This window comes from Oncorhynchus nerka, linkage group LG14 (assembly GCF_034236695.1).
Source record: "Oncorhynchus nerka isolate Pitt River linkage group LG14, Oner_Uvic_2.0, whole genome shotgun sequence".
Lineage (NCBI taxonomy): Eukaryota > Metazoa > Chordata > Actinopteri > Salmoniformes > Salmonidae > Oncorhynchus > Oncorhynchus nerka.
The window spans coordinates 9,828,228-9,894,092 of record NC_088409.1 but is presented as its reverse complement, the minus strand read 5'-3'; the positions used below and the strand labels follow the sequence as shown (position 1 = coordinate 9,894,092).

The 65,865-nt window shown below is 45.9% G+C and overlaps 1 protein-coding gene and 1 pseudogene across 1 annotated transcript; one reads left to right on the top strand and one right to left on the bottom strand.

Moving 5' to 3' along the window:
* The first annotated feature begins 12,538 nt into the window (after positions 1-12,538).
* Positions 12,539-17,948, top strand: LOC115121718 (CCN family member 3-like; annotated as a pseudogene).
* Positions 17,949-26,056: 8,108 nt separating this feature from the next.
* On the bottom strand, positions 26,057-63,148 carry LOC135574991 (ectonucleotide pyrophosphatase/phosphodiesterase family member 2-like). The gene is made up of 14 exons (XM_065027128.1): positions 63,142-63,148; positions 62,541-62,669; positions 61,782-61,813; positions 61,468-61,595; positions 59,680-59,771; positions 59,538-59,570; positions 55,708-55,877; positions 51,383-51,428; positions 49,491-49,855; positions 48,067-48,202; positions 45,999-46,076; positions 36,038-36,170; positions 27,720-27,873; positions 26,057-26,243 (listed from the first exon to the last, which is right to left on the bottom strand). Exons 1-14 carry the CDS (start codon positions 63,146-63,148, stop codon positions 26,073-26,075), a joined length of 1,674 nt encoding a protein of 557 aa, XP_064883200.1. The 3' UTR covers positions 26,057-26,072.
* Positions 63,149-65,865: the final 2,717 nt, after the last annotated feature.

Here is a 65,865-nt window from a genome sequence, read left to right as displayed (position 1 = left end):
CCCCATCTCCAACTGTCCAAATCCCCATCTCTAACTGACCAAATCCCCATCTCTAACTGGACAAATCCCCATCTCTAACTGACCAAATCCCCATCTCCAACTGTCCAAATCCCCATCTCTAACTGACCAAATCCCCATCTCCAACTGTCCAAATCCCCATCTCTAACTGACCAAATCCCCATCTCCAACTGGACACATCCCCATCTCCAACTGGACAAAACCCCATCTCCAACTGGACAAAACCCCATCTCCAACTGACCAAATCCCCATCTCCAACTGGACACATCCCCATCTCCAACTGGCCAAAATCCCCATCTCCAACTGGCCAAATCCCCATCTCCAACTGGCCAAATCCCCCATCTCCAACTGGCCAAATCCCCAATCTCCAACTGGCCAAATCCCCATCTCTAACTGACCAAATCCCCATCTCTAACTGACCAAATCCCCATCTCCAACTGGACAAATCCCCATCTCCAACTGGACACATCCCCATCTCCAACTGGCCAATCCCCATCTCCAACTGGCCAAATCCCCATCTCCAACTGTCCAAATCCCCATCTCCAACTGTCCAAATCCCCATCTCTAACTGACCAAATCCCCATCTCTAACTGGACAAATCCCCATCTCCAACTGTCCAAATCCCCATCTCTAACTGACCAAATCCCCATCTCCAACTGTCCAAATCCCCATCTCTAACTGACCAAATCCCCATCTCCAACTGTCCAAATCCCCATCTCTAACTGACCAAATCCCCATCTCCAACTGGACACATCCCCATCTCCAACTGGACACATCCCCATCTCCAACTGGACAAAACCCCATCTCCAACTGACCAAATCCCCATCTCCAACTGGACACATCCCCATCTCCAACTGGCCAAATCCCCATCTCCAACTGGCCAAATCCCCATCTCCAACTGGCCAAATCCCCCATCTCTAACTGGCCAAATCCCCATTTCCAACCGGCCAAGTCCCCATCTTCAACTGGCCAAATCCCCATCTCCAACTGGACACATCCCCATCTCCAACTGGCCAAATCCCCATCTCCAACTGGCCAAATCCCCATCTCCAACTGTCCAAATCCCCATCTCCAACTGTCCAAATCCCCATCTCTAACTGACCAAATCCCCATCTCTAACTGTCCAAATCCCCATCTCTAACTGTCCAAATCCCCATCTCTAAATGACCAAATCCCCATCTCCAACTGTCCAAATCCCATCTCTAAATGACCAAATCCCCATCTCCAACTGGACAAATCCCCATCTCCAAATGGACAAATCCCCATCTCCAACTGGACAAATCCCCATCTCTAACTGACCAAATCCCCATCTCCAACTGTCCAAATCCCCATTCTAACTGACCAAATCCCCATCTCTAACTGACCAAATCCCCATCTCTAACTGACCAAATCCCCATCTCTAACTGACAAATCCCCATCTCCAACTGGACAAATCCCCATCTCCAACTGGCCAATCCCCATCTCCAACTGGCCAAATCCCCATCTCCAACTGTCCAAATCCCCATCTCCAACTGTCCAAATCCCCATCTCTAACTGACCAAATCCCCATCTCTAACTGGACAAATCCCATCTCTAACTGACCAAATCCCCATCTCCAACTGTCCAAATCCCCATCTCTAACTGACCAAATCCCCATCTCCAACTGTCCAAATCCCCATCTCTAACTGACCAAATCCCCATCTCCAACTGGACACATCCCCATCTCCAACTGGACAAAACCCCATCTCCAACTGGACAAAACCCCATCTCCAACTGACCAAATCCCCATCTCCAACTGGACACATCCCCATCTCCAACTGGCCAAAATCCCCATCTCCAACTGGCCAAATCCCCATCTCCAACTGGCCAAATCCCCCATCTCCAACTGGCCAAATCCCCAATCTCCAACTGGCCAAATCCCCATCTCTAACTGACCAAATCCCCATCTCTAACTGACCAAATCCCCATCTCCAACTGGACAAATCCCCCATCTCCAACTGTCAAATCCCCATCTCCAACTGGCCAAATCCCCATCTCCAACTGGCCAAATCCCATCTCCAACTGTCCAAATCCCCATCTCTAACTGACCAAATCCCCATCTCTAACTGTCCAAATCCCCATCTCTAACTGACAAATCCCCATCTCCAACTGTCCAAATCCCCATCTCTAACTGACCAAATCCCCATCTCCAACTGTCCAAATCCCCATCTCTAACTGACAAATCCCCATCTCCAACTGGGACAAATCCCCATCTCTAACTGACCAAATCCCCATCTCCAACTGGACACATCCCCATCTCCAACTGGACATCCCCATCTCAACTGGACAAAACCCCATCTCCAACTGGCCAAATCCCCATCTCCAACTGGACCACATCCCCATCTCCAACTGGCCAAATCCCCATCTCCAACTGGCCAAATCCCCATCTCCAACTGGCCAATCCCCATCTCTAACTGGCCAAATCCCCATTTCCAACCGGCCAAGTCCCTTCTTCAACTGTATCCCCAACTGTCCAAATCCCCATCTCCAACTGGCCAAATCCCCATCTCCATCTCCAACTGTCCAAATCCCCATTCTAACTGACTAAATCCCCATCTCTAACTGACTAAATTTTAAATCCCCCATCTCCAACTGGACAAATCCCCATCTTTCAACTGGACAAAACCCCATCTCCAACTGACTAAATCCCCATCTCCAACTGGACAAATCCCCATCTCCAACTTGACAAAACCCCATCTCCAACTGGCCAAATCCCCATCTCCAACTGGCAAATCCCATCTCCAACTGGCTAAATCCCCCATCTCCAACTGGCTAAATCCCATCTCCAACTTGGCCAAATCCCCATCTCTAACTGACCAAATCCCCATCTCCAACTGACCAAATCCCCATCTCCAACTGGACAAATCCCCATCTCCAACTGGACACATCCCCATCTCCAACTGGCCAATCCCCATCTCCAACTGGCCAAATCCCCATCTCCAACTGTCCAAATCCCCATCTCCAACTGTCCAAATCCCATCTCTAATTGACCAATCCCCATCTCTAACTGGACAAATCCCCATCTCCAACTGTCCAAATCCCCATCTCTAACTGACCAAATCCCCATCTCCAACTGTCCAAATCCCCATCTCTAACTGACCAAATCCCCATCTCCAACTGTCCAAATCCCCATCTCTAACTGACCAAATCCCCATCTCCAACTGGACACATCCCCATCTCCAACTGGACACATCCCCATCTCCAACTGGACAAAACCCCATCTCCAACTGACCAAATCCCCATCTCCAACTGGACACATCCCCATCTCCAACTGGCCAAATCCCCATCTCCAACTGGCCAAATCCCCATCTCCAACTGGCCAAATCCCCCATCTCTAACTGGCCAAATCCCCAATCTCCAGCTGGCCAAATCCCCATCTCCAACTGTCCAAGTCCCCATCTCCAACTGTCCAAGTCCCCCATCTCCAACTGGACAAATCCCAATCTCCAACTGGACACATCCCCATCTCCAACTGACCAAATCCCCATCTCCAACTGGCCAAATCCCCATCTCCAACTGGCCAAATCCCCATCTCCAACTGGACAAATAGAAATCCCCATCTCCAACTGGACAAATCCCCATCTCCAACTGTCCAAATCCCCATCTCCAACTGTCCAAATCCCCATCTCCAACTGGACAAATCCCCCATCTCCAACTGGCCAAGTCCCCCATCTCCAACTGGCCAAATCCCCATTTCCAACCGGCCAAGTCCCCATCTTCAACTGGCCAAATCCCCATCTCCAACTGGACACATCCCCATCTCCAAATGGCCAAATCCCCATCTCCAACTGTCCAAATCCCCATCTCTAACTGACCAAATCCCCATCTCCAACTGTCCAAATCCCCATCTCTAACTGATCAAATCCCCATCTCCAACTGTCCAAATCCCCATCTCCAACTGGACAAATCCCCATCTCTAACTGGCCAAATCCCCATCTCCAATGACCAAATCCCCATCTCCAACTGTCCAAATCCCCATCTCTAACTGACCAAATCCCATCTCTAACTGGACAAATCCCCATCTCCAACTGTCCAAATCCCCATCTCTAACTGACCAAATCCCCATCTCCAACTGTCCAAATCCCCATCTCTAACTGACCAAATCCCCATCTCTAACTGGACAAATCCCCATCTCCAACTGTCCAAATCCCCATCTCTAACTGACCAAATCCCCATCTCCAACTGACCAAATCCCCATCTCTAACTGACCAAATCCCCATCTCCAACTGGACAAATCCCCATCTCCAACTGGACACATCCCCATCTCCAACTGGCCAATCCCCATCTCCAACTGGCCAAATCCCCATCTCCAACTGTCCAAATCCCCATCTCCAACTGTCCAAATCCCCATCTCTAACTGACCAAATCCCCATCTCTAACTGGACAAATCCCCATCTCCAACTGTCCAAATCCCCATCTCTAACTGACCAAATCCCCATCTCCAACTGTCCAAATCCCCATCTCTAACTGACCAAATCCCCATCTCCAACTGTCCAAATCCCCATCTCTAACTGACCAAATCCCCATCTCCAACTGGACACATCCCCATCTCCAACTGGACAAAACCCCATCTCCAACTGGACAAAACCCATCTCCAACTGACCAAATCCCCATCTCCAACTGTCCAAATCCCCATCTCTAACTGACCAAATCCCCATCTCTAACTGGACAAATCCCCATCTCCAACTGTCCAAATCCCCATCTCTAACTGACCAAATCCCCATCTCCAACTGTCCAAATCCCCATCTCTAACTGACCAAATCCCCATCTCCAACTGTCCAAATCCCCATCTCTAACTGACCAAATCCCCATCTCCAACTGGACACATCCCCATCTCCAACTGGACAAAACCCCATCTCCAACTGGACAAACCCCATCTCCAACTGACCAAATCCCCATCTCCAACTGGACATCCCCATCTCCAACTGGCCAAATCCCCATCTCCAACTGGCCAAATCCCCATCTCCAACTGGCCAAATCCCCAATCTCCAACTGGCCAAATCCCCATCTCCAACTGTCCAAGTCCCCATCTCCAACTGTCCAAGTCCCCCATCTCCAACTGGACAAATCCCAATCTCCAACTGGACACATCCCCATCTCCAACTGACCAAATCCCCATCTCCAACTGGCCAAATCCCCATCTCCAACTGGCCAAATCCCCATCTCCAACTGGACAAATAGAAATCCCCATCTCCAACTGGACAAATCCCCATCTCCAACTGTCCAAATCCCCATCTCCAACTGTCCAAATCCCCATCTCCAACTGGACAAATCCCCCATCTCCAACTGGCCAAGTCCCCCATCTCCAACTGGCCAAATCCCCATCTCCAACTGGCCAAGGCCCCATCTTCAACTGGCCAAATCCCCATCTCCAACTGGACAAATCCCCATCTCCAACTGTCCAAATCCCCATCTCCAACTGTCCAAATCCCCATCTCCAACTGGACAAATCCCCATCTCCAACTGGCCAAGTCCCCATCTCCAACTGGCCAAATCCCCATTTCCAACCGGCCAAGTCCCCATCTTCAACTGGCCAAATCCCCATCTCCAACTGGACACATCCCCATCTCCAAATGGCCAAATCCCCATCTCCAACTGTCCAAATCCCCATCTCTAACTGACCAAATCCCCATCTCCAACTGTCCAAATCCCCATCTCTAACTGACCAAATCCCCATCTCCAACTGTCCAAATCCCCATCTCCAACTGGACAAATCCCCATCTCTAACTGGCCAAATCCCCATCTCCAACTGACCAAATCCCCATCTCCAACTGTCCAAATCCCCATCTCTAACTGACCAAATCCCCATCTCTAACTGGACAAATCCCCATCTCCAACTGTCCAAATCCCCATCTCTAACTGACCAAATCCCCATCTCCAACTGTCCAAATCCCCATCTCTAACTGACCAAATCCCCATCTCTAACTGGACAAATCCCCATCTCCAACTGTCCAAATCCCCATCTCTAACTGACCAAATCCCCATCTCCAACTGACCAAATCCCCATCTCTAACTGACCAAATCCCCATCTCCAACTGGACAAATCCCCATCTCCAACTGGACACATCCCCATCTCCAACTGGCCAATCCCCATCTCCAACTGGCCAAATCCCCATCTCCAACTGTCCAAATCCCCATCTCCAACTGTCCAAATCCCCATCTCTAACTGACCAAATCCCCATCTCTAACTGGACAAATCCCCATCTCCAACTGTCCAAATCCCCATCTCTAACTGACCAAATCCCCATCTCCAACTGTCCAAATCCCCATCTCTAACTGACCAAATCCCCATCTCCAACTGTCCAAATCCCCATCTCTAACTGACCAAATCCCCATCTCCAACTGGACACATCCCCATCTCCAACTGGACAAAACCCCATCTCCAACTGGACAAACCCCATCTCCAACTGACCAAATCCCCATCTCCAACTGTCCAAATCCCCATCTCTAACTGACCAAATCCCCATCTCTAACTGGACAAATCCCCATCTCCAACTGTCCAAATCCCCATCTCTAACTGACCAAATCCCCATCTCCAACTGTCCAAATCCCCATCTCTAACTGACCAAATCCCCATCTCCAACTGTCAAATCCCCATCTCTAACTGACCAAATCCCCATCTCCAACTGGACACATCCCCATCTCCAACTGGACAAAACCCCATCTCCAACTGGACAAAACCCCATCTCCAACTGACCAAATCCCCATCTCCAACTGGACACATCCCCATCTCCAACTGGCCAAATCCCCATCTCCAACTGGCCAAATCCCCCATCTCCAACTGGCCAAATCCCCAATCTCCAACTGGCCAAATCCCCATCTCCAACTGTCCAAGTCCCCATCTCCAACTGTCCAAGTCCCCCATCTCCAACTGGACAAATCCCAATCTCCAACTGGACACATCCCCATCTCCAACTGACCAAATCCCCATCTCCAACTGGCCAAATCCCCATCTCCAACTGGCCAAATCCCCATCTCCAACTGGACAAATAGAAATCCCCATCTCCAACTGGACAAATCCCCATCTCCAACTGTCCAAATCCCCATCTCCAACTGTCCAAATCCCCATCTCCAACTGGACAAATCCCCCATCTCCAACTGGCCAAGTCCCCCATCTCCAACTGGCCAAATCCCCATCTCCAACTGGCCAAGGCCCCATCTTCAACTGGCCAAATCCCCATCTCCAACTGGACACATCCCCATCTCCAACTGGCCAAATCCCCATCTCCAACTGGCCAAGTCCCCATCTCCAACTGGCCAAATCCCCATCTCCAACTGGACACATCCCCATCTCCAACTGTCCAAATCCCCATCTCCAACTGTCCAAATCCCCATCTCCAACTGTCCAAATCCCCATCTCTAACTGTCCAAATCCCCATCTCTAACTGACCAAATCCCCATCTCCAACTGTCCAAATCCCCATCTCTAAATGACCAAATCCCCATCTCCAACTGTCCAAATCTCCATCTCTAACTGACCAAATCCCCATCTCCAACTGGACAAATCCCCATCTCCAAATGGACAAATCCCCATCTCCAACTGGACAAATCCCCATCTCTAACTGACCAAATCCCCATCTCCAACTGTCCAAATCCCCATCTCTAACTGACCAAATCCCCATCTCTAACTGACCAAATCCCCATCTCTAACTGACCAAATCCCCATCTCCAACTGGACAAATCCCCATCTCCAACTGGACACATCCCCATCTCCAACTGGCCAATCCCCATCTCCAACTGGCCAAATCCCCATCTCCAACTGTCCAAATCCCCATCTCCAACTGTCCAAATCCCCATCTCTAACTGACCAAATCCCCATCTCTAACTGGACAAATCCCCATCTCCAACTGACCAAATCCCCATCTCCAACTGTCCAAATCCCCATCTCCTGACCAAATCCCCATCTCCAACTGTCCAAATCCCCATCTCTAACTGACCAAATCCCCATCTCCAACTGGACAATCCCCATCTCCAACTGGACAAACCCCATCTCCAACTGGACAAAACCCCATCTCCAACTGACCAAATCCCCATCTCCAACTGGACACATCCCCATCTCCAACTGGCCAAAATCCCCATCTCCAACTGGCCAAATCCCCATCTCCAACTGGCCACAATCCCCATCTCCAACTGGCCAAATCCCCATCTCCAACTGGCCAAATCCCCATCTCCAACTGGACCAAATCCCCATCTCCAACTGACCAAATCCCCATCTCCAACTGGACAAATCCCCATCTCCAACTGGACACATCCCCATCTCCAACTGGCCAATCCCCATCTCCAACTGGCCAAATCCCCATCTCCAACTGTCCAAATCCCCATCTCCAACTGGACAAATCCCCATCTCTAACTGACCAAATCCCCATCTCTAACTGGACAAATCCCCATCTCCAACTGTCCAAATCCCCATCTCTAACTGACCAAATCCCCATCTCCAACTGTCCAAATCCCCATCTCTAACTGACCAAATCCCCATCTCCAACTGTCCAAATCCCCATCTCTAACTGACCAAATCCCCATCTCCAACTGGACACATCCCCATCTCCAACTGGACACATCCCCATCTCCAACTGGACAAATCCCCATCTCCAACTGGACAAATCCCCATCTCCAACTGGACACATCCCCATCTCCAACTGGCCAAATCCCCATCTCCAACTGGCCAAATCCCCATCTCCAACTGGCCAAATCCCCATCTCTAACTGGCCAAATCCCCATTTCCAACCCCAAGTCCCCATCTTCAACTGGCCAAATCCCCATCTCCAACTGGACACATCCCCATCTCCAACTGGCCAAGTCCCCATCTCCAACTGTCCAAATCCCCATCTCTAACTGGCCAAATCCCCATCTCCAACTGTCCAAATCCCCATCTCTAACTGACCAAATCCCCATCTCTAACTGGACAAATCCCCATCTCCAACTGTCCAAATCCCCATCTCTAACTGACCAAATCCCCATCTCCAACTGACCAAATCCCCATCTCTAACTGACCAAATCCCCATCTCCAACTGGACAAATCCCCATCTCCAACTGGACACATCCCCATCTCCAACTGGCAATCCCCATCTCCAACTGGCCAAATCCCCATCTCCAACTGTCCAAATCCCCATCTCCAACTGTCCAAATCCCCATCTCTAACTGACCAAATCCCCATCTCTAACTGGACAAATCCCCATCTCCAACTGTCCAAATCCCCATCTCTAACTGGCCAAATCCCCATCTCCAACTGTCCAAATCCCCATCTCTAACTGACCAAATCCCCATCTCCAACTGTCCAAATCCCCATCTCTAACTGACCAAATCCCCATCTCCAACTGGACACATCCCCATCTCCAACTGGACAAAACCCATCTCCAACTGGACAAAACCCCATCTCCAACTGACCAAATCCCCATCTCCAACTGTCCAAATCCCCATCTCTAACTGACCAAATCCCCATCTCTAACTGGACAAATCCCCATCTCCAACTGTCCAAATCCCCATCTCTAACTGACCAAATCCCCATCTCCAACTGTCCAAATCCCCATCTCTAACTGACCAAATCCCCATCTCCAACTGTCCAAATCCCCATCTCTAACTGACCAAATCCCCATCTCCAACTGGACACATCCCCATCTCCAACTGGACAAAACCCCATCTCCAACTGGACAAAACCCCATCTCCAACTGACCAAATCCCCATCTCCAACTGACACATCCCCATCTCCAACTGGCCAAATCCCCATCTCCAACTGGCCAAATCCCCATCTCCAACTGGCCAAATCCCCATCTCCAACTGGCCAAATCCCCATCTCCAACTGTCCAAGTCCCCATCTCCAACTGTCCAAGTCCCCATCTCCAACTGGACAAATCCCCCTCCAACTGGACTCCCCATCTCCAACTGACCAAATCCCCATCTCCAACTGGCCAAATCCCCATCTCCAACTGGCCAAATCCCCATCTCCAACTGGACAAATAGAAATCCCCATCTCCAACTGGACAAATCCCCATCTCCAACTGTCCAAATCCCCATCTCCAACTGTCCAAATCCCCATCTCCAACTGGACAAATCCCCCATCTCCAACTGGCCAAGTCCCCCATCTCCAACTGGCCAAATCCCCATCTCCAACTGGCCAAGTCCCCATCTTCAACTGGCCAAATCCCCATCTCCAACTGGACACATCCCCATCTCCAACTGGCCAAATCCCCATCTCCAACTGGCCAAGTCCCCATCTCCAACTGGCCAAATCCCCATCTCCAACTGGACAAATCCCCAACTGACCAAATCCCCATCTCCAACTGTCCAAATCCCCATCTCTAACTGACCAAATCCCCATCTCTAACTGTCCAAATCCCCATCTCTAACTGGACCAAATCCCCATCTCCAACTGTCCAAATCCCCATCTCTAACTGACCAAATCCCCATCTCCAACTGTCCAAATCCCCATCTCTAACTGACCAAATCCCCATCTCCAACTGGACAAATCCCCATCTCCAAATGGACAAATCCCCATCTCCAACTGGACAAATCCCCATCTCCAACTGGACAAATCCCCATCTCCAACTGGCCAAATCCCCATCTCCAACTGGCCAAATCCCCATCTCCAACTGTCCAAATCCCCATCTCTAACTGTCCAAATCCCCATCTCTAACTGACCAAATCCCCATCTCCAACTGTCCAAATCCCCATCTCCAACTGTCCAAATCCCCATCTCTAACTGACCAAATCCCCATCTCCAACTGTCCAAATCCCCATCTCCAACTGACAAAATCCCCATCTCCAACTGGACACATCCCCATCTCCAACTGGCCAAATCCCCATCTCCAACTGGACAAATCCCCATCTCCAACTGGCCAAATCCCCATCTCCAACTGGCCAAATCCCCATCTCTAACTGACCAAATCCCCATCTCTAACTGGACCAAATCCCCATCTCTAACTGACCAAATCCCCATCTCCAACTGTCCAAATCCCCATCTCTAACTGACCAAATCCCCATCTCCAACTGTCCAAATCCCCATCTCTAACTGGACCAAATCCCCATCTCCAACTGGACACATCCCCATCTCCAACTGGCCAAATCCTCATCTCTAACTGACCAAATCCCCATCTCCAACTGGACACATCCCCATCTCCAACTGGACAAATCCCCATCTCCAAATGGACAAATCCCCATCTCCAACTGGACAAATCCCCATCTCCAACTGGACAAATCCCCATCTCCAACTGGCCAAATCCCCAATCTCCAACTGGCCAAATCCCCATCTCCAACTGTCCAAGTCCCCATCTCCAACTGGAAGACCAAGTCCCCATCTCCAACTGGACAACCCCATCTCCAACTGGATAAGTCCCCATCTCCAACTGGACAAATCCCCATCTCCAACTGGACAAATCCCCATCTCCAACTGGATTCACAAATCTCAGTATGTGTCAGACAGAGACTAAAGAACATGCCCAGGCTGAACAACACTGGAAGACACTGGGGTGCCAGACTCAGACATGGTATTTTAAAACACTGGCCAACACAGTGGTGATGTCACTCATGTGGGCTGATTCAGCCAGTTGCCTCATTTGTCCTACTTCAGGCAGAGGCACCCACCACACCATAACCACACCATAACTCGTTAGATAAAACCTCAGATGGAGACATAGCCATCTTTACTGGTTTCCCCCTAAACCAGATTTGTATCTATTCTGCAGCCAAACAAACCAGTGTCCAAAGAGAAATCCTGTGATATCTTCTGCAGTCAAACCAGATGGAAGCCAGTGACTACTGACTGACATGTGATATCTATTCTGAGCCAAACCAGATCGACCAGTGTGAAGAGGGGTGTGATATCTATTCTGCAGTCAAACCAGATTGACCAGTGTTATCTATTCTGCAGTCAAACCAGATATCGACAAACCAGATGTGATTGACCAGTGTGATATCTATTCTGCAGGACCATATCTATTCTGCAGTCAAACCAGATCGACCAGTGTGATATCTATTCTGCAGCCAAACCAGATCGACCAGTGTGATATCTATTCTGCAGCCAAACTAGATCGACCAGTGTGATATCTATTCTGCAGTCAAACTAGATCGACCAGTGTGATATCTATTCTGCAGCCAAACTAGAACTATTTTAATTCCAGAGATGTAATGAGCACAATAATGAAAATCAGGGAACGGAGGAACTAGTTTGAAGTAGGTTCATTTGAATGATCATGAAAAAGTTTGATTATTGATATGAATAGCAGCAGTAAAACTGTCAAATGAGCTTCTGTGTTCTGAATACTAGTAACGTAGCCTTCCTCTGTGTGCGAAGAACTCAGGATCTAACAGGAAAATGTGAGTCTCATCCTGATCCAATCAGATGTCAGAATTCCCAGACTCTACCAGGGCCAGGGGGGTAATCCCTCCCTCCCTCCCTCCCTCCCTCCTCCTTCCCCTTCCTCCATCGCTCCTCCTCCTCCTTCCCCTCCTCCCCCCTCCTTCCCCTCCTCCATTCCTCCTTCACGCGTCACTGTGTCGTTAGACAGGACCGTTATAAATGGCTCTGCACACACTTCTGAAGCACGCCAAAGGGATTTACAGAGCTTGAGCAAGATACAAAGGAGGGAAAAGTCTACAAAGAGAAAACTACCTTTCACTGAATCAGGATGTCTAAGCTTGCAGAGAGAACCCTTTTCGTTTTCTACATTTCAACACAGGTAAATAAATTAATTTAACGTTACAGTAGGCTCGTCCAAACTATATTATCTGAAGAATATGAAAACAAGGAGCAACAACTTTGAAAAGTCACACTTGAACAGTTTTCCCTTTTTTCTCTCCAGATTTGCTCCCAGATCTTGGCGCAGGTGTGTCAGACCAGGTGCCTCTGTCCGCAAGAGCCTCCGCTGTGCGCCCCCGGGGTCCAGTTGATTCTGGATGACTGCGCATGCTGTCTGGTCTGTGCCCGGCAGAAAGGAGAGGCGTGCTCAGAAATAAGTCCCTGTGATACACACAGGGGTCTGAACTGCGACTACACGGCCGATGTACACCAGAGGACAGGTGTCTGTGTCGGTGAGTCATTTGTTAATTATATTGAACCAGTGATGTTCTAGTGTAGGTGTCAGAACGGGGTAGATTCCCTGGCCTTGTCTCAATTGGATTTGCTCAACTCCTGCGTACCTCTCGTCTTCTCTCGCCTCCTTTTGAAAAAGGTCAAAGGTAATCGAAGAGTGGCAGCGGGGGCCCCGCCCCTATCTAACAGCTATTGATGATGATGATGATGATGATGACAATTCACATTCATTTGAAGACACAAACACTTAAACATATGACGTTTAGGATTTTATCCAGATATGAGTATTGGAAATTAAAAATGTTAAATAATGATTTGTGCTTTTCTTGTGTCCTCGTCTCTTCCACAGCACATGAGGGAGACGTCTGCCTGTTGGACGGTTCAGTGTATCAGAACGGAGAGACCTTCTTCCCCAGCTGCAAGTATCAGTGCACCTGCAGGGACGGTCAGATCGCCTGCGTGCCGCGCTGCAACCTGGACGTGATGCTGCCGGGCCCAGACTGCCCTCTACCCAGGAAGGTGGTGGTCCCAGGGGAGTGCTGTGAGAAGTGGGTATGTGAGCCCCAACCAGAGGCCAGTGCCTTGGGAAGCTTCGCCATGGCTGGTAAGCACTCAGTCTATCTGCACTCAAATCAGATCCAAGTGTTATTTGTCACATGTGCTGAATACAACAGGTGTAGGTAGACCTCACAGTGAAATGCTGAATACAACAGGTGTAGGTAGACCTTACAGTGAAATGCTGAATACAACAGGTGTAGGTAGACCTTACAGTGAAATGCTGAATACAACAGGTGTAGGTAGACCTTACAGTGAAATGCTGAATACAACAGGTGTAGGTAGACCTTACAGTGAAATGTTGAATAGAACAGGTGTAGTAGACCTTACAGTGAAATGCTGAATACAACAGGTGTAGGTAGACCTTACAGTGAAATGCTGAATACAACAGGTGTAGTAGACCTTACAGTGAAATGCTGAATACAACAGGTGTAGGTAGACCTTACAGTGAAATGCTGAATACAACAGGTGTAGTAGACCTTACAGTGAAATGCTGAATACAACAGGTGTAGTAGACCTTACAGTGAAATGCTGAATACAACAGATGTAGGTAGACCTTACAGTGAAATGCTGAATACAACAGGTGTAGTAGACCTTACAGTGAAATGCTGAATACAACAGATGTAGGTAGACCTTGAATACAACAGGTGAGTAGACCTTACAGTGAAATACAATACAACAGGTGTAGTAGACCTTACAGTGAAATGCTGAATACAACAGGTGTAGGTAGACCTTACAGTGAAATGCTGAATACAACAGGTGTAGTAGACCTTACAGTGAAATGCTGAATACAACAGGTGTAGTAGACCTTACAGTGAAATGCTGAATACAACAGGTGTAGGTAGACCTTACAGTGAAATGCTGAATACAACAGGTGTAGGTAGACCTTACAGTGAAATGTTGAATACAACAGGTGTAGGTAGACCTTACAGTGAAATGTTGAATAGAACAGGTGTAGGTAGACCTTACAGTGAAATGCTGAATACAACAGGTGTAGGTAGACCTTACAGTGAAATGCTGAATACAACAGGTGTAGGTAGACCTTACAGTGAAATGCTGAATACAACAGGTGTAGGTAGACCTTACAGTGAAATGCTGAATACAACAGGTGTAGGTAGACCTTACAGTGAAATGCTGAATACAACAGGTGTAGGTAGACCTTACAGTGAAATGCTGAATACAACAGGTGTAGTAGACCTTACAGTGAAATGTTGAATAGAACAGGTGTAGTAGACCTTACAGTGAAATGTTGAATAGAACAGGTGTAGGTAGACCTTACAGTGAAATGCTGAATACAACAGGTGTAGTAGACCTTACAGTGAAATGTTGAATAGAACAGGTGTAGGTAGACCTTACAGTGAAATGTTGAATAGAACAGGTGTAGGTAGACCTTACAGTGAAATGTTTTCTGACAAGCCCTTAACCAACAATGAAATGTTTTAAGAAAAATAAGACCTTAAGTGAAAAATAGATAAGTAAAAAACCTAATGAAATGCAAATAACAAATCATTAGACCTACAGTAAAATGCTAAGTAAAATAACAAATAAATAAAGCAAATAACAATGAATTAAAGAAAATAAATATCAGTAAAATAATAAGTAAAAAATAAATAACAAATAACAAATTAATTAAAGAGTATCAGTAAAATAACAGTCTCTAGTGTACTACATAGCAGATAGGGTTCCACGTGGGACGCAGTTCCCTCTCTACTTCTCTCTGCTTCTGACGTGACTGGTACTCTGGTGCAAGCCACAAAGTCAAGAGACAGATTCTGGCATGCCTCTAGGTTGACCTGGCTGGCTCTGTGTGAAGGGAAATGCTGAATTGCCTCGGAGTACAGAGCGAGAGACTCACAGAGCAAGTTGATTTATCCCCGGAAGCCTCTGTGTAGACCTCTGAGCCAAAACATTCCATTTCATGTTCTCTGGAATGTGATGTACCTTGGATCGTTCTTCATCTGTGATCAATGGACTTTAGGCACCTAAAGAAATTCCGATAGAACTGTGAATTGGATTACCTGTATATTGATTATACACCAATGTAGGGGAATTAATTATGCAAAACACGCAGATCCCAATACCAGCCAAACATACGTTTCCTCTTATGCACTTCTGCCCAGTAATTCTTACATCCATCAATCAATCTAGCGTGCATCTGTATTTCCCATGGCAACAACATCTGTCTCATCCGGTGTGTCTCTCCCTGTCCTCCCGTACAGCCTACAGACAGGAGGAGACAGTGGGGTTTGACTCGTGGGACCCCAGTACTAACTGCATAGAGCAGACTACGGAGTGGGGGCGCCTGCTCTCGCACCTGTGGCATGAGCATCTCCACCCGGGTCACCAACAAGAACCCCGCTGTGAGATGGTCAAGCAGACGCGTCTATGCATCGTCAGGCCCTGCGACAAACAGCAACAGGATGTTCCTAAGGTAGGATACTCAACCCACTGTTACTGTACTAATACCAGCGGTAGGATACTCAACCCACTGTTACTATACTAATACCAGCAGTAGGATACTCAACCCACTGTTACTGTACTAATACCAGCAGTAGGATACTCAACCCACTGTTACTGTACTAATACCAGCGGTAGGATACTCAACCCACTGTTACTGTACTAATACCAGCAGTAGGATGTTCCTAAGGTAGGATACTCAACCCACTGTTACTGTACTAATACCAGCAGTAGGATATTCCTAAGGTAGGATACTCAACCCACTGTCACTGTACTAATACCAGCAGTCGGATGTTCCTAAGGTAGGATACTCAACCCACTGTTACTATACTAATACCAGCAGTAGGATATTCCTAAGGTAGGATACTCAACCCACTGTCACTGTACTAATACCAGCAGTAGGATGTTCCTAAGGTAGGATACTCAACCCACTGTTACTATACTAATACCAGCAGTAGGATGTTCCTAAGGTAGGATACTCAACCCACTGTTACTATACTAATACCAGCAGTAGGATATTCCTAAGGTAGGATACTCAACCCACTGTTACTGTACTAATACCAGCAGTAGAATACTCAACCCACTGTTACTATACTAATACCAGCAGTAGGATGTTCCTAAGGTAGGATACTCAACCCACTGTTACTATACTAATACCAGCAGTAGGATACTCAACCCACTGTTACTATACTAATACCAGCAGTAGGATACTCAACCCACTGTTACTATACTAATACCAGCAGTAGGATATTCCTAAGGTAGGATACTCAACCCACTGTTACTATACTAATACCAGCAGTAGGATACTCAACCCACTGTTACTATACTAATACCAGCAGTAGGATGTTCCTAAGGTAGGATACTCAACCCACTGTTACTGTACTAATACCAGCAGTAGGATACTCAACCCACTGTTACTGTACTAATACCAGCAGTAGGATGTTCCTAAGGTAGGATACTCAACCCACTGTTACTATTACTAACCCACTACTAACTAATACCAGCAGTAGGATACTCAACCCACTGTTACTATACTAATACCAGCAGTAGGATGTTCCTAAGGTAGGATACTCAACCCACTGTTACTATACTAATACCAGCAGTAGGATACTCAACCCACTGTTACTATACTAATACCAGCAGTAGGATACTCAACCCACTGTTACTATACTAATACCAGCAGTAGGATACTCAACCCACTGTTACTGTACTAATAATACAAACCAAATCACAGTTGTAGAGGGAAAATACATCACAAATTTAAATAGCAGAATAGAAGTTCAAGTTCAACTTGCCATTCAGACTAAATGCAAATCTTCCGACTAACAAAACTCACAAGAGCTCTGACAAAATACACGACAGAAGTGTTCCAGTGTTTCACCGACTGACAACCATTTCCCTCCTCTAAATCCTCAGAGAGGAAGCAAGTGCCTGAGGATGAAGAAGGCGGTGAAACCCATCCGGTTCAGCTATAAGAACTGCACCAGCGTGCTGACCTACAAGCCCCGGTACTGTGGTGTGTGTACGGACGGGCGTTGCTGCACCCCCCACAGCACCGAGACAGTGCAGGTAGAGTTCCAATGTGCTCAGGGTGAAGCCATCAAGAAACCCGTGATGTTCATCAACACCTGCGCCTGCCACTACCACTGTCCCAGAGACAACGTCGTATCGACCATCAGACCTGGTCTACAGCGGTTACAGGTTATAACGCTGTTACCACAGACACAACGACAGTTTCTCCTATTCCTCCGTGAAGGTAGTATTGTACTGTACTGTAGTCGGGTGACTCTATATGTTCGTGACTCTAAATGTTCTTGACAACATCTTCCTGAAGGTGTATTGTTGGTCTCAGGAGGGAGAATCTCAATTGCATACTTATCGCGTCGCTCTCTCCTCGCCTCCTTCTCAAAACCCATTGGATGAGAAAGCCAGATGTCCCTCCCTTTGACATTCTCCTCCAATGGGTTTTTAACCTAGGAGGAGAGGGCGAGGAGAGAGGGCGCGAGGAGAGAGGGCGTGAGGAGAGAGGGCGTGAGGAGAGAGGGCAAGAGGAGAGAGAGAGAGTAAGGAGAGAGGGCGTGAGGAGAGAGGAGAGTGAGGAAAGAGGGCGTGAGGAGAGAGGACACGAGGAGTATGCAATTGAGATTCTCACAGTCAGCACTTAGCTACCTTTACAGAATAGATGAGCTTTCTGCATCTGATATAACTGGAAACATTAACCACAGAGTTTTCCTTTTTCTGCAAACGGCCTCAGTGATCATACACAGCTCCTGGGTCAGTTTTAAAAAGACTCTGACTCAAACGGCCTCAGTGATCATACACAGCTCCTGGGTCAGTTTTAAAAAGACTGACTCAAACGGCCTCAGTGATCATACACAGCTGGGTCAGTTTTAAAAAGACTCTGACTCAAACTCCTGGGATCAAACGGCCTCAGTGATCATACACAGCTCCTGGGTCAGTTCAGGAGATCAAAAAGACTCTGACTCAAACGGCCTCAGTGATCATACAGCTCCTGGCCTGACTCAAACGGCCTCAGTGAGTCAGCTCCTGGGTCAGTTTTAAAGACTACTCAAACGGCCTCAGTGATCACACAGCTCCTGGGTCAGTTTTAAACAGCCTGACTCAAATGGCCTCAGGAGATCATCTGGGTCAGTTTTAAACAGCCTGACTCAAATGGCCTCAGGAGATCATACACAGCTCCTGGGTCAGTTTTAAACAGCCTGACTCAAATGGCCTCAGGAGATCATACACAGCTCCTGGGTCAGTTTTAAACAGCCTGACTCAAATGGCCTCAGGAGATCATACACAGCTCCTGGGTCAGTTTTAAACAGCCTCTGACTGTTCCAGAGGTATTTCTGAAATAGCGGTTAGGCTACCTACAATCATTTCAAGTGCAATGTCTGCACGTCCAACAATTCTCCAGCTGCACGTCACAAAGAAATGTCTGGTGAGAACAACACCTGCTCACTGTTGTATTTGTTCTGGTGAAAACCTGTGTTTCTACCTCCCCCCCCTCATTCCTCTGACCTTTAACCTTGTAGATGTTTGCAGACTCTTGCCCTCTCCCAGGCTCTTCAGTCAACCCGGTCTTGGCCCACACAACAGTCATGTCGACAGCCAGGTCAAAAGGTTGTTCTCATAATGTACTGCCGCTTTCCACAGCCAGCCTGTAAGTCTCCGCTCTTGGACCTCTAGCCCCGCCCCACTTACACGTCAGACCTGGGTCAAATACGTGTCAAAACAGTGTGCAGGCTGTGGGTTGAGTTGGCAGTTTATGAGACTATTCCATTGGCTGCATTGTACAGGGCAAGCTAAGTCAAGTTAAGTCAAGCTAAGTCAAGCTAAGTCAAGTTAAGTCAAGCTAAGTCAAGTTAAGTCAAGTTAAGTCAAGCTAAGTCAAGTTAAGTCAAGCTAAGCTAACTCAAGCTAAGTCAAGCTAAGTCAAGTGCACCTCCAAAGTCTTTGGCATATATATATATATATATATATATATACATATGTCACCCAGTTCTGATATATACTGTCATTGACTGCGGCGCAATGTAGATTTTCCTTAAAAACAGAACGTTAGTTTTCTACTCCTCCTATGGTCTCTTGTAGAAAGATACACGTTATGAGAATACTTTACTGTATAGTTGGCGCGAGCGTGTATTAAATACATAAATGTATGTGTTTGTAAACCGAATGTAAATATGAATTCTATATAGTGTCTGTATGTGTTTGTAAACCAAATGTAAATATGAATTCTATATAGTATCTGTATGTCTTTGTAAACCGAATGTAAATATGAATTCTATATAGTGTCTGTATGTGTTTGTAAACCGAATGTAAATATGAATTCTATATAGTGTCTGTATGTGTTTGTAAACAGAATGTAAATAGTAATTCTATATAGTATCTGTACGTCTACTCTGGTTGTGTTTCGCTCAGCCTTTTCGGTCAATATAATAATACTGCACTTACTCATGATTTGACATTAAATATGTATATTTTCTATAACTTCTGATTTGTTTCTCTTTATTCCAACCGTCATGATATACCGTGTAGATAGATTGTTAGACAACAGTTGATGTACATTAAATTGACCTAAAACTGAGTCACAACACCTTTCATATAAGGTTAATGTATAGTTAGTTTAGTGACAACCCCGTCGAATGAATGCGACATAAAATGCTTAATGACTATTAGAGACTATGGGTTCTAACTTCCAACGCTTCTTCTACAAGTCAGTGAAATCACTGAACGCTCTAAGCTCTCCAGAACGGATGTATAAAACCACTATATATAAAACAGCGACACCTTGTGGGATATTTAAGAAGTGCCGGAAAGTATAAGGAAACATTACCTCTATTGTTATTCCTATCCAGAGTAAAAGTTATCCATGACCATAACTGCGGTATCCCTGGTCCGGCACACTGTCCTCTCCCTGTGTTCTGTAGAGCTAATTGGAAAAGTACAGCACATCACAGCTCAGCTCAGCTCCGACAGAAGCGTCGCGTTGCCGTCCGCGTTGTGTCAATGTGCCGTTCCACCTGCTACACACAAGCACGTTGATTTGGGAGCGGAGAATAGCAGAGGGGCTGAGCGTCTTTATTCTATTTTCCCTACTGCACTGTAACATATTCATCTATTATGCGTAAGTACAATAGCTGTTGGCCCAGTTTTTCGCAAGTACTCATTAAATCGTTGCTAGTGGTTGTACTAAATGATACTCATATTACACAAGTTGCTTTTGTTTACATTTTGTGAACATCGGTAGTCAGTGTAGCTAGCTAAGTAATAGTAGTAGTTTCTTGACTTCATAAATCTTAGTCAAATAACCAGCGGTGTATAGCCGAGGCCAAATGCAACCAAAATTAACTTTTATTTCAAATCACAAGATAGAATTAACATGCACGTCAAGCCATCAATAATTAACTCTGTGATGATTTGAGTTTGAGTTTGGACACCGCCATTGCCCGCAACATGGGCAGTGAAACAGCTTTGATTTCAAAAGAAGCATTTCCCCAATTTCTATAGTGTAGCAGGGCCAGTATGACCATTCATAAACAAAGACAAATCGGGTCTTATTCCCTATAGAATCCCTATGGGCCCCGGTCAAAACTATGCACCATGGCTGCGTTTACACAGGCAGCCTAATTCTGAACTTTTTTCCACTAATTGGTCTTTTGGCAAATCAGATCACCTCTGAAAGAGATCTGATGTGATTGGTTGAAAGACCAAATAGTGGGGGAAGAAATATGAGAATTGAGCTGCCTGTGTAAACGCAGCCTATGTAGAGAATAGGTTACCATTCAGGACGTACAGTACACAGGGTGTCCAGTCATTTACCGGCAGCCAGCTGGTAAAATACATTTTCTCTGGTCTCTGGCACTGAGATAAATGACTGAGAACACTACAGTATATCAGCGCTGTAGTGTAGAGACAGACAGCTGGTAAAATACATTTTCTCTGGTCTCTGGCACTGAGATAAATGACTGAGAACACTACAGTATATCAGCGCTGTAGTGTAAAATACATTTTCTCTGGTCTCTGGCACTGAGATAAATGACTGAGAACAGCAGCGCTGGTGTTGAGAAACAGCTGGTAAAATATTTTCTCTGGTCTCTGGCACTGAGATAAATGACTGAGAACACTACAGTATATCAGCGCTGTAGTGTTGAGACAGACAGCTGGTAAAATAGCGCTGTAGTGTTGAGACATTTTCTCTGGTCTCTGGCACTGAGATAAATGACTGAGAACACTACAGTATATCAGCGCTGTAGTGTAGAGACAGACAGCTGGTAAAATACATTTTCTCTGGTCTCTGGCACTGAGATAAATGACTGAGAACACTACAGTATATCAGCGCTGTAAAGACAGACAGCTGGTAAAATACATTTTCTCTGGTCTCTGGCACTGAGATAAATGACTGAGAACACTACAGTATATCAGCGCTGTAGTGTAGAGACAGACAGACGGGTGTTTGCAGGGTAATCAGATGTGCCTCGATTCAAACCTTTATTGTAGGTCTGGGGAAGCGTCCACTGAGATTAGCAGGTTTGAGTCAGACCAGATGCACTTCCTAGATTTCATCCATGGAGGGATGTTGTAGGTAGACATTTCTGTAGCATGTAGACTACAAGTTAAAAGCCTGTCAGCATCTCTTGCCATTTAAAACAAAAAGTAACTTTTATTTAACTAGGCGAGCCGGTTAAGAACAAATTCTTATTTACAATGACGGCCGACACCGGCCAAACCCGAACGATGCTGGGCCAGTTGTGCACCGCCCTGTGGGACTCCCAATCACGGCCGGTTGTAATACATACAGCCTTGGATTCGAACCAGGGTGTCTGTAATGACACCTCTAGCACTGAGATGCAGCGCCTTAGACCGCTGTGTCACTCGGGAGCCCATTAGAGCCTGTCACCAAACCCATTCAAACACACATTTATTACTGAAATTAAATCTCCCAACTACAGGAACAGCCTTTATTGATTTATGTTTTCATTGTATTTTAATTGATGATCATAATGCTAATATCGTTAAGCATTAAATCAAACCAACAATGGTGAGCAGCAATGACCTCTGGCCTCGCTGCCAACTTCCCGATACGCCGCAATAACAGACGAGGTCGTACAAAAAGGTTTATTGGATTAAAACATCAGGCATAAATAAGTGGATCACACAGGTGTCTGGGACATATTTAACAGGACGTCACCACTACAGGTTCACTATTATTACTGTTCACAGTACAGACAGACAGAGCTGAATATTATTCAGTATAACACAGTACTGTCAGCCATCACCAGCAAGACATTCATCAGAAACACCACATACAACACACACACACACACACACACACAACACACACCACATACAACACACACATACAACAACACACATACAACACACACACACACACACACACACACACACACACACACACACACAACAACACACACATACAACAACACACATACAACACACACACACACATACAACAACACACATACAACACACACACACACACACACAACACACACATACAACAACACACATACAACAACACACACACAACACACACACACATACAACAACACACATACAACACAACACACACACACAACACACACACATACAACACACACATACAACAACACACATACAACAACACACATACAACAACACACACACACACAACAACACACACATACAACAACACACATACAACACACACCACATACAACACACACACACACACACACACAACAACACACACATACAACACACACACCACATACAACACACACACACATACAACAACAACACACATACAACACACACACACCACATACAACACACACACACACACACACACAACACACATACAACACACACACACAACACACACACAACACACATACAACAACACCACATACAACACACTCACACACATACACACACACACACAACATACAACACACACACATACAACACACACACATACAACAACACACCACATTATCAATACAAGTAACAACAAATAATTAAATTCATGCTTGTTAATCATCAAAAAAACAAAAATAAAGAGGAACAGGAAATGTTACATTACAGAGGAACAGGAAATGTTACATTACAGAGGAACAGGAAATGTTACATTACAGAGGAACAGGAAATGTTACATTACAGAGGAACAGGAAATGTTACATTACAGAGGAACAGGAAATGTTACATTACAGAGGAACAGGAAATGTTACAAAAACAGGAAATGTTACATTACAGAGGAACAGGAAATGTTACATTACAGAGGAACAGAACAGCCATGAATAAACATTTAGAACAATACATGTGAAAAAACAAAACGACATATTCAAAAATATACACCAGACCATCAGAGCTGTGGTGGACACAGGAGAGGGGAGGGAGACAGGAGAGGGGAGGGAGACAGGAGAGGGGAGACAGGAGGGACAGGAGAGGGTAGGGAGACAGGAGAGGGTAGGAGACAGGAGAGGTAGGGAGACAGGAGACAGGAGAGGGTAGGGAGACAGGAGAGGGATAGGAGAGACAGGAGAGGGGGAGACAGGAGGGTAGGGAGACAGGAGAGGGTAGGGAGACAGATAGGAGGAGGGAGACAGGAGAGGGTAGGGAGACAGGAGAGGGTAGGGAGACAGGAGAGGGTAGGGAGACAGGAGAGGGGAGGAGACAGGAGAGGGACAGGAGACAGGGAGAGGGTAGGGAGACAGGAGAGGGGAGGGAGAGACAGGAGAGGGACAGGAGAGGGTAGGGAGACAGGAGAGGGACAGGAGGGAGACAGGAGAGGGTAGGGAGACAGGAGGGAGGGTAGGGAGACAGGAGAGGGACAGGAGAGGGTAGAGACAGGAGAGGGTAGACAGGAGAGGGAGGGAGACAGGAGAGGGAGACAGGAGAGGGACAGGAGGGTAGGGAGAGGGAGACAGGAGAGGGAGGAGACAGGAGAGGGGGAGACAGGAGAGGAGAGGGAGAGACAGGAGAGGGTAGGGAGACAGGAGAGGGTAGGGAGACAGGAGAGGGAGAGGAGACAGGAGAGGGTAGGAGACAGGAGAGGGTAGGACAGGAGAGACAGAGAGGGTAGGGAGACAGGAGAGGGTAGGGAGACAGAGAGGAGGAGACAGGAGAGGGTAGGGAGACAGGAGGGTAGGGAGACAGGAGAGGGTAGACAGGAGAGGAGACAGGAGAGGGTAGGGAGACAGGAGAGGGTAGGGAGACAGGAGAGGGTAGGGAGACAGGAGAGGGTAGGGACAGGAGACAGGAGAGGGTAGGGAGACAGGAGAGGGTAGGGAGACAGGAGAGGGTAGGGAGACAGGAGAGGGTAGGGAGACAGGAGAGGGTAGGAGACAGGAGAGGGTAGGGAGACAGGAGAGGGTAGGGAGACAGGAGAGGGTAGGGAGACAGGAGAGGGTAGGGAGACAGGAGAGGGTAGGGAGACAGGAGAGGGTAGGGAGAGAGAGGGTAGGAGACAGGAGAGGGTAGGGAGACAGGAGAGGGTAGGGAGACAGGAGAGGGTAGGGAGACAGGAGAGGGAGACAGGAGAGGAGACAGGAGAGGGTAGGGAGACAGGAGAGGGTAGGGAGACAGGAGAGGGTAGGGAGACAGGAGAGGGTAGGGAGACAGGAGAGGGTAGGGAGACAGGAGAGGAGGGGAGACAGGAGAGACAGGAGAGGGAGACAGGAGAGGGTAGGGAGACAGGAGAGGGTAGGGAGACAGGAGAGGGAGACAGGAGAGGGTAGGGAGACAGGAGAGGGTAGGGAGACAGGAGAGGGTAGGGAGACAGGAGAGGGAGACAGGAGAGGGTAGGGAGACAGGAGAGGGAGGGGAGGGGAGAGGAGAGGGTAGGGAGACAGGAGAGGGAGAGGTAGAGACAGGAGAGGGTAGGGAGGAGAGGGAGACAGGAGAGGGTAGGGAGGGAGACAGGAGAGGAGACAGGAGAGGGTAGGGAGACAGGAGAGGGTAGGTAGGGAGACAGGAGAGGGTAGGGAGACAGGAGAGGGTAGGGAGACAGGAGAGGGTAGGGAGACAGGAGGGGTAGGGAGACAGGAGAGGGGGTAGGGAGACAGGAGAGGAAAGGTAGACAGGAGAGGGTAGGGACAGACAGGAGAGGGTAGGGAGACAGGAGAGGGTAGGGAGACAGGAGAGGGTAGATAGACAGGAGAGGGTAGGTAGATAGGAGGGAGACAGGAGAGGGTAGGGAGACAGGAGAGGTAGGAGACAGGAGAGGGTAGGGAGACAGGAGAGGGTAGGTAGACAGGAGAGGGTAGGGATACAGGAGAGGGATATGGAGACAGGAGAGGGTAGGGAGACAGGAGAGGGTAGGAGAGGGTAGGGAGACAGGAGATGGAGACCTGAGGTAGGGAGACAGGAGAGGGTAGGTAGATACAGGAGAGGGTAGGAGACAGAGATGGTAGGTAGGGAGAGGGTAGGTAGACAGGAGAGGGTAGGAGACAGGAGAGGGTAGGAGACAGAGAGGGTAGGGAGACAGTGGTTTAGATCTCGCTCTCATACGTGTGCATGTGAGTCTTCAGTGAGAGGATTTCAGGGTAACTCCGGCTAGTCCGACGGTAGAAGTCCAGGCCCGTGAGGATCTCCACGTCTCGGACCCGGGCCGTGTGCAGCTTCATCAGATCCTCCACCCACTTAGACTCGTCCTCAGAGCTCTGGGGGACGAAGACAACGTCAGCTACCTGCACATTTCATGATGCTCTGAGATCTCTCTCAATTCAAGGGACTTTATTGACATGGGAAACATGTTTACACTGACAAAGCAAGTGAAATAGACAAAAGTGAAATAAACAAATGAACATTACTCACAAGTTTCAAAGGAATAGACACATTTCAAATGTCATATTTCTATATACAGTGCAACAATGTGCAAATAGTTAAAAGTACAAAAGGGGAAATAAATCAACATAATAAATATGGGTTGTATTTACAATGGTGTTTATTCTTCACTGGTTGGCCCTTTCGTGTCTTTCTGTCTCACAATTTCTCTCTCTGTGTGAGGCAATAGCACCCTGTTCCCTACACAATATACTCCCTTTGATCAGAGGCCTATGTAGCAGCCCTATGTAGCAGTCATATGTAGCAGTCCTATGTAGCAGCCCTATGTAGCAGTCCTATGTAGCAGCCCTATGTAGCAGTCATATGTAGCAGTCCTATGTAGCAGTCATATGTAGCAGCCCTATGTAGCAGCCCTATGTAACAGTCCTATGAAGCAGTCCTATGTAGCAGTCCTATGTAGCAGCCCTATGTAGCAGTCCTATGTAGCAGCCCTATGTAACAGTCCTATGTAGCAGTCCTATGTAGCAGTCCTATGTAGCAGCTCTATGTAGCAGTCCTATGTAGCAGCTCTATGTAGCAGCCCTATGTAGCAGCCCTATGTAGCAGCCCTATGTAGGAGCCCTATGTAGCAGTCCTATGTAGCAGTCCTATGTAGCACCCCTATGTAGCAGTCCTATCTAGCAGTCCTATGTAGCAGTCCTATGTAGCAGTCCCATGTAGCAGCCCCATGTAACAGTCCCATGTAGCAGTCCTATGTAGCAGTCCTATGTAGCAGCCTCTATGTAGCAGTCCCATGTAGCAGCTCTATGCAGTCCAGTCCCATGTAGCAGCCCCATGTAGCAGCCCAGTATGTAGCAGCCCCATGTAGCAGTCCTATGTAGCAGCCCTATGTAGCAGCCACACATGTAGCAGTCCTATGGGACAGCTCCCACAGACAGAGAACACACATGTAGCAGTCCTATGTAGAGGACAGTCCTATGGGACAGCACAGTCCCAGAGAGAGAAGTATGTAGCAGCCCTATGTAGCAGTCCTATGTAGCAGCCCTATGTAGCAGTCCTATGTAGCAGTCCTATGTAGCAGCCCTATGTAGCAGCCCTATGTAGCAGTCCTATGTAGCAGTCCTATGTAGCAGCCCTATGTAGCAGTCCTATGTAGCAGCCCTATGTAGCAGTCCTATGTAGCAGCCCTATGTAACAGTCCTATGTAGCAGTCCTATGTAGCAGTCCTATGTAGCAGTCCTATGTAGCAGCCCTATGTAGCAGCCCTCCTATGTAGCAGTCCTATGTAGCAGCCCTATGTAGCAGTCCTATGTAGCAGCCCTATGTCATTTTGGACGTAGCCAGGGACTCACACTGCAGCTCTCGTCGTTGTCTGAGCGGTGTGGTAGGATGAAGGCAGAGCTGCTAAGAGGTCCAGTACAGATGTCCTCAGCCTGGGTGAAGTCCAGACAACTGGTTAACACACAGTAGTAGTGGGTTGGAATGGGCCCTGAACCACTTCCATACCTGTAGACAAAATACATGTGAAGATCACCAAAGGAGGTTGAATATGTATTCATCCCACAGGTAGAGGACTGTATGTAGCCAGAGGGACAGTCAGTAACTATGGGACAGCACAGTCCCACAGACAGAGAACACACATGTAGCCAGAGGACAGTCAGTAACTATGGGACAGCACAGTCCCACAGACAGAGAACACACATGTAGCCAGAGGACAGTCAGTAACTATGAGACAGAGAACACACATGTAGCCAGAGGACAGTCAGTAACTATGGGACAGCACAGTCCCACAGACAGAAACACACATGTAGCCAGAGGACAGTCAGTAACTATGGGACAGCACAGTCCCACAGACAGAGAACACACATGTAGCCAGAGGACAGTCAGTAACTATGGGACAGCACAGAACACACATGTAGCCAGAGGACAGTCAGAACAGACAGAAGTCCCACAGACACACATGTAGCCAGAGGACAGTCAGTAACTATGAGACAGAGAACACACATGTAGCCAGAGGACAGTCAGTAACTATGGGACAGCACAGTCCCAACACAGTCCCACAGAGACAGAGAACACACATGTAGCCAGAGGACAGTCAGTAACTATGAGACAGCACAGTCCCAGACAGAGAACACACATGTAGCCAGAGGACAGTCAGTAACTATGAGACAGACAGTCCCAAGACAGAGAACACATGTAGCCAGAGGACAGTCAGTAACTATGAGACAGAGAACACACATGTAGCCAGAGGACAGTCAGTAACTATGAGACAGAGAACACACAGACAGAGGACAGTCATGTAACTATGAGGACAGCACAGTCCCACAGACAGAGAACAGTCCAGAGGACAGTCTGTAACTATGAGACAGCACAGTCCCACAGACAGAGAACACACATGTAGCCAGAGGACAGTCAGTAACTATGAGACAGCACAGTCCCACAGACAGAGAACACACATGTAGCCAGAGGACAGTCAGTAACTATGAGACAGCACAGTCCCAGAGGACAGTAACTATGGGACAGAGAACAGAGAACACACATGTAGCCAGAGGACAGTGTAACTATGCAGTCCCTAGACAGAAACAGAGCCAGAGGACAGTCAGTAACTATGAGACAGCACAGTCCCACAGACAGAGAACACACATGTAGCCAGAGGACAGTCAGTAACTATGAGACAGAGAACACACATGTAGCCAGAGGACAGTCAGTAACTATGAGACAGCACAGTCCCACAGACAGAGAACACACATGTAGCCAGAGGACAGTCAGTAACTATGAGACAGAGAACACACATGTAGCCAGAGGACAGTCAGTAACTATGGGACAGCACATGTGTAGCCAGAGGACAGTCAGTAACTATGGGACAGCACAGTCCCACAGACAGAGAACACACATGTAGCCAGAGGACAGTCAGTAACTATGGGACAGCACAGTCCCACAGACAGAGAACACATGTAGCCAGAGGACAGTCAGTAACTAGAGACAGAGAACACACATGTAGCCAGAGGACAGTCAGTAACTATGGGACAGCACAGTCCCACAGACAGAGAACACACATGTAGCCAGAGGACAGTCAGTAACTATGAGACAGAGAACACACATGTAGCCAGAGGACAGAGTAACTATGAGAACACACATGTAGCCAGAGGACAGTCAGTAACTATGAGACAGAGAACACAGTCCAGAGGACAGAACTACAGAGAACACACATGTAGCCAGAGGACAGTCAGTAACTATGAGACAGCACAGTCCCACAGACAGAGAACACATGTAGCCAGAGGACAGTCAGTAACTATGAGACAGACAGAACACACATGTAGCCAGAGGACAGTCAGTAACTATGGGACAGCACAGTCCCAGAGACAGAGAACAGACAGAGAACATGTAGCCAGAGGACAGTCAGTAACTATGAGACAGCACAGTCCCACAGACAGAGAACACACATGTAGCCAGAGGACAGTCAGTAACTAGAGACACACACATGTAGCCAGAGGACAGTCAGTAACTATGGGACAGCACAGTCCCACAGACAGAGAACACACATGTAGCCAGAGGACAGTCAGTAACTATGAGACAGAGAACACACACATGTAGCCAGAGGACAGTCAGTAACTATGCAGAGACAGACACACATGTAGCCAGAGGACAGTCAGTAACTATGGACAGCACAGTCCCACAGACAGAGAACACACATGTAGCCAGAGGACAGTCAGTAACTATGAGACAGCACAGTCCAGAGGACAGTCAGTAACAGACAGAACACACATGTAGCCAGAGGACAGTCAGTAACTATGAGACAGAGAGAACACACATGTAGCCAGAGGACAGTCAGTAACTATGGGACAGCACAGTCCCACAGACACAGTCACATGTAGCCAGAGGACAGTCAGTAACTATGGACAGCACACATGACAGAGAACACACATGTAGCCAGAGGACAGTCAGTAACTATGAGACAGCACAGTCCCACAGACAGAGAACACACATGTAGCCAGAGGACAGTCAGTAACTATGAGACAGAGAACACACATGTAGCCAGAGGACAGTCAGTAACTATGGGACAGCACAGTCCCACAGACAGAGAACACACATGTAGCCAGAGGACAGTCAGTAACTATGAGACAGACAGTCCCACAGACAGAGAACACACATGTAGCCAGAGGACAGTCAGTAACTATGGGACAGCACAGTCCCACAGACAGAGAACACTATGGGACAGCACAGTCCCACAGACAGAGAACACATGTAGCCAGAGGACAGTCAGTAACAGAGAACACACATGAGCAGTAACTATGAAGAGAACACACATGTAGCCAGAGGACAGTCAGTAACTATGAGACAGCACAGTCCCACAGACAGAGAACACACATGTAGCCAGAGGACAGTCATGAGACAGAGAACTACATGTAGCCAGAGGACAGTCAGTAACTACAGTCCCACAGACAGAGAACACACATGTAGCCAGAGGACAGTCAGTAACTATGGGACAGCACAGTCCCACAGACAGAGAACACACATGTAGCCAGAGGACAGTCAGTAACTATGAGACAGCACAGTCCCACAGACAGAGAACACACATGTAGCCAGAGGACAGTCAGTAACTATGAGACAGCACAGTCCCACAGACAGAGAACACACATGTAGCCAGAGGACAGTCAGTAACTATGGGACAGCACAGTCCCACAGACAGAGAACACACATGTAGCCAGAGGACAGTCAGTAACTATGAGACAGCACAGTCCCACAGACAGAGAACACACATGTAGCCAGAGGACAGTCAGTAACTATGAGACAGAGAACACACATGTAGCCAGAGGACAGTCAGTAACTATGGGACAGCACAGTCCCACAGACAGAGAACACACATGTAGCCAGAGGACAGTCAGTAACTATGAGACAGAGAACACACATGTAGCCAGAGGACAGTCAGTAACTATGGGACAGAGAACACACATGTAGCCAGAGGACAGTCAGTAACTATGGGACAGCACAGTCCCACAGACAGAGAACACACATGTAGCCAGAGGACAGTCAGTAACTATGGGACAGCACAGTCCCAGTCAGACAGACAGACAGAACACACATGTAGCCAGAGGACAGTCAGTAACTATGAGACAGACAGTCCCACAGACAGAGAACACATGTAGCCAGAGGACAGTCAGTAACTATGACAGACAGTCACAGTGTAGCCAGAGGACAGTCAGTAACTATGAGACAGAGAACACACATGTAGCCAGAGGACAGTCAGTAACTATGAGACAGCACAGTCCCACATGAGCCAGAGGACAGTCAGTAACTATGAGACAGAGTCCCACAGACACACATGTAGCCAGAGGACAGTCAGTAACTATGGGACAGCACAGTCCCACAGACAGAGAACACACATGTAGCCAGAGGACAGTCAGTAACTAACTATGAGACAGAGAACATACATGTAGCCAGAGGACAGTCAGTAACTATGAGACAGCACAGTCCAGAGGACACAGACAGAGAACAGAACACATGTAGCCAGAGGACAGTCAGTAACTATGGGACAGCACAGTCCCACAGACAGAGAACACACATGTAGCCAGAGGACAGTCAGTAACTATGGGACAGCACAGTCCCACAGACAGAGAACACACATGTAGCCAGAGGACAGTCAGTAACTATGAGACAGCACAGTCCCACAGACAGAGAACACACATGTAGCCAGAGGACAGTCAGTAACTATGGGACAGCACAGTCCCAGACAGAGAACACACATGTAGCCAGAGGACAGTCAGTAACTATGAGACAGCACAGTCCCACAGACAGAGAACACACATGTAGCCAGAGGACAGTCAGTAACTAAAAGTCCCACAGACAGAAACACACATGTAGCCAGAGGACAGTCAGTAACTATGGGACAGCACAGTCCCACAGACAGAGAACACACATGTAGCCAGAGGACAGTCAGTAACTATGAGACAGACAGACAGAGAACACACATGTAGCCAGAGGACAGTCAGTAACTATGGGACAGCACAGTCCCACAGACAGAGAACACACATGTAGCCAGAGGACAGTCAGTAACTACAGCAGACAGAGAACACACATGTAGCCAGAGGACAGTCAGTAACTATGGACAGCACAGTCCCACAGACAGAGAACACACATGTAGCCAGAGGACAGTCAGTAACTATGAGCACAGAGAACACACATGTAGCCAGAGGACAGTCAGTAACTATGGGACAGCACAGTCCCACAGACAGAGAACACACATGTAGCCAGAGGACAGTCAGTAACTATGAGACAGAGAACACACATGTAGCCAGAGGACAGTCAGTAACTAGACAGCACAGTCCCAACACACATGTAGCCAGAGGACAGTCAGTAACTATGGGACAGCACAGTCCCACAGACAGAGAACACACATGTAGCCAGAGGACAGTCAGTAACTATGGGACAGCACAGTCCCAGTAACTATGACAGAGAACACACATGTAGCCAGAGGACAGTCAGTAACTATGAGACAGACAGAGAACACACATGTAGCCAGAGGACAGTCAGTAACTAGCACAGTGAGACAGCACAGTCCCACAGACAGAGACAGTCCCACAGACAACACATGTAGCCAGAGGACAGTCACATGTAGCCAGAGGACAGTCTGTAACTATGAGACAGAGAACACACATGTAGCCAGAGGACAGTCAGTAACTATGAGACAGCACAGTCCCACAGACAGAGAACACACATGTAGCCAGAGGACAGTCAGTAACTATGAGACAGCACAGTCCCACAGACAGAGAACACACATGTAGCCAGAGGACAGTCTGTAACTATGAGACAGCACAGTCCCACAGACAGAGAACACACATGTAGCCAGAGGACAGTCAGTAACTATGGGACAGCACAGTCCCACAGACAGAGAACACACATGTAGCCAGAGGACAGTCAGTAACTATGAGACAGAGAACATACATGTAGCCAGAGGACAGTCAGTAACTATGAGACAGCACAGTCCCACAGACAGAGAACACACATGTAGCCAGAGGACAGTCAGTAACTATGAGACAGCACAGTCCCACAGACAGAGAACACACATGTAGCCAGAGGACAGTCAGTAACTATGGGACAGCACAGTCCCACAGACAGAGAACACACATGTAGCCAGAGGACAGTCAGTAACTATGAGACAGCACAGTCCCACAGACAGAGAACACACATGTAGCCAGAGGACAGTCAGTAACTATGAGACAGAGAACACACATGTAGCCAGAGGACAGTCAGTAACTATGGGACAGCACAGTCCCACAGACAGAGAACACACATGTAGCCAGAGGACAGTCAGTAACTATGAGACAGAGAACACACATGTAGCCAGAGGACAGTCAGTAACTATGGGACAGCACAGTCCCACAGACAGAGAACACACATGTAGCCAGAGGACAGTCAGTAACTATGGGACAGCACAGTCCCACAGACAGAGAACACACATGTAGCCAGAGGACAGTCAGTAACTATGGGACAGCACAGTCCCACAGACAGAGAACACACATGTAGCCAGAGGACAGTCAGTAACTATGGGACAGCACAGTCCCACAGACAGAGAACACACATGTAGCCAGAGGACAGTCAGTAACTATGAGACAGCACAGTCCCACAGACAGAGAACACACATGTAGCCAGAGGACAGTCAGTAACTATGGGACAGCACAGTCCCACAGACAGAGAACACACATGTAGCCAGAGGACAGTCAGTAACTATGGGACAGCACAGTCCCACAGACAGAGAAACACACATGTAGCCAGAGGACAGTCAGTAACTATGGGACAGCACAGTCCCACAGACAGAGAACACACATGTAGCCAGAGGACAGTCAGTAACTATGGGACAGCACAGTCCCACAGACAGAGAACACACATGTAGCCAGAGGACAGTCAGTAACTATGGGACAGCACAGTCCCACAGACAGAGAACACACATGTAGCCAGAGGACAGTCAGTAACTATGAGACAGAGAACACACATGTAGCCAGAGGACAGTCAGTAACTATGGGACAGAGAACACACATGTAGCCAGAGGACAGTCAGTAACTATGAGACAGCACAGTCCCACAGACAGAGAACACACATGTAGCCAGAGGACAGTCAGTAACTATGAGACAGAGAACACACATGTAGCCAGAGGACAGTCAGTAACTATACAGAGAAACACACATGTAGCCAGAGGACAGTCAGTAACTATGAGACAGCACAGTCCCACAGACAGAGAACACACATGTAGCCAGAGGACAGTCAGTAACTATGAGACAGCACAGTCCCACAGACAGAGAACACACATGTAGCCAGAGGACAGTCAGTAACTATGAGACAGCACAGTCCCACAGACAGAGAACACACATTCAATGACATGAAGGCTCTATGTGAGGTTCAGTGACATTATGACCATGATGATTGAATGGAGCCAGAAGTACAGATATTTGTAATGACAGCTTTTAGCCACTAGGTGGCCCTACAACTACATTTTGCTGGATCATTTTCATGACAATACATTTAATTTGCCTCTATTTTAATTTTTTATTTAACCTTTATTTAACTAGGCAAATCAGTTAAGAACAAATTCTTATTTTCAATGACGGCCTAGGAACAGTGGGTTAACTGCCTGTTCAGGGGCAGAACGACAGATTTGTACCTTGTCAGATCGGGGGTTTGAACCTTCCGGTCCAACGCTCTAACCACTATGCTACCTGCCGCCCCTGCCTCTACTTTGACGAATGAGTAAAATACGAAATAGAATATTGACCTTGTGCAGGAAAGGAAAGAGAAACATTGACTGTTCCAAATCATTAAGGTGCAAAACGAGGTTTGGGTCTGACTTCCCATTGAGAAGTACAGTACTATGTTGTGTTGTGGCTGCTTCCCAAATTAAACCCTGTTCCTTTTAAAACCTCTTACGGGTCGGACCCTTTCTTTCAGTTTTCATCTAAAATGACATACCCAAATCTAACTGCCTGTGGCTCAGGACCTGAAGCAAGGATATGCATATTCTTGATACCATTTGAAAGGAAACACTTTGAAGTTTGTGTAAATGTGAACTGAATGTAGGAGAATATAACACATTAGATCTGGTAAAAGATAATACAAAGAAAAAAAAACATGTGTTTTTTTGTTCCGTCATCTTTGAAATGCAAGAGAAAGGCCACAACGTATTACTGCAGATTAGGCGCAATTTAGATTTTGGCCACTAGATGGCAGCAGTGTATGTGCTAAGTTTTAGACTGATTCACTGAACCATTGCATTTCTGTTCAAAATGTTGTATCAAATCTGCTCAGATGTGCCTAATTGGTTTGCTACATTTTCAAGTATATACCTCAAACAATACCATGGTATTCTTTCACTGTAATAGCTACTGTAAATTGGACAGTGCAGTTAGATTAACAAGAATTTAAGCTTTCTGCCAATAAAAACATGTCTATGTCCTGGGAAATGTTCTTGTTACTTACAATATCATGCTAATCAAAATAGCGCATGTTAGCTCAACCGGACATCAATCCCGTAGAGGTTCAAGTGCACTACCATTGACCAGCACTGGTCAACAGTAGTGCACTATAAAGGGAATTAGGGCTCTGATCAAAAAATAGTGCACTCTAATAGGGGCCTTTTTGGGACGTAGCCTGTATGTCAGTGAAGACCGAAAGCCCTTACTGTTTAATTTTCTCTGCCGAGTCTCTCAGGCCATCGTAGTCGTAGTCAAATATGGGCCCACAGATCAAGTTGAGCCCATTTCTCTCCATGGCATACTTCTTCACAAGAGTCTTCTGGAAGTAGCTCCATATTCCTGAAGGACAGACAGAGAGAGAGAGAGGCAAACTGTTACAAGAGCATCAGGAAAATTGTACAACTTGGCAGCATCTACACCCCTGTATGTTTAGGGCTGAGGTAAGACTGGATCAGATCTACGCTCCTGTATGTTTAGGGCTGAGGTAAGACTGGATCAGATCTACACCCCTGTATGTTTAGGGTTGAGGTAAGACTGGATCAGATCTACACCCCTGTATGTTTAGGGTTGTGAGGACAGACTGGATCAAATCTACACCCCTGTATGTTTAGGGCTGAGGTAAGACTGGATCAGATCTACACCCCTGGAGGTAAGACTGGATCAGATCTACACCCCTGTATGTTTAGGGTTGTGAGGACAGACTGGATCAGATCTACACCCCTGTATGTTTAGGGCTGAGGTAAGACTGGATCAGATCTACGCCCCTGTATGTTTAGGGTTGTGAGGACAGACTGGATCAGATCTACACCCCTGTATGTTTAGGGTTGAGGTAAGACTGGATCAGATCTACACCCCTGTATGTTTAGGGTTGTGAGGACAGACTGGATCAGATCTACACCCCTGTATGTTTAGGGTTGAGGTAAGACTGGATCAGATCTACACCCCTGTATGTTTAGGGTTGAGGTAAGACTGGATCAGATCTACACCCCTGTATGTTTAGGGTTGAGGTAAGACTGGATCAGATCTACACCCCTGTATGTTTAGGGTTGTGAGGACAGACTGGATCAGATCTACACCCCTGTATGTTTAGGGCTGAGGTAAGACTGGATCAGATCTACACCCCTGTATGTTTAGGGTTGTGAGGACAGACTGGATCAGATCTACACCCCTGTATGTTTAGGGCTGAGGTAAGACTGGATCAGATCTACACCCCTGTATGTTTAGGGTTGAGGTAAGACTGGATCAGATCTACACCCCTGTATGTTTAGGGTTGTGAGGACAGACTGGATCAGATCTACACCCCTGTATGTTTAGGGTTGAGGTAAGACTGGATCAGATCTACACCCCTGTATGTTTAGGGTTGTATGTTTAGGACAGACTGGATCAGATCTACACCCCTGTATGTTTAGGGTTGTGAGGACAGACTGGATCAGATCTACACCCCTGTATGTTTAGGGTTGAGGTAAGACTGGATCAGATCTACACCCCTGTATGTTTAGGGTTGTGAGGACAGACTGGATTCAGATCTACACCCCTGTATGTTTAGGGTTGTGAGGACAGACTGGATCAGATCTACACCCCTGTATGTTTAGGGTTGAGGTAAGACTGGATCAGGTATGTTTAGGGCTCATCAGATCTACACCCCTGTATGTTTAGGGTTGTGAGGACAGACTGGATCAGATCTACACCCCTGTATGTTTAGGGTTGAGGTAAGACTGGATCAGATCTACACCCCTGTATGTTTAGGGTTGTGAGGACAGACTGGATCAGATCTACACCCCTGTATGTTTAGGGTTGAGGTAAGACTGGATCAGATCTACACCCCTGTATGTTTAGGGTTGTGAGGACAGACTGGATCAGATCTACACCCCTGTATGTTTAGGGTTGTGAGGACAGACTGGATCAGATCTACACCCCTGTATGTTTAGGGTTGAGGTAAGACTGGATCAGATCTACACCCCTGTATGTTTAGGGCTGAGGTAAGACTGGATCAGACCTACACCCCTGTATGTTTAGGGTTGAGGTAAGACTGGATCAGATCTACACCCCTGTATGTTTAGGGCTGAGGTAAGACTGGATCAGATCTACACCCCTGTATGTTTAGGGTTGTGAGGACAGACTGGATCAGATCTACACCCCTGTATGTTTAGGGTTGAGGTAAGACTGGATCAGATCTACACCCCTGTATGTTTAGGGTTGTGAGGACAGACTGGATCAGATCTACACCCCTGTATCTTTAGGGTTGAGGTAAGACTGGATCAGATCTACACCCCTGTATGTTTAGGGTTGTGAGGACAGACTGGATCAGATCTACACCCCTGTATGTTTAGGGTTGAGGTAAGACTGGATCAGATCTACACCCCTGTATGTTTAGGGTTGTGAGGACAGACTGGATCAGATCTACACCCCTGTATGTTTAGGGTTGAGGTAAGACTGGATCAGATCTACACCCCTGTATTTTTAGGGTTGTGAGGACAGACTGGATCAGATCTACACCCCTGTATGTTTAGGGTTGTGAGGACAGACTGGATCAGATCTACACCCCTGTATGTTTAGGGTTGAGGTAAGACTGGATCAGATCTACACCCCTGTATGTTTAGGGCTGAGGTAAGACTGGATCAGATCTACACCCCTGTATGTTTAGGGTTGAGGTAAGACTGGATCAGATCTACACCCCTGTATGTTTAGGGCTGAGGTAAGACTGGATCAGATCTACACCCCTGTATGTTTAGGGCTGAGGTAAGACTGGATCAGATCTACACCCTGTATGTTTAGGGTTGTGAGGACAGACTGGATCAGATCTACACCCTGTATGTTTAGGGTTGAGGTAAGACTGGATCAGATCTACACCCCTGTATGTTTAGGGTTGTGAGGACAGACTGGATCAGATCTACACCCCTGTATCTTTAGGGTTGAGGTAAGACTGGATCAGATCTACACCCCTGTATGTTTAGGGTTGTGAGGACAGACTGGATCAGATCTACACCCCTGTATGTTTAGGGTTGAGGTAAGACTGGATCAGATCTACACCCCTGTATGTTTAGGGTTGTGAGGGTTGTGACAGACTGGATCAGATCTACACCCCTGTATGTTTAGGGTTGAGGTAAGACTGGGGTTGTGATCAGATCTACACCCCTGTATGTTTAGGGTTGTGAGGACAGACTGGATCAGATCTACACCCCTGTATGTTTAGGGTTGGGTATGTTTAGGGCAGTTGACACCCCTGGTTTAGGGTAAGACTGGATCAGATCTACACCCCTGTATGTTTAGGGTTTTGAGGACAGACTGGATCAGATCTACACCCCTGTATGTTTAGGGTTGAGGTAAGACTGGATCAGATCTACACCCCTGTATGTTTAGGGTTGAGGTAAGACTGGATCAGATCTACACCCCTGTATGTTTAGGGTTGTGAGGACAGACTGGATCAGATCTACACCCCTGTATGTTTAGGGTTGAGGTAAGACTGGATCAGATCTACACCCCTGTATGTTTAGGGTTGTGAGGACAGACTGATTCAGATCTACACCCCTGTTTGTTTAGGGTTGTGAGGTAAGACTGGATCAGATCTACACCCCTGTATGTTTAGGGTTGAGGTAAGACTGGATCAGATCTACACCCCTGTATGTTTAGGGTTGTGAGGACAGACTGGATCAGATCTACACCCCTGTATGTTTAGGGTTGAGGTAAGACTGGATCAGATCTACACCCCTGTATGTTTAGGGTTGTGAGGACAGACTGGATCAGATCTACACCCCTGTATGTTTAGGGTTGAGTGAACAGAGGACAGACTGGATTCAGATCTACACCCCTGTTGTTTAGTTTAGGGTTGAGGTAAGACTGGATCAGATCTACACCCCTGTATGTTTAGGGTTGAGGTAAGACTGGATCAGATCTACACCCCTGTATGTTTAGGGTTGTGAGGACAGACTGGATCAGATCTACACCCCTGTATGTTTAGGGTTGAGGTAAGACTGGATCAGATCTACACCCCTGTATGTTTAGGGTTGTGAGGACAGACTGGATCAGATCTACACCCCTGTATGTTTAGGGTTGAGGTAAGACTGGATCAGATCTACACCCCTGTATGTTTAGGGTTGTGACTGGACAGACTGGATCAGATCTACACCCCTGTATGTTTAGGGTTGAGGACAGACTGGATCAGATCTACACCCCTGTATGTTTAGGGTTGAGAGGTAAGACTGGATCAGATCTACACCCCTGTATGTTTAGGGTTGTGAGGACAGACTGGATCAGATCTACACCCCTGTATGTTTAGGGTTGAGGTAAGACTGGATCAGATCTACACCCCTGTATGTTTAGGGTTGAGGTAAGACTGGATCAGATCTACACCCCTGTATGTTTAGGGTTGAGGTAAGACTGGATCAGATCTACACCCCTGTATGTTTAGGGTTGTGAGGACAGACTGGATCAGATTGTGAGGACAGACTGGATCAGATCACCCCTGTATGTTTAGGGTTGAGGTAAGACTGGATCAGATCTACACCCCTGTATGTTTAGGGTTGTGAGGACAGACTGGATCAGATCTACACCCTGTATGTTTAGGGTTGAGGTAAGACTGGATCAGATCTACACCCCTGTATGTTTAGGGTTGTGAGGACAGACTGGTTTAGGGTTGTGGAGGACAGACTGGAGATCTACACCCCTGTATGTTTAGGGTTGAGGTAAGACTGGATCAGATCTACACCCCTGTATGTTTAGGGTTGTGAGGACAGACTGGATCAGATCTACACCCCTGTATGTTTAGGGTTGAGAGTAAGACTGGATCAGATCTACACCCCTGTATGTTTAGGGTTGAGGTAAGACTGGATCAGATCTACACCCTGTATGTTTAGGGTTGTGAGGACAGACTGGATCAGATCTCACACCCCTGTATGTTTATTCAGATCTACACCCCTGTATGTTTAGGGTTGTGAGGTCTACAGACTGGATCAGATCTACACCCCTGTATGTTTAGGGTTGAGGTAAGACTGGATCTGGATCAGATCTACACCCCTGTATGTTTAGGGTTGTGAGGACAGACTGGATCAGATCTACACCCCTGTATGTTTAGGGTTGAGGTAAGACTGGATCAGATCTACACCCCTGTATGTTTAGGGTTGTGAGGACAGACTGGATCAGATCTACACCCCTGTATGTTTAGGGTTGAGGTAAGACTGGATCAGATCTACACCCCTGTATGTTTAGGGTTGTGAGGTTGTGAGGACAGACTGGATCAGATCTACACCCCTGTATGTTTAGGGTTGTGAGGACAGACTGGATCAGATCTACACCCCTGTATGTTTAGGGTTGAGGTAAGACTGGATCAGATCTACACCCCTGTATGTTTAGGGTTGTGAGGACAGACTGGATCAGATCTACACCCCTGTATGTTTAGGGTTGAGGTAAGACTGGATCAGATCTACACCCCTGTATGTTTAGGGTTGAGGTAAGACTGGATCAGATCTACACCCCTGTATGTTTAGGGCTGAGGTAAGACTGGATCAGATCTACACCCCTGTATGTTTAGGGTTGTGAGGACAGACTGGATCAGATCTACACCCTGTATGTTTAGGGTTGAGGTAAGACTGGATCAGATCTACACCCTGTATGTTTAGGGTTGTGAGGACAGACTGGATCAGATCTACACCCTGTATGTTTAGGGTTGTGAGGACAGACTGGATCAGATCTACACCCCTGTATGTTTAGGGTTGAGGTAAGACTGGATCAGATCTACACCCCTGTATGTTTAGGGCTGAGGTAAGACTGGATCAGATCTACACCCCTGTATGTTTAGGGTTGTGAGGACAGACTGGATCAGATCTACACCCCTGTATGTTTAGGGTTGAGGTAAGACTGGATCAGATCTAAACCCCTGTATGTTTAGGGTTGTGAGGACAGACTGGATCAGATCTACACCCCTGTATGTTTAGGGTTGTGAGGACAGACTGGATCAGATCTACACCCCTGTATGTTTAGGGTTGTGAGGACAGACTGGATCAGATCTACACCCCTGTATGTTTAGGGTTGAGGTAAGACTGGATCAGATCTACACCCCTGTATGTTTAGGGTTGAGGTAAGACTGGATCAGATCTACACCCCTGTATGTTTAGGGTTGAGGTAAGACTGGATCAGATCTACACCCCTGTATGTTTAGGGCTGAGGTAAGACTGGATCAGATCTACACCCCTGTATGTTTAGGGTTGAGGTAAGACTGGATCAGATCTACACCCCTGTATGTTTAGGGTTGAGGTAAGACTGGATCAGATCTACACCCCTGTATGTTTAGGGTTGAGGTAAGACTGGATCAGATCTACACCCCTGTATGTTTAGGGCTGAGGTAAGACTGGATCAGATCTACACCCCTGTATGTTTAGGGTTGTGAGGTAAGACTGGATCAGATCTACACCCCTGTATGTTTAGGGTTGTGAGGTAAGACTGGATCAGATCTACACCCCTGTATGTTTAGGGTTGTGAGGTAAGACTGGATCAGATCTACACCCCTGTATGTTTAGGGTTGAGGTAAGACTGGATCAGACATACACCCCTGTATGTTTAGGGTTGAGGTAAGACTGGATGTTTAGACCTACGCCCCTGTATGTTTAGGGTTGAGGTAAGACTGGATCAGATCTACGCCCCTGTATGTTTAGGGTTGAGGTAAGACTGGATCAGATCTACACCCCTGTATGTTTAGGGTTGAGGTAAGACTGGATCAGATCTACACCCCTGTATGTTTAGGGTTGAGGTAAGACTGGATCAGATCTACACCCCTGTATGTTTAGGGTTGAGGTAAGACTGGATCAGATCTACACCCCTGTATGTTTAGGGTTGAGGTAAGACTGGATCAGATCTACACCCCTGTATGTTTAGGGTTGTGAGGACAGACTGGATCAGACCTTTACCCCTGTTGTGTGTATTTCCTGGAATGACCAGATTAATAGAAGAAGGTGATGACTGGTTGAGACCCAACAAACTTTGATAAAGCTGTCAGTAATTCCCAACAAACCTTTACAGCTTTCAGTAATTCCCAACAAACATTTAAAGCTTTCAGTAATTCCCAACAAACCTTTAAAGCTGTCAATAATTCCCAACAAACCTTGATAAAGCTTTCAGTAATACCCAACAAACCTTGATAAAGCTTTCAGTAATACCCAACAAACCTTGATAACGCTTTCAGTAATACCCAACAAGCAATGCTTCAACAAACATTCTTGGTCAGGTTTTTTGTCCAGCTTCTATGCTAAATTGCATGTTATATTTTATTATATTTACGGTAGGTTCAGATTATAGTTGGTTACCCATTACCTTCTATTTGGTTCTGAAACTGAAGTGTAGTGCTAGTTGTTTCTGCCCATGTGAACTACCTAGTAAGAAAAACATCCCCAGCCCTAACCATGAGGAAGCCATGACATCTACCCAGTCAGGAAAACATCCTCTAACCATGAGGAAGCCATGACATCTACCCAGTCAGGAAATCATCCTCTAACCATGAGGAAGCCATGACATCTACCCAGTCAGGAAAACATCCCCTAACCATGAGGAAACCATGACATCTACCCAGTCAGGAAAACATCCTCTAACCATGAGGAAGCCATGACATCTACCCAGTCAGGAAAACATCCTCTAACCATGAGGAAACCATGACAACTACCCAGTCAGGAAAACATCCCCTAACCATGACATCTACCCAGTCAGGAAAACATCCTCTAACCATGAGAAAGCCATGACAACTACCCAATCAGGAAAACATCCCGTAACCATGAGGAAACCATGACAACTACCCAGTCAGGAAAACATCCCCTAACCATGACATCTACCCAGTCAGGAAAACATCCTCTAACCATGAGGAAGCCATGACATCTACCCAGTCAGGAAAACATCCTCTAACCATGAGGAAACCATGACATCTACCTAGTCAGGAAAACATCCTCTAACCATGAGGAAACCATGACATCTACCCAGTCAGGAAAACATCCTCTAACCATGAGAAAGCCATGACATCTACCCAGTCAGAAAAACATCCTCTAACCATGAGGAAACCATGACATCTACCCAGTCAGGAAAACATCCTCTAACCATGAGGAAACCATGACAACTACCCAGTCAGGAAAACATCCCTAACCACGAGGAAACCATGACATCTACCCAGTCAGGAAAACATCCCGTAACCATGAGGAAACCATGACAACTACCCAGTCAGGAAAACATCCCCTAACCATGGCATCTACCCAGTCAGGAAAACATCCTCTAACCATGAGGAAACCATGACATCTACCCAGTCAGGAAAACATCCCCAACCATGAGGAAACCATGACATCTACCCAGTCAGGAAAACATCCCGTAACCATGAGAAAGCCATGACATCTACCCAGTCAGGAAAACATCCTCTAACCATGAGGAAGCCATGACATCTACCCAGTCAGGAAAACATCCCCTAACCATGAGGAAACCATGACAACTACCCAGTCAGGAAAACATCCCTAACCACGAGGAAACCATGACATCTACCCAGTCAGGAAAACATCCCGTAACCATGAGGAAACCATGACAACTACCCAGTCAGGAAAACATCCCCTAACCATGGCATCTACCCAGTCAGGAAAACATCCTCTAACCATGAGGAAACCATGACATCTACCCAGTCAGGAAAACATCCCCTAACCATGAGGAAACCATGACATCTACCCAGTCAGGAAAACATCCCGTAACCATGAGAAAGCCACGACATCTACCCAGTCAGGAAAACATCCCCTAACCATGAGGAAACCATGACATCTACCCAGTCAGGAAAACATCCTCTAACCATGAGGAAACCACGACATCTACCCAGTCAGGAAAACATTCTTTAACCATGACATCTACCCAGTCAGAAAAACATCCTCTAACCATGTGATCTACCCAGTCAGGAAAACATCCTCTAACCATGAGGAAACCATGACAACTACCCAGTCAGGAAAACATCCTCTAACCATGAGGAAACCATGACATCTACCCAGTCAGGAAAACATCCCCTAACCATGAGGAAACCATGACATCTACCCAGTCAGGAAAACATCCCCTAACCATGAGGAAACCATGACATCTACCCAGTCAGGAAAACATCCCCTAACCATGAGGAAACCACGACATCTACCCAGTCAGGAAAACATCCTCTAACCATGAGGAAACCATGACAACTACCCAGTCAGGAAAACATCCCATAACCATGACATCTACCCAGTCAGGAAAACATCCCCTAACCATGAGTAAATCACAACATCTACCCAGTCAGGAAAACATCCTCTAACCATGAGGAAACCATGACAACTACCCAGTCAGGAAAACATCCCATAACCATGACATCTACCCAGTCAGGAAAACATCCCCTAACCATGAGGAAACCACAACATCTACCCAGTCAGGAAAACATCCCCTAACCATGAGGAAACCACGACATCTACCCAGTCAGGAAAACATCCTCTAACCATGAGGAAACCATGACATCTACCTAGTCAGGAAAACATCCTCTAACCATGAGGAAACCATGACAACTACCCAGTCAGGAAAACATCCTCTAACCATGAGGAAACATACATGAACATCCTCTCCAACCCAGGCCTCTACCTCAGAGTGAAAGCAACATATTTGAAGTGTGTACATTATGGAGAGGAGGTGGGGTTGTGTGTACCTATACATTTCTGGAGGGGGTTTTAATGGTGTGGACATTCCTCAAGTACACAGTCAGCACTTACACACAGTGGCACAGTTTAACATCGGAGGGTCATAGAACTGTCCGTCCCGAAACTGTCGACCCACACGCTACACACACACACACACACACACACACACACACACTCACTCACTCACTCACACACTCACACACACTCACACACACACACACACACACACACTCACACACACTCACACTCACACTCACACTCACACTCTCACACACTCACACACACACACTTCCTTTTAAGACCCTCTCGTTGTTGGGTCTGCAGGTCGTTAGTCAACATAATTACTTCCTCAAACATTTAATGTAGACTAAGTGAAAACAGGACTAAACCAGGACACAGTTCCATCAATCCATCTTGTCAGTGTGGTTTCTGTTCACTGGTGATGACATGTGACTGTGGCCTATGAATTACATTTGACATGCCATGTAGTTTTAGAAAATGTTTGACTTACTTTTGAATGCTGGGTACATGGGTACGGTGTTAGTGATGAGGACTGCATCAAATTTGCCGTCTTGGGTCGGAGCCAGCTCTAAAGATAAAACAATAAATGGTGGGAAATCAGTGTTTTATTTTAGTTATCTTTATTTTACTAGGCAAGTCAATTAAGAACAAATTCTTAATTTCAATGACGGCCTAGGAACAGTGGGTTAACTGCCTGTTCAGGGGCAGAACGACAGATTTGTACCTTGTCAGCTCGGGAGTTTGAACTTGCAACCTTCCGGGTTCCTAGTCCAACGCTCTAACCACTAGGCTGCCCTGCCGCCCCAAAATGTGCCGCCCCAAAATGTGCCGCCCCAAAATTTTAAATGTACAGTACAATTTAGATCGCTTCATGTCTTGTTACTGCGTTGTAAACTATAGTACAGTCGTGGCCAAACGTTTTGAGGGTGACACAAATATTAATTTCCACAAAGTTTTCTGCTTCAGTGTCTTTAGATATTTTTGTCAGATGTTACTATGGATACTGACGTATAATTACAAGCTTTTCATAAGTGTCAAAGGCTTTTATTGACAATTACATGAAGTTGATGCAAAGAGTCAATATTTGCAGTGTTGACCCTTCTTTTTCAAGACCTCTGCAATCCACCCTGGCATGCTGTCAATTAACTTCTGGGCCACATCCTGACTGATGGCAGCCCATTCTTGCATAATCAATGCTTGAAGTTTGTCAGAATTTGTGGGTTTTTGTTTGTCCACCCGCCTCTTGAGGATTGACCACAAGTTCTCAATGGGATTAAGGTCTGGGGTTTCCTGGCCATGGACCCAAAATATCAATGTTTTGTTCCCGAGCCACTTAGTTATCACTTTTGCCTTATGGCAAGGTGCTCCATCATGCTGGAAAAGGCATTGTTCGTCACCAAACTTTTCCTGGATAGTTGGGAGAAGATGCTCTCAGAAGATGTGTTGGTACCATTCTTTATTCATGGCTGTGTTCTTATGCAAAATTGTGAGTGAGCCCATTCCCTTGGCTGAGAAGCAACCCCACACATGAATGGTCTCAGGATGCTTTACTGTTGGCATGATACAGGACTGATGGTAGCGCTCACCTTGTCTTCTCCAGACAAGTTTTTTTCCTCGGATGCCCCAAACAATCGGAAAGGGGATTCATCAGAGAAAATGACTTTTCCCCAGTCCTCAGCAGTCCAATCCCTGTACCTTTGCAGAATATCAGTCTGTCCCTGATGTTTTTCCTGAGAGAAGTGGCTTCTTTGCTGCCCTTCTTGACACCAGGCCATCCTCCAAAAGTCTTCTCCTCACCGTGCGTGCAGATACACTCACACCTGCCTGCTGCCATTCCTGAGCAAGCTCTGTACTGGTGGTGCCCCGATCCCGCAGCTGAATCAACTTCAGGAGACGGTCCTGGCGCTTGCTGAACTTTCTTGGGCGCCCTGAAGCCTTCTTCACAACAATTCAATCTCTCTCCTTGAAGTTCTTGATGAACCGATAAATGGTTGATTTAGGTGCAATCTTACTGGCAGAAATATCCTTGCCTGTGAAGCCCTTTTTGTGCAAAGCAATGATGACGGCATGTGTTTCCTTGCAGGTAACCATGGTTGACAGAGGAAGAACAATGATTCCAAGCACCACCCTCCTTTTGAAGCTTCCAGTCTGTTATTCAAACTCAATCAGCATGACAGAGTGATCTCCCGCCTTGTCCACGTCAACACTCACACCTGTGTTAATGAGAGAATAACTGACATGATGTCAGCTGGTCCTTTTGTGGCAGCGCTGAAATGCAGTGGAAATGTTCCATCTGATCACTCTTCATAACATTCTGGAGTATATGCAAATTGCCATCATACAAACTGAGGCAGCAGACTTTGTGAAAACGTATATTTGTGTCAATCTCAAAACTTTTGGCCACGACTGTACATGAACCGGTTGCATCAGCTGGGAGTTCCAAAGGTGGCCTTGAATGCTAAGTCGAATGTGGTGTGAACCAGGCGCACGTCAAGCTGGTGCAACCAGTCACTGGTCAACCATAGGGGATCTGACAGGAGAGAACATGGAGGACGTACGTGGAGGGTAGAGGAAGGCGAAGGAGATCTGTTTGTCTGCCTTGTAGTTGGAGCAGGATTGGCTGAAGTCCGGAGGGATACGGATGTCAGGTCTGACACAGTTAGTCAGATGCTCTGGTAGAGGGGTTACTTCTACCTGAAAAACACAATCACAACATTACACCACTGTAGACTGTAGTCAACGTTAAACCACTGTAGACTGTAGTCAACGTTAGACTCATAGACTGTAGTCACTGACAATACACTAGATCAGGTCTCTCCAACCCTGTTCCTGGAGAGATACCCTCCTGTAGGTTTTAACTCCAACCCTGTTCCTGGAGAGAGACCCTCCTGCTCTCCAGGAACAGGGTTGGAGTTAAAACCTACAGGAGGTTATCTCTCCAGGAACAGGGTTGGAGTTAAAACCTACAGGAGGTTATCTCTCCAGGAACAGGGTTGGAGTTAAAACCTACAGGAGGTTATCTCTCCAGGAACAGGGTTGGAGTTAAAACCTACAGGAGGGTATCTCTCCAGGAACAGGGTTCAAGTTAAAACCTACAGGAGGTTATCTCTTTAGGAACAGGGTTGGAGTTAAAACATACAGGAGGCTGTGTCCTGTTTGACATACCTGTTTGGAGACTGTGTAGGATGCTGTGTCCTGTATGGAGACTGTGTAGGATGCTGTGTCCTGTTTGACATACCTGTTTGGAGACTGTGTAGGATGCTGTGTCCTATATGGAGACTGTGTAGGATGCTGTGTCCTGTTTGACATACCTGTTTGGAGACTGTGTAGGATGCTGTGTCCTGTATGGAGACTGTGTAGGATGCTGTGTCCTGTTTGACATACCTGTTTGGAGATTGTGTAGGATGCTGTGTCCTGTATGGAGACTGTGTAGGATGCTGTGTCCTGTATGGAGACTGTGTAGGATGCTGTGTCCTGTTTGACATACCTGTTTGGAGACTGGGTAGGATGCTGTGTCCTGTATGACATACCTGTTTGGAGACTGGGTAGGATGCTGTGTCCTGTATGACATACCTGTTTGGAGACTGTGTAGGATGCTGTGTCCTGTTTGACATACCTGTTTGGAGACTGTGTAGGATGCTGTGTCCTGTTTGGAGACTGTGTAGGACGCTGTGTCCTGTTTGACATACCTGTTTGGAGACTGTGTAGGACGTCCACAGGGACATAGACAGTGATTCACTGTACCCACTGATATAGTCACTGTGGTGTAGAATGCTGTGTCCTGTTTGGAGACTGTGTAGGATGCTGTGTCCTGTTTGGAGACTGTGTAGGATGCTGTGTCCTGTTTGGAGACTGTGTAGGATGCTGTGTCCTGTTTGGAGACCTGTTTGACATACCTGTTTGGAGACTGTGTAGGATGCTGTGTCCTGTTTGACATACCTGTTTGGAGACTGTGTAGGACGCTGTGTCCTGTTTGACATACCTGTTTGGAGACTGTGTAGGACGTCCACAGGGGCATAGACAGTGATTCACTGTACCCACTGATATAGTCACTGTGGTGTAGGATGCTGTGTCCTGTTTGGAGACTGTGTAGGATGCTGTGTCCTGTTTGGAGACTGTGTAGGATGCTGTGTCCTGTTTGGAGACTGTGTAGGATGCTGTGTCCTGTTTGGAGACTGTGTAGGATGCTGTGTCCTGTATGACATACCTGTTTGGAGACTGTGTAGGACGTCCACAGGGGCATAGACAGTGATTCACTGTACCCACTGATATAGTCACTGTGGTGTAGGATGCTGTATTTAGTACGGAACAGAACTGCAGGCCGACCATGAGGGAGGTTCTTGCTGTCTGGAAGAGAAGACCATCATCCTAAAAGCTGGTAACAAGACTCTGGAGAGGACATTCAACAGTGATATGAGAAATAGGACATAATACAACCCTTTACTGACATGTCTATGTAATAACATGTTAATAACAACATTGTTGTCCAGCTGTAATTAGTGTTATTACACAGGTATTAGCATTACTACGACTCAGGCATAAGACCAACGATGTGGACCAGAGAGTAATTAGTGTTATTACACAGGTATTAGCATTACTACGACTCAGGCATAAGACCAACGATGTGGACCAGAGAGTAATTAGTGTTATTACACAGGTATTAGCATTACTACGACTCAGGCATAAGAGCAACGATGTGGACCAGAGAGTAATTAGTGTTATTACACAGGTATTAGCATTACTACGACTCAGGCATAAGAGCAACGATGTGGACCAGAGAGTAATTAGTGTTATTACACAGGTATTAGCATTACTACGACTCAGGCATAAGACCAACGATGTGGACCAGAGAGTAATTAGTGTTATTACACAGGTATTAGCATTACTACGACTCAGGCATAAGAGCAACGATGTGGACCAGAGAGTAATTAGTGTTATTACACAGGTATTAGCATTACTACGACTCAGGCATAAGACCAACGATGTGGACCAGAGAGTAATTAGTGTTATTACACAGGTATTAGCATTACTACGACTCAGGCATAAAGAGCAACGATGTGGACCAGAGAGTAATTAGTGTTATTACACAGGTATTAGCATTACTACGACTCAGGCATAAGACCAATGTGTGGACCAGAGAGTAATTAGTGTTATTACACAGGTATTAGCATTACTACGACTCAGGCATAAGAGCAACGATGTGGACCAGAGAGTAATTAGTGTTATTACACAGGTATTAGCATTACTACGACTCAGGCATAAGACCAACGATGTGGACCAGAGAGTAATTAGTGTTATTACACAGGTATTAGCATTACTACGACTCAGGCATAAGAGCAACGATGTGGACCAGAGAGTAATTAGTGTTATTACACAGGTATTAGCATTACTACGACTCAGGCATAAGACCAACGATGTGGACCAGAGAGTAATTAGTGTTATTACACAGGTATTAGCATTACTACGACTCAGGCATAAAGAGCAACGATGTGGACCAGAGAGTAATTAGTGTTATTACACAGGTATTAGCATTACTACGACTCAGGCATAAGACCAACGATGTGGACCAGAGAGTAATTAGTGTTATTACACAGGTATTAGCATTACTACGACTCAGGCATAAGAGCAACGATGTGGACCAGAGAGTAATTAGTGTTATTACACAGGTATTAGCATTACTATGACTCAGGCATAAGACCAACGATGTGGACCAGAGAGTAATTAGTGTTATTACACAGGTATTAGCATTACTACGACTCAGGCATAAAGAGCAACGATGTGGACCAGAGAGTAATTAGTGTTATTACACAGGTATTAGCATTACTACGACTCAGGCATAAAGAGCAACGATGTGGACCAGAGAGAGGGACGTACCATCGACAGCTTGCCTCAGTCTCTGATTAAGCTCTTCCACTTTGTTCTGTAAGAGACAGAGCCACAGTGACTCCAGGTTATAGCCTCTTACAACGGGGACTTTCAATGCTCTCTGCCCTCTATTTTTTGAACGCAACTGCAAAAGATTGAAGGTGAAAATCTCTTGCAAAGACATCCATAAACTCTGCAGAAGCAAGAGGACTTCACAGACAGAAATAAGAAGAAGAGGGAATCAAACAAAAGAAAGCATGAGAACGTGTAACAGCAGCGATGGATTACAGAGACAACAGTCAGTGGCAGACACAGAAACCAGTTTAGACACGTAAAATACACAACATGTAGTAATGCCCAGTGCTACAGATATCAGTCAGGTCATAGGTCAAACACACACGCTATACAGATCAATATAATAACATGTAGTAATGCCCAGTGCTACAGATATCAGTCAGGTCATAGGTCAAACACACACCCTATACAGATCAATATAACAACATGTAGTAATGCCCAGTGCTACAGATATCAGTCAGGTCATAGGTCAAACACACAGGCTATACAGATCAATATAACAACATGTAGTAATGCCCAGTGCTACAGATATCAGTCAGGTCATAGGTCAAACACACACAGGCTATACAGATCAATATAACAACATGTAGTAATGCCCAGTGCTACAGATATCAGTCAGGTCATAGGTCAAACACACACGCTATACAGATCAATATAATAACATGTAGTAATGCCCAGTGCTACAGATATCAGTCAGGTCATAGGTCAAACACACACACTATACAGATCAATATAACAACATGTAGTAATGCCCAGTGCTACAGATATCAGTCAGGTCATAGGTCAAACACACAGGCTATACAGATCAATATAACAATATGTAGTAATGCCCAGTGCTACAGATATCAGTCAGGTCATAGGTCAAACACAGGCTATACAGATCAATATAACAACATGTAGTAATGCCCAGTGCTACAGATATCAGTCAGGTCATAGGTCAAACACACACAGGCTATACAGATCAATATAACAACATGTAGTAATGCCCAGTGCTACAGATATCAGTCAGGTCATAGGTCAAACACACAGGCTATACAGATCAATATAACAAAATGTAGTAATGCCCAGTGCTACAGATATCAGTCAGGTCATAGGTCAAAAACACACAGGCTATACAGATCAATATAACAACATGTAGTAATGCCCAGTGCTACAGATATCAGTCAGGTCATAGGTCAAACACACAGGCTATACAGATCAATATAACAACATGTAGTAATGCCCAGTGCTACAGATATCAGTCAGGTCATAGGTCAAACACACACCCTATACAGATCAATATAACAACATGTAGTAATGCCCAGTGCTACAGATATCAGTCAGGTCATAGGTCAAACACACACACTATACAGATCAATATAACAACATGTAGTAATGCCCAGTGCTACAGATATCAGTCAGGTCATAGGTCAAACACACAGGCTATACAGATCAATATAACAACATGTAGTAATGCCCAGTGCTACAGATATCAGTCAGGTCATAGGTCAAACACACACCCTATACAGATCAATATAACAACATGTAGTAATGCCCAGTGCTACAGATATCAGTCAGGTCATAGGTCAAACACACAGGCTATACAGATCAATATAATAACATGTAGTAATGCCCAGTGCTACAGATATCAGTCAGGTCATAGGTCAAACACACAGGCTATACAGATCAATATAACAACATGTAGTAATGCCCAGTGCTACAGATATCAGTCAGGTCATAGGTCAAACACACACACATTACAGATCAATATAACAACATGTAGTAATGCCCAGTGCTACAGATATCAGTCAGGTCATAGGTCAAACACACACACATTACAGATCAATATAACAACATGTAGTAATGCCCAGTGCTACAGATATCAGTCAGGTCATAGGTCAAACACACACACATTACAGATCAATATAACAACATGTAGTAATGCCCAGTGCTACAGATATCAGTCAGGTCATAGGTCAAACACACACACATTACAGATCAATATAATAACATGTAGTAATGCCCAGTGCTACAGATATCAGTCAGGTCATAGGTCAAACACACAGGCTATACAGATCAATATAACAACATGTAGTAATGCCCAGTGCTACAGATATCAGTCAGGTCATAGGTCAAACACACAGGCTATACAGATCAATATAACAACATGTAGTAATGCCCAGTGCTACAGATATCAGTCAGGTCATAGGTCAAACACACACCCTATACAGATCAATATAACAACATGTAGTAATGCAGAAATCAGTGCAAATATCAGATATAAAAAGCAAAAGCTTCAATATCAGTCTGTCAGACATAGAAATACAATCTCATTCTAGTTCTGTGGTGGTTTCTAGGTCAAACACACTCTACAGTTTCTATATCCTATACAGATCAATATAACAACATGTAGTCTATTTCTTGAGATGCAGAAATCATCTCGGATTTACTTTATTGAAGCAAAGTTATCATCTCTACAGTTGATATAAAAATCTAAAGCTTCAATATCAGTCTGTCTATCGGCTCTATCCACAGAACAGACATAGAAATACAATCTCTCATTCTCTACAGTTCTGTGGTGGGAGCCATAGAGATTCTACAGTACATCGTTTCTACAGTATCTATCTCTACAGTTTCTACAGTATCTATCTTTACAGTTTCTACAGTTTCTAGTATCTATCTCTATTTCACAGCAGTAAAATCTATCTCTACAGTTTCTACAGTCTCATCTATCTATCTCTACAGTTTCTACAGTTTCTACAGTATCTATCTCTACAGTTTCTACAGTATCTATCTCTACAGTTTCTACAGTATCTATCTCTACAGTTTCTACAGTATCTATCTCTACAGTTTCTACAGTATCTATCTCTACAGTTTCTATAGTATCTATATCTACAGTTTCTACAGTATCTATCTCTACAGTTTCTACAGTATCTATCTCTACAGTTTCTACAGTATCTATCTATCTCTACAGTTTCTACAGCATCTATCTCTACAGTTTCTACAGTAAATCTCTACAGTTTCTACAGTATCATCTCTACAGTTTCTACAGTATCAATCTCTACAGTTTCTACAGTATCTATCTCTACAGTTTCTACAGTATCTATCTCTACAGTTTCTACAGTATCTATCTCTACAGTTTCTACAGTATCTATCTCTACAGTTTCTACAGTATCTATCTCTACAGTTTCTACAGTATCTATCTCTACAGTTTCTACAGTATCTATCTCTACAGTTTCTACAGTATCTATCTACAGTATCTACAGTTTCTACAGTATCTATCTCACAGCTACAGTTTCTACAGTATCTATCTCTACAGTTTCTACAGTATCTGTCTCTATAGTAAAACAGTTTCTACAGTATCTATCTCTACAGTAAATCTATCAGTATCTATCGCTATCTCTATAGTAAGTTTCTAAGTATCTGTCAGTATCTATCAATCTCTATAGTTTCTACAGTATCAATCTCTCTAGTAAAACAGTATCTATCACTCTATAGTAAAACAGTATCTATCTACAGTTTCTACAGTATCTATCTCTACAGTTTCTACAGTATCTATCGCTACAGTTTCTACAGTATCTATCTCTACAGTTTCTACAGTATCTGTCTCTATAGTAAAACAGTATCAATCTCTATAGTAAAACAGTATCTATCACTACAGTTTCTACAGTATCAATCTCTATAGTAAAACAGTATCTATCTCTACAGTTTCTACAGTATCAATCTCTATAGTAAAACAGTATCTATCTCTACAGTTTCTACAGTATCAATCTCTATAGTAAAACAGTACCTATCTCTACAGTTTCTACAGTATCTATCTCTACCGTTTCTATAGTATCTATCTCTATAGTGGTACAGTATCTATCTCTACCATTTCTATAGTATCTATCTCTATAGTGATACAGTATCTATCTCTACAGTATCTATCTCTATAGTGATACAGTATCTATCTCTATAGTGGTACAGTATCCATCAGTGATACAGTATCTATCTCTACAGTGATACAGTATCTATCTCTATAGTGATACAGTATCTATCTCTACAGTATCTAGCTCTACAGTGATACAGTATCTATCTCTATAGTATCTAGCTCTATAGTGATACAGTATCTATCTCTATAGTGATACAATATCTATCTCTACAGTATCTATCTCTATAGTGATACAATATATATCTCTACAGTATCTATCTCTATAGTGATACAGTATCTATCTCTACAGTATCTATCTCTACAGTATCTATCTCTATGGCTATAAGAGCTATGCTGTTCTGTAGCTGACCTTGTCATCACAGCTGCAGCCTAAGTCATCGGTCAGAGTAATGATGGGACCTGAGATGGTGGGTTTAGACACCTCCTCTGGCACGGTGGGCTTGTGGACCGGGCTCTTCAACAGGTGGTTCAGACTGCCATGAGTCCCGTTGTTAGGGGCAGGGTTCAGGCCAAGCAGGTCTATTCCATGAAAATGGACAATAAAGTATTTTATTGTTACGATTACAGTAAGATCTCAAGTCAATGCAACACAACTTCACTGTCCATAACGTATGAGTATGGGCTGATGAGTGCTACTGTATGTCTTACCACACGTATGAGTATGGGCTGATGAGTGCTACTGTATTTCTTACCACACGTATGAGTATGGGCTGATGAGTGCTACTGTATGTCTCCCTCAAGTTAAAACAATAATGAAGATGTCTTACCACACGTATGAGTATGGGCTGATGAGTGCTACTGTATGTCTTACCACACATATGAGTATGGGCTGATGAGTGCTACTGTATGTCTTACTACACGTATGAGTATGGGCTGATGAGTGCTACTGTATGTCTTACCACACATATGAGTATGGGCTGATGAGTGCTACTGTATGTCTTACCACACGTATGAGTATGGGCTGATGAGTGCTACTGTATCTCTTACCACACGTATGAGTATGGGCTGATGAGTGCTACTGTATGTCTTACCACACGTATGAGTATGGGCTGATGAGTGCTACTGTATGTCTTACCACACGTATGAGTATGGGCTGATGAGTGCTACTGTATGTCTTACCACACGAATGAGTATGGGCTGATGAGTGCTACTGTATGTCTTACCACACGTATGAGTATGGGCTGATGAGTGCTACTGTATGTCTTACCACACATATGAGTATGGGCTGATGAGTGCTACTGTATGTCTTACCACAAATATGAGTATGGGCTGATGAGTGCTACTGTATGTCTTACCACACGTATGAGTATGGGCTGATGAGTGCTACTGTATGTCTTACCACACGTATGAGTGTGGGCTGATGAGTGCTACTGTATGTCTTACCACACATATGAGTATGGGCTGATGAGTGCTACTGTATGTCTTACCACACATATGAGTATGGAGTATGGGCTGATGAGTGCTACTGTATGTCTTACCACACGTATGAGTATGGGCTGATGAGTGCTACTGTATGTCTTACCACACGTATGAGTATGGGCTGATGAGTGCTACTGTATGTCTTACCACACATATGAGTATGGGCTGATGAGTGCTACTGTATGTCTTACCACACGTATGAGTATGGGCTGATGAGTGCTACTGTATGTCTTACCACACGTATGAGTATGGGCTGATGAGTGCTACTGTATGTCTTACCACACGTATGAGTATGGGCTGATGAGTGCTACTGTATGTCTTACCACACGTATGAGTATGGGCTGATGAGTGCTACTGTATGTCTTACCACACGTATGAGTGTGGGCTGATGAGTGCTACTGTATGTCTTACCACACATATGAGTATGGGCTGATGAGTGCTACTGTATGTCTTACCACACGTATGAGTATGGGCTGATGAGTGCTACTGTATGTCTTACCACACGTATGAGTATGGGCTGATGAGTGCTACTGTATGAGTATGGGCTTGAGTGCTACACATCTTATGAGTATGGGCTGATGAGTGCTACTGTATGTCTTACCACACGTATGAGTATGGGCTGATGAGTGCTACTGTATATCTTACCACACGTATGAGTATGGGCTGATGAGTGCTACTGTATGTCTTACCACACGTATGAGTATGGGCTGATGAGTGCTACTGTATGTCTTACCACACGTATGAGTATGGGCTGATGAGTGCTACTGTATGTCTTAGTGCCACACGTATGAGTATGGGCTGATGAGTGCTACTGTATGTCTTACCACACGTATGAGTATGGGCTGATGAGTGCTACTGTATGTCTTACCACACGTATGAGTATGGGCTGATGAGTGCTACTGTATGTCTTACCACACGTATGAGTATGGGCTGATGAGTGCTACTGTATGTCTTACCACAGAGTATGGGCTGATGAGTGCTACTGTATGTCTTACCACACGTATGAGTATGGGCTGATGAGTGCTACTGTATGTCTTACCACACGTATGAGTATGGGCTGATGAGTGCTACTGTATATCTTACCACACGTATGAGTATGGGCTGATGAGTGCTACTGTATGTCTTACCACACATATGAGTATGGGCTGATGAGTGCTACTGTATGTCTTACCACACGTATGAGTATGGGCTGATGAGTGCTACTGTATGTCTTACCACACGTGAGTGCTAGTCTTATGGGCTGATGAGTGCTACTGTATGTCTTACCACACGTATGAGTATGGGCTGATGAGTGCTACTGTATGTCTTACCACACGTATGAGTATGGGCTGATGAGTGCTACTGTATGTCTTACCACACGTATGAGTATGGGCTGATGAGTGCTACTGTATGTCTTACCACACGATGAGTATGAATGAGTGCTACTGATGAGTGCTACTGTAATGAGTATGGGCTGATGAGTGCTACTGTATGTCTTACCACACGTATGAGTATGGGCTGATGAGTGCTACTGTATGTCTTACCACACGTATGAGTATGGGCTGATGAGTGCTACTGTATGTCTTACCACACGTATGAGTATGGGCTGATGAGTGCTACTGTATGTCTTACCACACGTATGAGTATGGGCTGATGAGTGCTACTGTATGTCTTACCACACGTATGAGTATGAGCTGATGAGTGCTACTGTATGTCTTACCACACGTATGAGTATGGGCTGATGAGTGCTACTGTATGTCTTACCACACGTATGAGTATGGGCTGATGAGTGCTACTGTATGTCTTACCACACGTATGAGTATGAGTGCTGTCTTACCACACGTGAGTATGCTGATGAGTGCTACTATGTCTTACCACACATATGAGTATGGGCTGATGAGTGCTACTGTATGTCTTACCAGAATGAGTATGGGCTTGAGTGCTACTGTATGTCTTACCACACATATGAGTATGGGCTGATGAGTGCTACTGTATGTCTTACCACACATATGAGTATGGGCTGATGAGTGCTACTACTTACCACACACGTATGAGTGTGGGCTGATGAGTGCTACTGTAATGAAGATGTCTTACCACACATATGAGTATGGGCTGATGAGTGCTACTGTATGTGTCTTACCACACGTATGAGTATGGGCTGATGAGTGCTACTGTAATGAAGATGTCTTACACGTATGAGTATGGGCTGATGAGTGCTACTGTATGTCTTACCACACGTGAGTATGGGCTGATGAGTGCTACTGTATGTCTTACCACACGTATGAGTATGGGCTGATGAGTGCTACCCTCTGATGAGTTACTGTATGTAAACAATAATGATGAGTGTACTGTATGTCTTACCACACGTGAGTATGGGCTGATGAGTGCTACTCAATGTTTTGAGTATGGGGCTGATGAGTGCTACTGTATGTCTTACCACACATTTATGGGCTGATGAGTGCTATTTTACCAACGTATGAGTGTGGGCTGATAGTGCTACTGTAATGAAGATGTCTTACCAAAGAACAGGAAGACGGATAATGAGTGCTACTGTAATGAAGATGTCTTACCACACGAAGTATGGGCTTAATCATTGAGCATGGGCTGATGAGTGCACTATGTCTTACCACACGAAATGGGCTGATGAGTGCTAAATGAAGATGTCTTACCACACGTATGAGTATGGGCTGATGAGTGCTACTGTAATGAAGACTCTTACCACATGTATGAAAGTAAATGCAATGTCTCCCTCAGGAAAACAATAATGAAGATGTCTCTTACCACACATGACGTTATAAAGTTCATACCTTTGGTCTTGCTTAAACATTGTCCATATCATTAGTAAAGAACAGGAAGAGAAAAGGTCATGATTAATCATTTATGGCAACGAGAACACTTAAATCAAGATGAGGATAGAACTAACATACCTGCATGCTGTTTATCTTGTTGTCATAACCGTGATCTCCTGCAAAACCACATTTCCCAGGGTGCCTCTTTCCTCCTTCTGGAGACTTCCTGTAACAGACAGCATGATGCAACACAAATAATAATAAATCCAACATCAGACAATTCATGGTTTTAATAATATTAACTATCTACAATTCCTCACCGGGATGAAGACTATATGCAGCCTAAATAAACATTCAAGGACATTGTGTCTGATTTTCATAACATTTGATTTGATTCAAAGCAGACCACACAGATACAGCCCTACATACACAGTAACACTGAAATCCTTATAAACCAAGTGTAAAGGAGTCCGTTTTTCCACGGCCGACCCGACACCACCACATTTCCCTGTAAAGCCATGTAAAAGGAAAACAGACAGGTTTTTATGTGAAGTTTGCATTAAACACTACAGTCAGTGGTGTCTGTGGAGGGGACAAGCCACAAGCACGTAGAGCCTGAAAAATCACCAACGGCTAACAAATATTTCATTTAATTTGGGTATTTAATTTAAGAGACAGTTTTACTCTGCTAGCTGCAAAGCTGCTGGAGGGGTAAGAATTTCTCACTCAGAAAGCATTAAGTTCACAACTCATGGTGCCAGCGATTTAAACTAGTCTATATCTTAGCAGGCAGGAGGAGGGATCTCAAAGATCTCTTTCATGGAGCTCTGTGGCATGCGAACTCAAACAGGGTGTTCGTCCCCATGGAGCTCTGTGGCATGCCAACTCAAACAGGGTGACGTCCCCAAGGAGCATATTCTGAACCAATCCTCTCCTCTCTGTCCTTCAAACATTGATTTGTTTTCAGTTGTCGCCCGCGACAGACAGGCATTACCTCATGTGTTTACACAGTGACTGACAACTTTCCACTGGGTCTGACCAACACTGGGACTGATGATGACCAACATACAGAGTCTGTCCAGGTTCATGTTAACAGACACTGCCTGCTCCAGGAACAGGGTACAATAGGACACACCCCCAATAGGACACCACCACCAATAGGACACCACCACCAATAGGACACCACCACCAATAGGACACCACCACCAATAGGACACACCCCCACCAATGGGGCACACCCCAATAGGACACCACCACCAATAGGACACCACCACCAATAGGGCACCACCACCAATAGGACACCACCACCAGTAGGACACCACCACCAATAGGACACACCCCCACCAATGGGGCACACCCCCAATAGGACACCCTGCCAATAGAACACACCGCCAATAGGACACCACCACCAATAGGACACACCCCCACCAATAGAACACACCCCCAATAGGACACCCTGCCAATAGAACACACCGCCAATAGGACACCACCACCAATAGGACACACCCCCACCAATGGGGCCCACCCCCAATAGGACACCACCACCAATAGAACACACCCCCAATAGGACACCCTGCCAATAGAACACACCGCCAATAGGACACCACCACCAATAGGACACCACCACCAATAAGACACACCCACCAATAGGACACCACCACCAATAGGACACCCCCACCAGTAGGACACCACCACCCGTAGGACACCACCCGTAGGACACACCCGTAGGACACCACCCGTAGGACACACCATAGCAAAAAATCTGTGGTCTATGTCTGTTTTGAAATGAGAGACAGAGACAGAGAGAGAGACAGAGAGACAGAGAGACAGAGAGAGACAGAGAGAGAGAGAGAGAGAGACAGAGAGGCAGAGAGAGAGAGAGAGAGACAGAGAGAGAAAGAGAGAGACAGAGAGGGTATAACCTTGCGATATGCCACTTCCTCTCCACTAACAGGTGGATGTCCTCTATTCTCCTGTTGTTGGCGTAGTGAAGGCGCTTGGGGAGATGCTGCTTCAGATAGGGCTTGAAGTGCTGCTCTGTCTTTTTACACTGAGGGGGCAGAACAACATGATTTCAGGTGCTCTGTAGTACAACTTTATCACCACTATTTCATAAAACTATCATTCTGGACTTGTCACCTCGACCTCTGACACCACAACACAGGTAGGAATATTGGTCAGAACAATGACTTAGAGAAGACAATGTGTATGGAAATACAACGTGTATAATACTCACTGTAAGATTTGCAATAACAGATTTGGCATCATCTGAAAAAAGACAAACAGTGTTCTGATTGACTGTCGACTGTTAGGAAATGTGCCTCGTTCTACCGTACTACCGAGGACGCAGTTCATAACTGGATCAGTAGGGACACATCAACCTAGTCTGGGGACGGGAGGCGTGCTCTTCTGAGCAGAAAGATACATGCTAAAGTGATGTTATTGTTTTGGTCTCGACTGACCTGGCCATGTGACCCAGTCAGGATCAGGGTCACTGAGATACAGTACTCTGTCTTTCTCTACACACTTTTCAGTAACTGGAGGAATGGGTCTGCCTGTCTAAACGCAGCCTACTGAGGACCACAATGGGTCTGCCTGTCTACTAAATGAAGCATAAATTAAGAGGACCACAATGGGTCTGCCTGTCTAACCTATGAGGACAGCCTATGAGGACCACAATGGGCCTGCAGCTATGTGGGCTAAAATTAAGTGTATGAGGACCACAATGGGTCTGCCTGTCTAAACGAAGCCTATGAGGACCACAATGGGTCTGCCTGTCTAAACGCAGCCTATGAGGACCACAATGGGCTTGCCTGTCTAAATGCAGCCTATGGGGACCACAATAGAAATAGGTCTCTGATTTTGTAGTTGGGGATTTGTAGTTGATTAATCCTCAATGGTTTTATTAAGGCATGTTCTTCAATACAGTATTGTGTTTTTAAATGGTCAATCAATACATCAATACACCAATCAGACAAACAAACCAAACGCTCACATTTGGAGTTGTTGGGGTACCTGGAGCGGATCCTGCCCAGGGAGCCCGGGATCAGGATGATGTCATCAACAGTGGACGGTATGTATGAGCTGAGGAACTCTGTCCTGTCACAGTGAGCCTCCTCCATACCTGAGGGACACATGTTCAGAACAGACTTTAAATCACTGCAGAATGAATATGAAGAAGAAGGTGACTTGATTGTCTATAGTCAGAGAGAAATGGACATCGTCTAGAGCACGTGTCAAACTCATTCCATGGAGGGCCGAGTGTCGGAGGGTTTTCGCTCCTGCCTTGAACTTGATTGATGAATTGAGGTCACGAATTAGTAAAGAACTCCCCTCACCTGGTTGTCTAAGGGCTTAAATGAAAGGAGAAAACTAAAACTCACAGACACTAGGACCTCCATGGAATGAGTTTGACAGCCCCGGTCTAGAGGTCTGCGGAGGACTGATTTATTCATCCCGCCCAAACCCGCTGGCTTTCTGTCCGACTCCTATCCGCTAATGCAAGAACTGGTCCCGAACCCAACCGCAATACTGCCTAGTACTAGACGTAGGTATAGACCTAATACTAGACGTATGTGACGACTCAGCTCACTTGCCAGCCATGGTTGCAGTAAATTATTAGCCCTGTAGGAAATATCAAAATGCGCAAAAATAACCTAAGAAATAAGTTAAATGACCAGAAATTCTCACGTGGACCATTATATTAGGCTATCGGTATTACTGGCATATATCAGCCAATAGGCTCGGCGTACTTTGAAGAGACCTGAGTTGGAGAGACTTTCACTTTCTCTAGAGCTACGTTTTCTTACCTCCCTTTTATGAGTGGGACGATTTTCAGACGGAGACTAATATGAGTGATCAATGTTTATTTATATATACACAATGTAGTAAACTATAGCCTAATGTGTATTGACTAGGGTTGGTGTGTATTGACCAGGGTTGGTGTGTATTGACTAGGGTTGGTGTGTATTGACCAGGGTTGGTATGTATTGACCAGGGTTGGTATGTATTGACCAGGGTTGGTGTGTATTGACCAGGGTTGGTGTGTATTGACCAGGGTTGGTATGTATTGACCAGGGTTGGTGTGTATTGACCAGGGTTGGTGTGTATTGACCAGGGTTGGTGTGTATTGACCAGGGTTGGTATGTATTGACCAGGGTTAGGGTTGGTATGTATTGACCAGGGTTGGTATGTATTGACCAGGGTTGGTGGTGTGTATTGACCAGGGTTAGGGTTGGTGTATTGACCAGGGTAGGGTTGGTGTGTATTGACCAGGGTTAGGTATGGACCAGGTATGTGTGTATTGACCAGGGTTGGTGTGTATTGACCAGGGTTAGGGTTGGTATGTATTGACCAGGGTTGGTATGTATTGACCAGGGTTAGGGTTGGTGTGTATTGACCAGGGTTTGTGTGTATTGACCAGGGTTGGTGTGTATTGACCAGGGTTGGTATGTATTGACCAGGGTTGGTGTGTATTGACCAGGGTTAGGGTTGGTATGTATTGACCAGGGTTGGTATGTATTGACCAGGGTTATGGACCAGGGTTGGTGTGTATTGACCAGGGTTGGTATGTATTGACCAGGGTTGGTATGTATTGACCAGGGCTAGGGTTGGTATGTATTGACCAGGGTTAGGGTTGGTATGTATTGACCAGGGTTGGTATGTATTCACCAGGGTTAGGTTGTATTGACCAGGGTTAGGTTGGTATGTATTGACCAGGGTTGAGGTTGGTATGTATTGACCAGGGTTGGTATGTATTGACCAGGGTTGGTGTAATGACCAGGGTTGGTGTGTATTGACCAGGGTTAGGGTTGGTATGTATTGACCAGGGCTTGGTATGTATTGACCAGGGTTAGGGTTGGTGTGTGGATTGACCAGGGTTGGGATGTATTGACCAGGGTTAGGTTGGTATGTATTGACCCAGGGTTAGAGATTTGGTATGTATTGACCAGGGTTGGTTTGGTATGTATTGACCAGGGTTAGGGTTGGTATGTATTGACCAGGTTAGGGTTGGTATGTATTGACCAGGGTTGGTATGTATTGACCAGGGTTGGTATGTATTGACCAGGTTTGGTATGTATTATCTAGTGTTAGGGTTGAAGGTATTAATTGCGGGTTAGGGTTGAAGTGTATTGACCAGGGTTAGGGGTTGGTATGTATTCACCAGGGTTAGGGTTAGTATGGTATTCACCAGGGTTAGGGTTGGTATGTATTCACCAGGGTTGGTATGTATTGAATCAGGGGTTAAAGTGTATTGACCAGGGTTGGTGTATTGACCAGGGTTGGTATGTATTGACCAGGTTGGTATGTATTGACCAGGTTAGGTTGGTATGTATTCACCAGGGTTAGGGTTAGTATGTATTCACCAGGGTTAGGGTTGGTATGTATTCACCAGGGTTGGTATGTATTGACCAGGGTTGGTATGTATTGACCAGGGTTGGTGTGTATTGACCAGGGTTGGTATGTATTGACCAGGGTTGGTATGTATTGACCAGGGTTAGGGTTGGTATGTATTGACCAGGGTTGGTATGTATTGACCAGGGTTGGTGTGTATTGACCAGGGTTGGTATGTATTGACCAGGGTTGGTATGTATTGACCAGGGTTAGGGTTGGTATGTATTGACCAGGGTTAGGGTTGGTATGTATTGACCAGGGTTGGTATGTATTGACCAGGGTTGGTGTGTATTGACCAGGGTTGGTGTGTATTGACCAGGGTTGGTATGTATTGACCAGGGTTGGTATGTATTGACCAGGGTTAGGGTTGGTATGTATTGACCAGGGTTGGTATGTATTGACCAGGGTTGGTATGTATTGACCAGGGTTGGTATGTATTGACCAGGGTTAGGGTTGGTATGTATTGACCAGGGTTGGTATGTATTGACCAGGGTTGGTATGTATTGACCAGGGTTGGTATGTATTGACCAGGGTTGGTGTGTATTGACCAGGGTTGGTGTGCATTGACCAGGGTTGGTATGTATTGACCAGGGTTGGTGTGTATTGACCAGGGTTGGTATGTATTGACCAGGGTTAGGGTTGGTATGTATTGACCAGGGTTAGGGTTGGTATGTATTCACCAGGGTTAGGGTTGGTATGTATTCACCAGGGTTAGGGTTGGTATGTATTCACCAGGGTTAGGGTTGGTATGTATTCACCAGGGTTAGGGTTGGTATGTATTCACCAGGGTTGGTATGTATTGACCAGTGTTAGGGTTGGTATGTATTGACCAGGGTTGGGGTTGGTATGTATTGATCTGGGTTAGGGTTGGTATGTATTGACCAGGGTTAGGGTTGGTATGTATTGACCAGGGTTGGTATGTATTG

Coding starts and splice junctions, on each gene's coding strand:
- LOC135574991 (XM_065027128.1), bottom strand. Junction 48,203..49,490: donor CCTACACAGTCTCCAAACAG/GTATGTCAAACA, acceptor TGTGTTTTTCAG/GTAGAAGTAACCCCTCTACC. Junction 26,244..27,719: donor ACAACGACGAGAGCTGCAGT/GTGAGTCCCTGG, acceptor TTCGTCCCCCAG/AGCTCTGAGGACGAGTCTAA.